At 33.6% G+C, this 72089-nt stretch overlaps 1 long non-coding RNA gene across 1 annotated transcript; it reads left to right on the forward strand.

Annotated features, from left to right (window-relative positions):
* Positions 1-21085: 21085 nt before the first annotated feature.
* LOC115896415 lies at positions 21086-55990 on the forward strand. The gene is made up of 4 exons (XR_004056293.1): positions 21086-21125; positions 22861-22895; positions 24639-24670; positions 55697-55990. It is a non-coding gene; the product is annotated as an uncharacterized LOC115896415 (long non-coding RNA).
* Positions 55991-72089: the final 16099 nt, after the last annotated feature.

Here is a 72089-nt window from a genome sequence, read left to right on the forward strand (position 1 = left end):
TTGCCTCTGGAGATACCAGCATGGAGAAATGTAAGACACCAGTCATAGACATTTGTACTTTCAGTTGCAGATTCTCCAATACTAAGTAGTAGAGAAACAGACTAGAAATGTTCCTAGGCTGTAAAGTGCCGTGGTTAAGAGCACAGGCTCTGGTGTCTGAAGCAGACTTGGATTCAGACAAGATCTCCCAGACTCTAGCTAGACATTCTTGATGGTTTATTTCATCTATATAAGCCTCAGTTTTTTTATTTGTAAAATGGGGTAAAGCAGGGCCAATATTTCCCAATCCATAGCAGGTTGCAATGCCTACATAATTTAGATAATTGATGATAAGCGCAGTGGCTGTGCTAAGTGCTCTATAAATGTGAGTAGTATAATAGGCATGGGGCCTGGATTTGGTGATATCATACAGCCGTGGGTCACAATGATGCTTGCACATTAGAATCACCGGGGGAACTTTTAAGACATGCCAGTGCCCAGGCCCACTCCCGGATATTAATTCAATTTAAAGCTCCCCAGGTGATTCTAATGTGCACGCAAGGTTGAGCCCCACTGCCATAGTCCCTCACACTTTCAAATCTGTCAGGGCTTTTAGTAATCACTAAACCAATGCCCACATTTTACAGCTGGGATGAGGACCAGCATAGTGTAATGATTTGTCTGGGATCATTTTTAGTAAGTGGCAGAGATGGTGCTGGAACAGGAGCTTACTGATTCCTAGCCCAGAGCACTTTCCTCTCCACTAAATAAATCAAAACCTGGCATATTTTCTATGATTGTTTTAGATATTTTGTAATTTATTAAGTTAACTAGTAATGAGATTTAGCATCAAGGTGGTTAAAAGAGTCTGGTTAGCATACCATGCTCCTTTGAGATGATAGTATTCCTAGAGCTTTATTGATGGTACTCCTCTTATTTGACAACCCTAAGATAAAAGAGAAAATAAATGATTTTAATAGAAAAGGGGGTTGTGTACATGATCTTCAATGCTGTGTTATTATTTGGGGTTGATCCTGTCACAAAGAAGCAAAACCATTTCTCTGTTGTGCCCAACTTTCTTAGGTACAAGCTACAGGTAGCTGATAGACATAAACTGATCTCCAAAAAGCTGGAGGACTGGAGAGCAGTTTCAAGGCTGCGGATTTCCAAATGTTTCTCCTTCCCTTCCTTCTGTTGCCCTAGTTACACAGCTGCTGGAACAGCACCACTAATTAGGTGATGTCCCTTGTTCCCCACCATCTGGATGTCACGGCCCAGTCCCAGCCCGAGTCTCCCTTGTGACTCTCCTTCCTGGCATTGTGTATGATGCTCTCAATCCCTGCAAAGTGCTCTGTGATCCTGCCCACACTGGAACTCATTGTGGGGTTCAGTGGTTAAGCAGGTGGCACAAGGGAAAGTGCCAGAGTCCTTGTCCAGAAAAGACTCTCAAGTATCCAGTAACCAAGATAAGAACAGCGAAGCTGAAGTTAAGTCTTGTGTCACTAAATTTAGATGTCTTCTCAGGAAGCAGTAACAATTCAATTGTTTTACTAAATTCTCAAAATGTATGAAGCTTGCAAATATACTTGTGAAATCAGAGAGTTTACACAGCATTAGGATATGCCGTACTGTATATATTGTAAAATATTAATTCTCTCTGTTTTTCTTACATTTGTAAGTTAGAATGTTATTTTCAAGCCTTTCTGTATCTCTCTTTTCTAAATCCAAATTTCTTAATTTTTTCATGGAGTCTTCACTACATCTAGTCTAAATGTGTGTGCATATTTAAGTAAACCAAGACAATGTGTATTCTAATATTTATATTACAAGAAGATTCATAGTTATTTAAGAGGTCTTGATAGGAATTGAAAACACATTGTATTTTTATATGTGATACTAAGTTAAGGTTTGCTTAATAATTTGTATAAACCATTACTCTTAAAGAGAATGAACTGTATCTAGGCTAAAATTCCCAGATTCATCCTTCTTCTGCCAAATGTTATTAGCAGCAAGTTAAAAGTGGGCCTGCTGTCACTGTGACCCCAGCTGACCTCTTAATTTCTTGAGTTCAAGTCCAATTAACCTCTACCAAGAGGCACAACTGTTCTAACCAGACAGGTCAATAGAATCCAATAGTAATCATTTCATCTTCTGCCTTGTCAAAGGGTGGCCCTCCCACCTAACCCATTTCACACAAAGGTGGTCATTTATCACCGTTTAGAGAACTGTACTGAGCTGTGTCCTAGCCCTGCCTGAAGTACATTCATCAATCGTGCAGACAGGAGCTGGGGTGTCCCTTGATGTGGACGGGCCCAGCAGAAGGTGCTACTAGAAAACCTTCCTCGTCTGGACAACCTGTTGGTGCTCTTTGCAAAACAACACCCAAAGTTTGAACCCAGAAGGCAACTGAAACTGATTAATGGGTATTTCCTTCAAGGAAAGACCCCTCCCAATTCCTACCCCCATTAATCTATAAAGCCTTTCTTTTGGGGAAGGTTAGACATTGTTATGATAATTTTTAAAAGACTTACTTTGAAAGTCATGGTGAAACAAGACATTCAAAAGCAATAGACATTTATAACCAAAGCTAGTTCCTAACTAGGCTGCTTTTGGAAAAGTGAGGGGTAGAGCTTTAACTGTGTAGTTAACATTTAAACTCATTTTCTAGACAATTCCTCACAAATTCTAGATGATATATCAATTTTCGGAAATGGTTCTTTGTAAGAATTTTTTTTTTTGGTCTAGAGAGGCCTTGATTTTGCTCCAGTGTTACTAAACTTAAAAAATTTGGCTTATTAGAAATTGAATTCTAAAAAAAATCTAAAACCAAATTATGTTAACATATTTTCAGTGTTTCCAATTAAATAAGATTTCAGTGTGGAAACCTGATATTTTATTTATAGTCCTATGGCAGGGCTATATACACAGGTATCTACTTATTTGCTTATGCTTTGTATTTTATCATTTAAATTAATGTGAAAATTAAGAAGAGTTAACAAGAAACTAGTTATTGAGAGAATATATAATGTCTACCTTGGCAGCCATTTAAAACTAACAAACACAATAATTCAATGTATTTTTTTTACTTCTAAGTTGAATCTCTTGGGGCTCAGTGAGTTTTTTATTTTTATTTTTATTTTTTTTTTCATAAAAACCCAAAAAATTACCAAGGTTCAGAGTCCGTCAGCATCGCTAACATATTGAATATATCTTGCCCTTCATTTTCCTTCTGTTTGTTTTTTACATTTCACTTCTTCTCTTACCCCCAAAGAGCATTAACTGAAAGATACAAGCAGGAACATAAAATTGGTAGAATTAACAATTCCAGTTCCAGACTAAGTCACTCTCCAAAGTAAGACCACTAAAGAATCCTGGATCCTAAGGTATAAGGAATTGAGCTCTTGCTTGCCAGATCAGCACTATCCAATATAACTTTCTGTGAAGATGCAAGTGTTATATAACTCTGCTGTCTAATGCTGGAACCAATACACCCATATGTGCCTTCTGAGCACTTGAAATGGATAAATGCTACTGAGGGACGGACACATGGTACCTAGAATACCCTCAGTCTTCACTCGGTAGGACTTAGCAGGTTGATTCTTTCCTTGAAATTGGAAAAAAAGTCTTAGACTCTCAAACGTACAATTAACCTTAAAGTCTGTGTGTGCCTTTCTTTACATTCTCACTGAGTCTGTGGCTTTAAGTTGTGTAGACAGTGACACATGCATGGAGAGGATACACTGATCTTCATGACCCGTAAACAAGACCTTTGTCTCAGCATGGGTAGTAACATAGCTATGCGGAAATTAGTGTTATCTGCAATAGGAGTTAAAATAGAAACTTTTATGTTATCTTACCACCTTCCAGGTGGCTAGTCTCAAAGTGATCTGAGGCTAGTGTTCATGGATTAACTTGTAAATGTAAAGGAATTAGGTCATTTTTGACACACAAAAAATGATTGTTCCTCATATTTCATGCACATACTTCTTATGGTTAACCAAATGTCTTCTGCAAATAAGTTGACACTGGATATAAATATTTTAAAACATACAGAATTGACATAAGTAAAAATGTAGGCAGCTTTTGAATTACTATTATAGAGATATGAAATATTGTTTCTGTGAATTAGCCAACTATCCTCCTATGATTGTTCAAATGCATGAGACACAAAACAGCAGTGAAAAAAATCCCTCTAATTTAGTTGTTCAGTTTCCTACTGTCTTGTATTAAAAGCTACCTAATAGAATTTATAGTTGGAGAAACCTTTTAGGCAGCACTCTTTGTATTTTTTATTAAGTCCAAACCCAGAGAATCTACTTAATGTCAATTTTGTACAATGGTTATACTGCACAGCATATTTTATTTTAAATCTGCAGGACATGATGATAAATTGATAATTGACCCCAAGGCCATTATAAATAAAGAGGCCCTGTTTTTCATTAGTACAGTAATACGTAGTCATAAGGGAAAAAAGACCAATGCTAATTTAGCCTCAAGAAGTAAGCAATCAAGAACTCTTGGTTTTAAAAACACACATTTAAAGAAGGCAAATTTCTAGTTGTGAACAGTAAAAGAAAATTCAATTATAGGAACATGTGATTAGAAACATGCCAAGAGCAGTTTGTGTTGTGTGCTGATAAATAGAACATTCTTAACTGTGTTTACTTAAAAAAAAAAAAAAAAAAAGTCTAGCTGAGAAATAAACTAAATAATGTCAGGTAGGACAATTCCTGGTGGCATTTTTGTTTAGAGTATGTAAATGTAATTTTCTCCCCTTAACGTCCCCACTCTAGAAGCAGTTTTCATAAAAGTTCATTCATGTGGAGACATCTGTTTAAACATACTCCCCAGACCTATATGAACTTTATATCACCATATGTAGACTACCTGTCTTAGCTCTACTGGCTCTTGCTTCTTTAATAAATAAACAAAATTTGTTGTGAGACTCTTGTTATAAACAAAGATACCATGAAGAATGCAAAGTCTATAAAATATAGTCACTGATCTTGAGCATCCAAAATAAAGAAAATGAACATACCTAGAAGTTAATATTTTATAAATATAATAGCAGGTACTAATCAAGTATTCGCCCATTCAAAAATATAGAGATAGCATTAATTTGTGAGAACTAAAAAGTCTATCAAGAAATATGTGGTGTTTAGAAAGAGACTTGAATGATAAGTAGAATTTTAATTGCATGGTATTTGGGAGGTTTTGTTCTTCAAAGGATTCTATCAGGAATATAAAAAGACAATCCAAAGAATAGAGAAAACTGTTTACAAAATCTCTATCTAATAAGGGTTGGTATATCTAAAAGAATATACACAAATGACCAGCAAGCACATATAAAGACACTTATCATCTTAGTAATTTGGTAAATACAAATAAAAACCACAATGAGGTACCACATCACACCTACTAGGATGGCTAAAATAAAAAAAGGCAGACAATGAAAAGCATTGGTGTGGATATGAGGAAATTGCTTCTGAAATACCAAATGGTGTAGCTACTTTGGAAAACAGCTTTTCAGTTCCTCTAGAAGTTTAATATAGAGTAACATAGGACCCAGCATTTCACTCCTAAGCATATGTGCAAGAGAACTGAAAACATTTGCCCACACAAAAACTTGCACATAAATGTTTATATTAGCATTATTTAAAATATCCTCAAAGTAGAAATAACCCCCATGTCCATGAAGTGATGAACGGATAAACAAAATGTGCAATATCCACACAGTGAAATATTATTCAGCCATAAATAGAAAGGAAGTACTGATACATGCTATAACATGCATGAACCTTAAAAATGTTATGCTGAATGAAAGAAGCCAGACACAAAGGCCCTATGTTATATGATCTCATTTATTTGAATGATCTAGAGTTGAGAAATCCGTGGAAACAGAAAGGGTCGGGTGTGGTGGCTCAAACCTATAATCCTAGCACTTTGGGAGGCCAAGGTATGCAGATCACTTGAGCCCAGGATCTCAAGACCAGTCTGGACAACATGGAGAAACCCTGTCTCACCAAAAAATACAAAAATTAGCAAGGTGTGGTGTGCACCTGTGGTCCTAGCTACTTGGGAGGCTAAGGTGGGAGGATCACTTGAACCTGGGAGGTGGAATTTTCAGTGAGCCCAGATCACACCACTGTACTCCAGGCTGGGAGACAGTGAGACCCTGTCTCAAGAAATAAATAAATAAATAAATAAATAAATAAATAAATAAAAGTAGATGTGTAGTTTCCATAGACTAGGGGGAAGGAAAAGTGGGGAGTGACTGCTAATGGATATAGGATTTCTTTTTGAGGTGATAAATATATTCTGGAATTAGATAGTGATGATGGTTACACAACTTTATGAATATGCTAATAACCACTTAATTGTACATTTAAAAGGTTTAATTTTATAGTGTGTGAATTATATGGCAATTTAAAAAATAGGGTACAAGAGGGCACATAGGTTAAGTGAGTGGATAGTATAAACAAAGGTGGGAAACTGAAGAGAAATCGGATATATTTGGAACAGGGTAAGTAATCTTGTTGATTGTAGTTTTGGATGGATATGCAGATAGATAGGTAGACAGGTAGATAGATAGGCAGACAGACAGACAGATAGAGATAAAATGGTAGCGCTAAAATGTCAAATAAAGGAAAGATCAGGGAGTGCTTCCACAGGACAGGCTAAAGAGTTTGGCATTTATTTGTTGATATTAAGCAGTCAAATTAATTTGGTAGTAGTGCTATTTTAATCTAAATTGGAAAGAGGAAAAGCTGGAAGGAGCATATCAGCTACTCACAATAAACAGCAGTTGCTCTGAAAGATAAGAAAGTGTCACACCTGGTGGTTGAGGTAATGTATGGAGAGGGTCAAGACAGTGGGCTAAAGAATCAGAAATGACTCAGAGAAACAGCTTTCCTGAGCCAAGAATTTCCCTTTGACCGAAGGAAAATGTCTCCTGGTCTTTATCATGGATACCAAATAAAATGAAGTCTATATCTTTTTAGAAGTATAAAAAGAGGAATTTTATCCTTTACTTCAGAAATGTTATTAGATGTCAATTATGATTCTTCTTGAGGTTTTGCTAATAATTTTAACAAAGTCTTTTTAAATTAAAAAAAAAAAATAACAGAAAAACTAATGAACAATGAGGAAGTTTAGTCTTACTGAGAGTTAGGAATTTAGTTAAATTTTTAAAGGAACTAGAGGCTACAATAAATCTTAGAGCAGGCCAGGCGCGGTGGCTCATGCCTGTAATCCCAGCACTTTGGGAGGCCAAGGCAGGTGGATCACGAGGTCAGGAGATCGAGACCATCCTGGCCAACATGGTGAAAGCCCATCTCTACTAAAAATATACAGATTGGCCTGGTGTGGTGGCGCGCATCTGTAGTCCCAGCTACTCAGGCAGCTGAGGCAGGAGAATCACTTGAACACAGACAGAGGTTACAGTTGGCTGAGATCACGCCACTGCACTCCAGCCTGGGTGACAGAGCAAGACTTTGTCTCAAAACAAACAAACAAACAAACAAAAACCTGAGAGTAAGTGGAAAGCATCCATGGGACAAGGACTATTTCAATTCATGTGCTGGGTGGGCAAATTCCCCTTAATGATGAAAGGAAGTAAGTTAATTTTATCTGTGGAAGACTTTAGAGAGGTTAGAGACAGAGCACAACCAAAGATAACTGATCATAGGGCATCATTGTCTCTAGCTGGGATCAATGGCGAGCAGGCACAGCAAATTGTCCTCTGATATCCAAGGGTGTCCACTACATATTGCAGAATTTCGCTGGTCCTGAATATATTATTATTTATAAGAATTTGCATATGGAACAATGGACAATTAAGTTATAAATTTTTTGCGCATATATTTCAGAAAAGAAAAGGAGAAGGACTGGAGCATTTCCTGAGCATGTTTGCCCAGGAAAGCTAAGTTTGCATTAAAATATAGATAGGCAAATAGAAACAGAGAAAGTATTTTTGGTAAGTAGGTTCCATGACAGGCAAAAGAAGGCAATGACTATATTTTAGCAGAAAAATGATATAAAAAATAAGTTTAAAAATATCTAACACACCAAGGAAAGAACTCAGTGCGCTATTCGATGAACATGAATGGTGAGGACACTGCCTAAGTACCAGTGAAATTCCAGCATCTGCAGCAGATGATTTGATATGGCAGACCATTGAGTGATTCCAGCAAGAGGCAATAATGCCCTTTTATCAACTCAGGGCAGTAAAAATGGAGAAGAAAGTTGAATTTAAGTGGAAGTTTGAAGAAATCATTAAATGTGGCTGATTCAGAAGTGTGGACAGCCTTGGATGTCAGAAAGAATATTTAAGATGATAAAAGAGAGACAGCAAAGATGTGGGGCATGAAGAAAATGTTCCTCCACAAAACAACTGCATGATTCTCTGCTAGACTGACTAATAATATGGTGACAATATTAACAAAGAAAGAAAACTTTAGAAAGGAGACACCACTGGCCGGGCACAGTGGCTCATGCCTGTAATCCCAGCACTTTGGGAGGCCGAGGCGGGTGGATCACGAGGTCAGGAGATCGAGACCATCCTGGCTAACATGGTGAAACCCCATCTCTACTAAAAATACAAAAAATTAGCCAGGCGTGGTGGCAGGTGCCTGTAGTCCCAGCTACTCGGGAGGCTGAGGCAGGAGAATGGCGTGAACCCCGGGGGGTGAAGCTTGCAGTGAACTGAGATCTTGCCACTGCACTCCAGCCTGGGCAACACAGCGAGACTCTGTCTCAATAAATAAATAAATAAATAAATAAATTAATTAATTAAATAAATAAATAAATAAAGGAGTTCACCATGCCAGAAATTCCAAAAAACATTTGAAAGACCACATAGCAGTGTTTGCAGCCATGAGGAAACCAAAAGTAGGGAGTATTCTGAGTCATGATGAAAAATTTGGTGACCTTGGATCCAGGGATCCCTGTACCAAGGAGCTATTGGAGAGGAAGATGAGGGAAGATGCTGAAGATAGTATGAACTTCAGATTTTGTTCCATAGGCAGTGGGGGGTAGTGAAAGTTGTAGAGCTGGGGAATAACAGGATTATATTTACATTCTAGAAAGGTTAATTTTGTGGTAGGATCTGAGAGTGAAGGGGTGAGAAGGCTGCCTAGAATCTTGCCGTCTTCTGATGAGAGACTGAGATGATGAGGACCTCCTCTGGGGCTGGCTGAGGACATGGAGAAACAGAAACAGATTTTGGAGCTGTTTAAGAGGTTAAATCACCAGAAAGAAGTGATGTGATAGAGGGAGAAAGTGAGAGGGAATGGAAGCTATCAAGGAAGACTGGAAGGTTTCTGGTTTGTGTGACATGAAATGGATGTGTCATTTGGGAAGATATGAAAGACTGGAAGAGAAGGAGGTCTCAGGTGGAAGAGGGGCAGACAATAAATTCATGTTGGTGTATGTTAAAAATGAGTTGCAAACAGCCCTTTACTTTGATCTCTATAGAACATTTCCAGAGACATGGCTGCTCTGCATCTTCAACTTCATGAAAGAAAGGCAATTAGTCTATACTTTTCTCTGCATCCAAAGATGCAGTATGGGAATGATTCCTTTAGGTTTTAACAGGGTCAGTAGTGCAATTTAATTGCTTTAGAGCCCTTCATCTTTTTTATTTACATGAGGAATATTTGGATTCCTGAACTAATCTTGTACATTTTTGTGCTACTGATTGTTCTTTCGGTGGTGTTGTTAGAATTGAGCTAGTTATTACCGGTTCTCTGTTGAAAGAGCTCACAGGAGGAGAGGTGAGCTGAGCACTTGAAATTCAGGATCTGGTTAATGTTGTCAGCTCAGTGGCTTTGAGAATATTCACAGACAAGCAACTCAGAAGGATCATACTTGTATTGTAGGCCCTCAGGTATTCAGGAAATAGATCTTCTCCTGTGATTCAATAGCCATAATTCAAATGAAACATCTGGCTTCTCCAATGTGTATTTTTGAATCTGTGTGTCATTTCTTCATAGACATATCAAGTCATTACTATGTGGTAAGATTTTATCCAGAAGATTCTCTTCTCAAAACCTTTACATATGACCCTTTTAAAGCATAAAATTGTTTTAGGTGTGAACTTTTGTTATACAATACAAGGATGCAGTCTTTAATTTTCTACCTTTAAGATACTGATTTAAATTTGCATTACGATGTAATTGATTGAGAAGGTGGAGGGACAAAGTCCTTAGGCCATGGGTACCTGAGGGGACATTGAATCAGGGGAGATAATTGGAGTAAGAATAAGACTACAACCTCCCAAATATAAACTTTGTTTCTGTCTCATTATTTCTATTATCTCTCAGTCTGAGTCTCCAGACTTTGTGTGTGTGTTTGTGCATAAAGAGTTTAGGAAATATAAAAAAGCAGCAAGGTTGATGAGAAAAGGTCAAGAACAGGAGTTTGAAAATCCTGTTTCTGAAACTATAAATCCCTGAAACTGTCACAACCTGAATATTTACTCTTTGATGATTCTCTCAGCGGACAGGTCAGTGAATGGGTACACCAGAGGGAAACTGAAAGTGATGATTGTGGGGATGATGATAAGTATCAGTTGGATAGATGCATAAAATATAAGTCTATAGGTATACTTTGTAATATCCACACATGTCTTTTGAGAAATCTAAAAGTAGAAAGAACAGGATGGCTCTTTTGGTATTAGATTTTTAAAAATAGATAATTTAATTGGATTTTAAAATTAACTATAAACGTTGCAGTTCCAAATACCTTACAAATAATCTTTGGACCACAAAGAAAGAAAAAGCAAGAAAGGGGAGAAGGAAAGAAGGAAGGAATGAAGGAAGGAAGGAAGGAAGGAAGGAAGGAAGGAAGGAAGGAAGGAAGGAAGGAGAAAAGCATAAAATAATTTATTTTAAAAATAATGAATTTCTAAATAATTTATAAATATAATATAAACATTTTATAAAATAAAAATGAAAAGCCTGCAATCTAAAAAATAATAAAAATTAAAAAGCCTGCAATCAGCCTACTCATTAGAGTACAGCAAATAATAATTGAATTAAAATTATTGATTTGTATTAAGAATCTGTTTAGTGAGGATATCTACCTATATTTATTTCTGTCTTGTCTCCACTAACCTGTTGTTACTGAAATAAGTGTGAAATAGGCAAATACACGCACATTTACTATTGCAAACAGGCTGCCCACAATCTAATTAGACAAAACTCTGCCCATCTGCTCTGCATTATCATGGGGCCTGCTCAAATGGATGCTGTTTCATTACTAAAAGGCAGAGAGATGCAAATTGAATTGAGCTGGACTTCCTCTCAGACAGAGACCAGGGCATGAAGTCAAACCCTTGCTGTGATCTAACAAAGCACCACTGGGAAAAAGTGGGATGAGAGGGGATTTCTTTTTCTAAGGCCACATGTCTAGTACTTACTAGAGGCCATAAGGGAGTGTTCATCCTATTGTTTAGTACAAGGCTACATGAGTCACCACAATATAAAGCTTGTTCACTATGCAAATTGTTGATTTTGGTACTTAGTCACTTGTCACAGATGCCCTTTTATTAGCTATATGTCATGGCATGTTGAATCGGATTCAACATGAGTGAGATAATAACTAGCAGGACAGACATGAGAGCTTGTTTCATAGAGTTAGCAATTTGCATTTAGTGCTAAGTTATATACAGAGATTAATTAAAATATATTGATGAAACTATTGTTCAACGAAGGGTCTATGGTATACAACAATGTTCAAGATCCCAGTTTTGGTGACATTCCTGACCAGTTTTAGACTGGTTTTGACAAATCTCTATTAATAGGGATAATTACTTGCTGATGTTTTCAGAAGATTTTAAAAACTCTTTGGCTTTAAAAATTTGTAAATTTAGAGCAAGAAAAAAGCTAATATAATGTATTAAAAATTCTGCATTTTGATCTTGGAAATAGGCTTTGAAATGACATTTTTCTCCATATGATGAATTTGTGCCATTTTCTTCAGTAAAAGCTATTTTCCTGCACAAATGGATGTATTTTATCCTGGATTCCATTCATACTTATTTTTAAAAATGTTTATCTCTTTGTAGAAATGCACTCTAATAAGGATCCAGTCTTCCAAGCTTCAATAGGAGCAAAAAAATTAGATTTTATGTTAAATTTAAAGGTTTTTCCTGTAAGTATTTTTCCTGACAAAAGGTTACACTGTATCAAAAGAGAACTACATACAACTGGTAAAATCTTAAAAACTGGAGACATATGGTGACAGATTCAATGTTTCTTTTTGTGCTTTCAGTGACAGGTGAGCCTGAAGTAGGGGGAGCAAAAGTTCCATGTCCCAAGTCTTCCCTATTGTATGCTATTCTCCACTCAAAGAGTTCATTCCCAGGTTACCTCCAGATACTCAGACTTTCTGGGTCAATAAAGCCCATTCCTAGGCTCCTAGGGAAGAATCAGATGAACAGTTCTATCCTGCAGGAATAATTGTTGAGATTAAAAGTGTTTTGTTACACTTCTCCTAAAAGACTGTAATTCCATTTTCTACAGATTCGAGTCATCATTTCCAAATGGGGAAGAAATATCCTTTAGTATTGAAACAGCAGACATTTGTGTCTCATGAAACTGTCCCCAAACTCATAATAGACATCAATGAGTGATTATAAAAGCCCTGTTAACCTAATACTCAGTGTCCCTGTTGTAATCATTACTCTCTGATAAAATGAAGACTCTTTGCTTTCCTTGCTCTGGCATCTGGAGGACCTACCATGAATTTCAAATGGAAGTCGCTGTTTGAGCTCCACAGGAGTAAATCCATTGTACTGACCTAGAAGTTAAGAAGAGGAACATGGGCAGTTGTTGTGGTAACTTTGCTATTTAGTTAGATTGAATAAAACACATACCAAATAGTGTTCAAATCCAACAATCCCTTTTGCTTACACAGCTTCCTTGGACTCAACTCTACCTTTTGTGAATCTCTGTATTGTGGTGTCTGTGATCTGAATACCTGCAGTTCCTATTGCTTTTTGAGTATCCCATTTGGCTGTTCCTTCCATTTATGAAAAACTTATCAGCCTTGACTGTATAACTAATTTTCCCTTCAGTTGTTAATCTCACTATTCTTTGTTGTCACAGATGTGCAACACCCGGTTCACTTGTTCTAATATTCAGTTTTTTTTTTTTTTTTTTTGTTGGTCATTGGTCATTGTCATTTGCTTTTTTTTTTTTTTTTCTTTCTTGTGTTCTTTTTCTTATTCCTTTTCTTTTCTTTCTTTTTCTTTTTCTTAGAGACAAAGTCTCACTGTGTCACCCAAGCTGCAGTGCAGTAGCACGATCATGGCTCACTGCAGCCTTGACCTCCTAGGCTGAAGTGATCCTTCCACCCCAGCTTCCCAAGTAGCTAGGACTACAGGTGTGTGCCACTGTACCTAGAAAATTTCTGTATTGACCTCCAGGACTCAAGTGATCAGCCCATCTTGGCCTCCCAAAGTGCTGGGATTATAGGCATGAGCCACCGCACCTGGCTACTTTTTTTCCTTTTTGTTGAGCAAGTAAATCTGTATTCCATTACTTTGCTTGTATATAGCTCTACTTACTCATCTGACTAGACTTGTCTGTATAATGACAAATACATATGATTTTTAAAGTTTCTCTATTAGCTTTATGTCCAGAACAAAGTCCACTCTCTGAGTCTTTCTTGCTGTCTCTCTCTATTGTTGATCACAAGTCACTCTAACAACTTACTATGCATTTAACTTTTGGCATGAAAAAAAAATCTGTGCTTTTGGTAAATGTTACACATGAAGGTATGTTTGTAAAGGTTTAGGTGTCAAATAAGGTTGTGAATGGGCATTTCAGGAGAAATTGCAACCTTGCCACTGCCACTGATATTGTAGGATTTAAGTTGCAGCCTCTGCTTCTGGGATCAGCTCTGGGCACAAGCAGGAAAAAGACAGCAGTGATAAATTTTTAGACAATACAGCAAGCAATTTAACCTGATCCAACTCTTAACTAATTATTAAATCTTTACACCAAAAGATTTATGGAGATAAAAATATCACTTTTTTATTTTGTTGAAGTTTTGAACTTTTAGAGACAAATCTTTGATGTTAATTTAGGCAAGCCTAGTGCATCCCAAATCTGCACTAGGACCTTGGTTAGCTGCATATTCTTGGGGGAGATTGCCCAGAAAAATGAAAGAGATAAATAAATCAGTTTGAATTCTTGAAACTTTTAGATTAGATTATTTTGAATTTTGTTTCTAACATATATTAAACTAATTCCTAGATAATACTTTTAATTCATTTTAGTTATAAAATAACACAGGAAGACTTTTGAATATATTGTTAACAGATATATTGCTTCTTATCTAGGGAATATTTGAACAAGAATTGGGATAGGAGGAGAGATAGAAAAATTCCTTCAGAAGTAGATGCCTGAGAGGAAGACCACACATATTTGATGCATAACTCATTCCATCTTTTATGAAAGAATCTATGTAAGACAAGGAACTAAAACTCTAGTGTCTCAGGGGGCCAGGCCTGTGATATAAAGGAATGAAGTCAGCTCATTGTTGGTAAGAAGTAGAGACTAGAAAACTGGAAAGCACATGGCCTGCTATTCAGATCCACCTATTTGTAATCATCTTACGGTATTTCAAAAGAAGCCAGAAAGTCAGATTAGCGTGTGAAATCATTCATTATTCAAATTTCAGTCAAATGTTTGAAAACCTTATAGGCCCCTCCTCCCTGCCGAAAATCTGTAGTCTCCATTGTAGCCTGTGGACTGCCAGTTTATTATCTCAAATATAAGCTTTATCAAACTTATTTCATATCTATTTGAACTATAATTCTCTGCTTCCAATGAGGACTAGTCCATGTTAATTAGGTCCCATTGAAGCTGATATTTAATAAGGACTCAAAATACATTTGTTGAAAACATGCTGAGAATTGCCTATTACAGTATAATCGCACTGTCCTCTTTACACTCTTATAGTACATTGGGCTAATGTAGCTGATTGCTAAAATGGGGTTATAGACATACCCATTCTAAAAACCCTAGTGAATAGTTTAACTGTATATTTTTGATTATTAAAAATAAGTAGAAATTAAATTTGCCATTGCAGCATATTGGTGATTAGAAATTTTTAATTTTATGCAATTGATAATGTTTATTTTTAAAAATGTAAATGGTGATTAAATGTTCTAAGATCAGCAATTTTTACTTTGTTTACATTTTCCTTCTTACACAAATAAATCAGTTTATGCATTTACTTTCCACCAGAGTTTGTTATTTGGTTTTGCAGAGTTGAGTAACGCAGAGGAATACATGGTATAGCACATGAAATCAAGATCTCTTAGAGCAATATTATGAAACCTGTTTTAGGGCCTGCTGTGCCCCCCAAGGCCATAGATTCTTGTGTTTGATCATTTCCTTGAATTGTTTTCAATTTATTTGAATGAAGTGTTCAAATTTGTACTTATCATCAATAACTTATTTAGATATTTGGATGTCATGTATTATAAAATTATTTTTTGGTTGCTGTTTATTTTTTGATTTGAAGGGAGAGAGTTTGTGTAATCATTATTAGTGTTAAATTTGCAGTGAAAGAATAAATCAGGGGGAATTATTTAATTATCAGGTTTTTAATTTGTATTTTTATTGCATGATTTTAATGTCTATATGAATCTCCTTTGTTCTCTTTTCATATGTCTGCACACAAAATGGGCTGACATCATTCTCCAGTGATTCATTAGGTACCGCAAACACCTATGTATCACCTGCAAAAACATTTACTGGTGCAAGCAAAACCTTCCAGCAATCTCAAACAGATCTTTAAGGGCTGGTTTTTTTTGTGTTGTTGTTGTTTGTTTGTTTGTTTTAATTTTAAGGGTTATAAGTACCTGTTCCTGAGGTGGAATATCTTGTTGCATCTTCTCTGAAGCTAGATAGAGACTGAATCTGGACTCCAGGAGGTCATTGACTGTTTAGGGTGTTCACTGTCATAGAGGCAACACTTGAGAAATAGCTACCTCTTCCCACCTGAGTTGGACTGCTTTGGCAGCATATGGATTATGTATGGAGGGTGCTACTCCAATTGAACTATTGAATTCTATTATCAGCTTTGCTATAAAGCCATATTTTATGGTGGAGGCAGTCAATAGTCATAACCACCATTTGATACTACCTCTTCTGTAGGCTGTTCTGTCAGCCAGTGGTATTACTTTATATTCATACATATCATGAGATTTTGTTCAGTGTGTGCAAGTTGTGGTAAGACAGCTTTAGTGATGCATTAACCAAAGGTAAGACGTCTCAGTGAAGGAAGGATTAATACCCAAGGCCAAAGTTTACGTGACTATGAGGAATGTGTTGCCTACACACAGGAGGTGTTCATGCTTCAGGTTGGAATTGGAGTCAATGAATGAGAATAGAAGAAAATGGGAATAAGACATGGAGGAGAAGTTTTCAATCTACCAATTTTAAAGTCTAAAAGCCCGAGAGCTTAAAAGTCTTAGTCTGATATCTGAAAGGTTTATATCTATGTGTTTATATCTAAAGGTTTATATCTAAAACTTGAACAGAAGTTTGGTGGTAGATATTTATTAGGAAACCATTTTTACATTGGATCAAAACATGTAAGATAGGTAACAGTAATTTCTTCTGCTTCAATGACTGTGATAACAAGACATATTAGCTAGAAAAAAAAAGAATGTATTAAAACATAGAGTTGAGTGATTTTTATGAAAAAATATATCTTGGGTTAAGGAGTATGTCTAAGAAGGTGGTGGGGTTCAGAACATGACACCCCAAAGTATGTTGTCTTGGCATGCTGAGTACTTTGAACTAAAGGAGATTAGAAGGCCTCAGAAGCAAGTTCTCTCTGACCTTCTCCTGCCCTCTTGTCTCCTGTCTCTCTTTCCCAATCGAAGAGAGTCATGGAAACCAGAATTCCTCTTCCCTTAGGGGGATCATAGAAACTAGATGTCTTTTTCCTAAAAGCAATATATAAAACCTAGAAAGGTCACTCCCTCCCTTCTTTCTTCTCCCTTGAAGACCCTTGTTCCAGAAGACCCTTGCTCCATACCATATGTGGGGGGAAGGAATGCTACACAGAGAGGCCAAGAAGAATCTGAATAGCCAGGCCTTTCCTGGTTCCCCCCTCAGTCTATTACCATTCGATTATTTCCTTTTGTCCAATCACATTTCTATATGACTATCCATTTTTCATTGAACTTAAGCATAACAAAGGGCAGTTTTTCTTTGAGTTTTTGGGTCTTTCCTTTCTGAAGCCTCCCATGTTATATAAAACTTTGAATAAATACATTTGTTACACTCTTCTCTTAGTAGTCTTTTGTCATAGGAGTGTCAGTTGTAACCCTTATGATGGGTGACGAAAGGTATCACACCTTTCCACTTCTAAAAAGGTAACTGCTATTTCTGCCCTTAAAAGTTTGTTTAGATTGATTTAAGGCTAGAGGATTTCTTAGATATGGTTAACTAAATGAAACATAAATACGAGATACATGTATTTTCATCATTTCTATGAAAATATATAGTGCTAACTTTTTTCATTGAAATTGTTCAATACCCTAGTTACATCAGATTATCACTGTGTAAGAATCATAAGTAAAAAAGGAGATTATTTAACTAATATAAAATTTATGAAAAAGGACTTTATTCATATTTTAAGAAAAATATATATTTTTTTTCATTTTTGTGTCCAAGAGCTTTTAAGAGCGTCCATGAAGTAAGAATTGTAATGCCTACTTGACTGGCTGACTGTGAATAAGATATGTGATGATATGTGAAAACTACCACCAAAATGCCTAGAAAATGTAGGTGATCAATAAATGTTTATTTCTCTACCTCATCTCCACTATGTCCCCTTCCTTCCACCTTACTTTTTAAATCTGCCTCTTATTTGGACCATTTGAGGTCAGTATTTTACAAGACATATTACTTGGTGAGTTTCAAATATCCTTATTTTCTACCTTTAATTGCTTAAAGTGTCTCATCTTAAGCAAAGTATGCATTTGACTATTTTACATAAATAAATACTGTTTTTTAAGTCCTGTATTCCAAATGCCCCTGGGTCATTTGAACTATATATAGCAGATCACACATAGTTCTCCAAAGAGGACATAAACTTTGACAATGTGCTTCTGATCATTCTGCTTATATTTCCTGGTATGTCATTAATTGCTCTATTGCTTTGGCATTCAAAGTATTTGAAAATATCTTATTTTTGACATTTATAGTATATTCAAATAACTTTTATTCTCCGATAAATAATGACCTTTTTCAGAATGGGGATCGTGTTACTTTCAACTTTGTATCTCGGGTGCATGACACAGAACCTGGTCTTTATTAAGAAAGAAATAATGGATTGTTGAGTAAATGAGTAAATTAGACCACGAACTGTTAACCAAATATAGAAATCAATGAGAGCTGTGAAGCCATGCTCCAACAAAGTAGGTTTAAACCTTTGATTAATGTCCTGGTGAATGAAGGATGGGATTTAGATACTCAACAAAGAGCAAGAGTGTACCTAGGTTGGCGTGGTACTAAACCCAACTCTTCTCTTTTACCCCTTCTAATCAGGAAACAGACCACAATGCAGGTGAGTAAGAGTTACAATCTTTAGAAATAACCATGAAAATATATTTAAAAAAAAAGAAAATCATTTCTAAATTTTTTGTAATTCCTTCAGAGGCCATGCTTCTAAAAGGAAATGATTATGAAGGAAATTGTCTCTATAATGGTTAAATGCACTACTGGTTTTTAAATAAGGACATATTTTTGTTTAAGTACAAGACAGAGTGACATTAGGTTTCCTGGAATTTATTAGGCCTTTGACTTTGCCAGTAATGTTATCTTTCATTCTTGGAAATTCACAATGAATGTTGAAGTATCTGAAAAGTCTTGCAGTTGAGATACAGCTTGGTAGTGATCTGAAAAGCATATGTATTAGCTACATATCATTTATAATCATTTTTTACCTAAGTAAATCCTGAGGTTTAACTTGTCTACACTTTCAGTTAAACCTCTGATTTTCTAATATTGATCTAGAAAATGATTTACTAGGAGATTCTCAATTATAGAGGAGTCCAGCTTTCACCTAGAGGAGGAGAATGTAGGAGCAATTGCTGGCTCCATGTTAGGAAAACATTTTATTAGTTTGAGATAACAGGTATATACTTCCATAGTATATTTTGTCTATACATGCATTACATTTATTTACTGTCCTAACAGAGTAGAGTTGAGCAGAATATATGACTTAATAGTACTTATCATCTATTTTATAGTACTAAGTTTAATTCCTTTTAATATCATTAGGATTGATTAAGTTATATTAAGCTATCATACAAATACAAAATCTCAGTGGCCTAAAACAATAAATATCTATTTTTTGGACCATGCTACATATCTGTTCTGGTAAACTAGGGATTTTCTTCCACTTTGACTTCACCAAATGATTGAGGCTGATGAAGAAGCCACAGCATGGAAGCTATCATTTTGACAATTCCATGTTTCTGCTTGGGAGTGACATAGATCACTCCCACACTCGTTTCTTTGCTAAAGTAAGTCACACACACATATGACATCAAGGGAACAGGGAAGCACACATTTCTCTTTTACTCAGAAGTTAAGAAGGACCTAATATTACTGAACAGTAGTAATGCTACCATATTAGCCCATATTTATGAGACTGTATGCCAAATTAGAAAATAATTACTTAAAATAAAATAATAGATTTATTTAAAAACAAAACAAACAAACAAACAAAACATGAGAAGACTAAAGATTGCACCTAGCCTATGCTGTGAGTGTTTGGAAGAATGGCATTAAAATCCCCAAATGACAGCAGTAACCATTATATTACACATCACTAGAAGATTTTACTACAAAAATCTAGTATCACAGCATAGCAAATATTCCTGTAAACTTTCTCTCCACAGATAAGGCATTCTGATTGCTTTGCATTTCCCCATAAAATCTATTTTTCAAACTTCGCACTGAGAAACACTTGTTATTTTGCAAAAGGATTTACAAAACCTTCAATTCCTTAATTGATGAGATAAATGTAGTGGAGAGTCACAGGTAGTCCACAGAATTATTTTAATTTTCTGCCTCAAACATATTGCAAGGGTGATGACATGTTACAGGTTCTCATTAACTGTCTTCATAGTGTTATAAATTGATGTCTGGCAAAGAGCAGTTTCTAATATACATGAATAATTTGAGAAGGATGGTGGAGATGGTATACTGATATGGCTGTACATACATAACTCATGAGCAGAAAAGATAAGGCCCAAAGAATGCCTGATATAGTTTGGTGATGCAAGGTAAAGCCACTAAGATTTAGTCTACTAAGAGTGTGGAAAGTGTTCTAATATACAAAGAGGTTTGTTTGTTGAAGTTTTGAACTTTTAGAGACAGAATTCTTGGTGTTAATTTAGGCAAGCAGCACATCCCAAACCTACACTAGGACCTTGGTTAGCTGCATATTCTGGGGGAAGATTGCCACCTACTGGAACACCAGCACCATTCCCTCAGGTTTTATGGTCGATGTAAATATGGCTCCTTTAAAATAACATACCTTCTCACATTCATTTCAACACAAACTCCTAGATATGAAATTAGTGTATTTTTCCTCCAAAGTAAGCTCAATATAACCTGCTCCAACAGTCAGCTGCTACTACTCCCTGTTCCAGATATCAGTCCTACAGTGCTTTGGGAGAATGATAGATGAAATTCTGGTTTTCTTAATTGCCAGGTAGGCATCAGTTGATATCCTGCTTCAGTCAAACCCAGCTATTACCTAATAGATAACCATTCTAAACAAACAAACAAAAAAAGCATTATATTTAAAAAATTTGACTGCTTAGAGCACTTCTACTGTCTAAAAAATGTTCACCTTTGAAATATATTTTTGACCACATATTGCAAGTTTGTGAACAAGAAAAATAATACTACAATTTAAAACGTATTCATATAAGCAGCAAAACTGTTGGTGATTTGTCTAAGCAAGTGGCCTACAGTCAAAATTATACTTTCCATTCCGTTGTCACAGTGTGGACTTTTGTAACATAGCAAGGGATTTCAATGCCATCTTTTGGGTATTGAAGGAAGGGTGGGTTTGAGACCACTCCATCATCAATTTTAAAGGTAAAATTGTTGTGAATGTTACTGGGTTGATAAAACTTAATGGTTTGAGCAGATGAACATAAGGAAATATGAGAAGAGGATTTAAAGACACAGACCAGCAGCATGAGGAAGAGTACCAACTGGAGGAGGAGATCCACAATAGGAGAGGTGACTGATAAGAGAAAATGAGATTAGAGTAAGGGATTAAGGTTAGCTATTAGAAATTAAGGTAAAAAGCTGAGATAGTGTCTATGGAGGAGGCAATGTGATATAGAAAGAACAAAAGAGCAAAATCAAAACTTCGGAATTGCATAGACCTGGGTCATCAGCAGGTCTGCTTCAACTGCTACAAGCTGGGAATAACAGTTTCCCCATACTTTTACTTCTATTAAGTTAAAGAGTATCTATGAAACACGGAAGCTCTTGAAAGATAGAGTAAACATTTCTCATTTCAATACCAAGTTTAAAAGAAAAATACAAAATTAATAAAGATGAAAAGAAAGGTCAATAGGAAAAAACTTCGGAAAGAAGAGCTGAGATGAAAAGAATTAAAATGGCAATCGCGATAAGAAAAATCAGATCTTGACAAGAAAATTGATGGGATAATAAAAACAATAATTGTTCAACATGATGCCCATACTATCAAAAGAAAGTAAAATATGCAGGCAGACAACACTTGCGTTGACCAAACCACACCAAATAACCAATTTAGCTAGTCGCATGACTTTCTATCCACGTGAAAGTAATTTCCATTTATCAGCTGTAAATTTTTAACTCACCTATCTTTGAGCTACACTTTGACTTTTCAACAACTTTCTGGACATTTCAGTTCAAATACTTCACCAAAATCTTCAAATCCCAATGTCAATAATGAAATTTTGTCATTTTCATTATTAAACTTGACCCTTTCTCCCTGATTCTTTTACTTGATAATTAGCATCACCATTCTCCCAGGACAGTGGCCACTTAATTTAGTACTTCTACTTTTCCTCTTTCTCTCTCTTCACCTTTCCCATGTGGTATATTTATGGTGGCGATAATGATGAAAACTAGAATGTATATATTATTTTAGAATTTATCCAACATTATTTAAACTTTTCCTAAAGATTCTTCTGATGAATCTATTTCTCTATATCTGTTTGAATTTTTTTCCTTAAAATAAATTATATGCTTTTTAACATGTCAAGACCTTCCATGATCTTATACAACTTGGTTTTTAGATTAATTCTCTTTATATCTTTTCAATATCCTGTTCCAACCTGTTTTTTCTCCAAGATAACTGGTTATGTCTTTCTCCCTGTGTATTGAAAGCTCATTCATATTTCAATACCCTGATTTGATGCTATTTTCTCTATGATCACTTCCCCAGTAGCAGGTCAGCCACCCAGAAGTTGCCAGATGCCAGTTTCTTCACCACTCAGAACATTACTAGAATTAACTAGAATTGTTTCTGACTAAATGGATACATATACACACACATATACATTCTCAATTACTCATAGTAATTTAAATTTAATGTTATTAAGAAATTCATTACATTGCTCCTTTGAGGCCAAATAATACATAGTGTATCTCTGCTTATTTCAAATTAGCGATCTATTTTATAATAGAGATGTTAAGTCTTCCCAAGTTAGTTATCTATTTAGAGCAGGAATTAAAATAAATAAAAAATAAATAAAGAGGCAATAAGGACCACATAGAATTGGTTAACTGTTTTTGTTTTGTTTTGTTTTGTTTTGTTTTTAATTTATTTCAGAACAGTGACTCTTCATTGGCCAGTGGAAGAAATTGGTAAGTGAATTTATTTCTGTATGTAATATTTATGAATAGAAAAAACATTTTCTGCCTGTATCCACTAAGTAAATACTGAACAAATAATTAATATGTTTTGAAAGACCTTGACTATATTAGACTTTTTAATGTTTAGATTCCTCTGAGTTTATGTTTCTTATGATATTTACTCTTGTTTTTTGTTTTGTTTTGTTTTGTTTTTAGAGTTTAGCATGGGTTTTCCTTTTTCCATAAGTCCCAGGAAGGCAGATTTTCTATCTTAGATAACACTGTGCTAGAACAAAAACATGAACAGTTGAGAAGTGGAAGTCAAGAACAATACTCTCCATGTTAGTTTCTGGGCACAAAGCCTAGTAAAAATTGGCATTTTGTCTTATGGTTATCATTGGTGATATAGATGAAATGAGGTATGAAAACTTAACAATTAATTTGAATTTTAGGTTATTACAATAACACTAATGACATAAAATACTCAGGACTTCTTACACACACATAAACACACAAAAAATCAGATTTAACAGTAGAAATAAGCTCAGTCTGTTTACTCAGTAAAGACTATTGTGTTCATAAATGCAAGTGTTAAAAAACGAATGTACCCTCAAAGCAGCTGTATGAGTTTTTTAGTATTTTTTTCTGAATATTAGATTTATAAAAACCATGTCTCAGCTGCTACCTTTCAACAATTTTATCCTGAGGCAATAAATAATTCAATGTGCTAATTTGACAGATGACTCTCCAGGAGCCTCCTACCATTACTAGCATCATTAGGCCATAATATGCGTGACGAGGACGGGCCATTCAGCAAATGTCCTTCACTTGTTTACCCCTAAAGAGCTGTACTCTGCACAATTAACTAATGAAGCATTATGGGCCTTTTTTTTTTTTTTCTTCCCTGCTATTTCAATATATCAATGCAGAGAGTCGAGGGAAAATACAGTCTGTTTTCTTTTGCTAGATCAGTATTTATGGGATGGTTAAGACTGCACTGTAGCTCCCAGATGAATAAGGTGAAAATAATAAGATGGTCAAAATGGATCATCGCCATCATTACTATTGCTTCCTCTTCTTTCCATGATTTGTGAAAAAAATGTAAAAGGAATTTGGTGTTGAAATGCAAAAACAAAACAAAAAATACCCAAAACAGTGCTCAAATTTTCTGCTTAATATTTGCTGATTATGAAGAATTTGTACAGTCTTCATCAAGTTAGGTAATTTTATGTTCACCTAAAACCTTAACCACATGTGAATTTTCTCATATTTCTATTCAAGTTTAAAATTAAATTCCAGTTAAAAAGTTTTGAAATAAGAGTGTGAATATGGGCTTTGGTGCGTATGAATCTCCTTTTACGGTCCAATTCAACAAAGCACGTGCCTACAAAGGTTCAAATGAAGTCACTAAGTCCACATCTAAACAGTTTCATCCTGCAAAATTGGGTTAAACAAAGCAATATCATCTGACTAGACTGCTGTTATTGTTTCAATGAATTATTTAATTGCCAAGACATTTTGTTGCTCAGAAAAAGTGGCTTAAGGTAGAAGTGAGTTTAGGGACCCCTTTCTTGCATTTACAGAGTGTATTATAAGTTCTTAGTTTAAAAATTATCACATCTTTTACCATTTCTAGTATTGTTTTGTGCTTTAGAGTGAAAAAAAAACTCTGCTCGAATCATGTCAATTGACATAATAGTTGATATATCCTAGGAAAAGGACAGTTACATTTTTCTCTTTCCAATCTTCATTCAGACCCACAATGAGGTAGATGCTATTTCCAAGAGGTAAAAGTCACAACTATTCTTCTTAGATGTAAACTATTTTATCCAGTTGGAAATATAGTTTCAATGATAATTATTATCATGGTTCTTTTTCCCCAAAGAAACTAATAATACATAATAAGCATTGTGATATTAATAATAATAAAATAGCTATAATTTATTAAGTGCCAGTTTAATCTGAGTCCTTTGCTACATGCATGACAAACATGAAAAAATGGTATGAAGGGCTTGTTGGTTCTTTTATGAACTTTGAGGCTAGAAAAATTTTCACATTAAAAGAGAAAGAGAGCCATTATATTTTAAGAGTTCTGTAGACAAATTCTGGTAGATTATCAATATCCTGTCACCTTTATGGGAATTCTCAAAATCACTACTACTATATACTATATATTTCCTTATACTATTCCACTTGAACAATCAATCTATTCATTTCTTCTCTCAGTAAAATCAATTTTAAACATGCTAAACCAGTAATGAGCAAATTTAGTGGAAAAACAATTTAAACCCTTTTTAAATATAAATGTTCCCAGTGGTCTTACTATAACCTGGTAAATTATAGATACAGTGAAAATCTGATATTTCTGATATTTTGTATTTAAAACATTGAGTGCTGTTAACATTTTTAGGTATTTGCTTTTCAATCCACATATAAAAGTGGAATAAAATTAGTAGAGCATGTAAAATGTATTTTTTCAAAATGTACTTACAAATGGAAAAGACTACTTGAATGCCAAGGAAAGCAGTAGTTTCTTTGCTTTTATATTGTAGAGAATGCCATGCATCATCTCTATGGAACATCCTATCCATAAAAACCTGAGGAACATTTGTAAGAAGTGGGAACATTTCCAAAAAACCATGCTGGAGGAATTTCACAAGACTGAATATATTTAACACAAAATTTCTTTAGAAAACATAAAAATCACCTTTTTGTACCCATTCTTTTCTTTTCCTTACTTTCTGCGATCATCCTTTACATATGAAACCTTCCATATGGTTTGTTTAAATTCTTCAACTGTAATGAAAAATTATTTTCATAAAGGTCCAATACATACTTCAAATTACTATTGCTATCTGAACTACGTATTGGACATTTTGGTTTGGTATTTGTAACTCAGATACTTTATTAAGCAGAAAAGAGATCAAAATATGGAATACTTTGTTGAATAATTAAATGCTTTGTAAATACAGAATAGACAACTTCATTTTAAATATTCCATCATTTTATCCAAAAGAGCTATCTAGCAAAAACAATATGGGTCAGAATATTATATAATTAATACAATTACATGAACAATTTTAGGATTTTGGCATTTGAAATGTGCCAAGTATCGCTAACAAGCACTGAAAATTACTTACAAATACTGCATATTAAAGAATTTTAAAAATACAATTTCCATAACACAAAAGCTATAAATCAGTACTTGATGAGATTCAAAAATTACAAGTACTAAAACAAATGTATATCATTTCCATATAAATTTATCTATAATCAACAACATTTTACCAAAATTATCTAAAATTTTATATTTCTTCTAATGAAATGTGTTCCTGCTTTGTGTAAGAAAAAATTAATATCTACATGTTGTATTTTTCTAGAGCTTTGCTCGTTCTTATGTAGTAATTTCCTTTTTTTAGTGTGACTTTGCTAAAAATTCAATAATGTACCATTAAAAAAATAATACTTATACTAAATACATCCAAGAGAGGCACTCTCCCATACATATACCACTTAACTGTAGGCTCACAGTTCATCGGAGACATTTCTGTTTATTTTGATATCTTTTGTTAAAGAAATCCACAGTAACAATGATGACCAGACAAAGGGAGGGAAAAAAAAGCCATTCATCCATTCATGGGTAATTGAATTCCCTCATATTTCATAAACAGACTGCCTATCTGTAGGGTTGTGTTTTATTTCAATAACTTTCTTTAAAATGCTTTTCCTTATAAGATGGGGAATTACAGTAATGTTTAAGAACTCAAGGTCAAAACAGTTTTTAAGTTAGTTTATTTGACGGATGCATTGCTGTGAGAGGAGTCACCCCCTCCCTTTACTCTCCCCTCTCCCCTACAAATTGCCTTTAGACTGGATGTTTATTGCCCAATGTAAAGAACAAAACAGGGAAGTAATTAAACCTAGAATTGCCTGCTGGTGCTTATGACAGTCAGGCCATGGGCCTAAGCCTAAGAGTCTACCCAAATCTGCAAAGAAGGAGCTTTGGTTCTGAAACAAAGCCAAGCAGCAAGACATCATTACTGTTAATTACCTGATAAACAAAAAAGACTTGGTGTCGTGGCAAAACACCAAACTCAGTGTGGCAGCTGATGCTGTGAAAGACAGTTGGCCTTACTTTGTCCTGCTGAGCATTGTACTGTGAGATGATCCACCTCCATAAAGAGCTCAAGTAATTATACTCCAACAACTGTGTTTATATGCTCTGTACTCACTATTGTGCTCTACTAACAACAAACAACCTGTCCTCTGGAAACAGGTGGCATCTGCTAAACATCAAATAGAAGAGAAAAAGTCATGCTCTCAAATGGAAATTTATTAATTGATAAGCCAGAGGACAAAGTACGTGAAAGCAGGTGAAAAATATGGAAGTACATTGTTTAGGTCCCTTATTAAATAAATATGAACTAAATAAAATATGAGATATATTTCTTAAAATAATCATTGGCTTTTGTGACCTATCTTGGAATATAATAGGACAAAAGAAATAGTTTAATAAGAATGTTATTTATACATTGATATTTATATTACATATATGATATGTGTATATGTATTTTCATTTTGTTTTTATATTTTGTCATTACAATTTTCATTGATTATGAATGAAAAACAACAACAAAAAAGGAGTTAAATGGAGTGGAGTGGTAGACACGATTATGTCAAGCTCAGATGAGATTGTGTCATAGAATCCTATGTCCATACAATTGCAGGACATGGAGTTAATCAAGTGGATTTGGGTGTCTTTGGGAGAGTGATGTAGCATTAATGGCACCATCAGATAGATCTGGTTAGCTTCTTGTCACCTGGGGCATGGCCTTAGGTGAGTTAGATTTCTAGAATCAATTTCTTCATATGTAAAACAAAGTTAATCATATGTTTCTCTCAGCATTGGTGTGAGGAGTCACAGATGTAATGTATACGTTCATTTAACATAGTGCCTAAGGCATACTAGGCTTTCAGTAAATAGTGGTTTTCTAGCCAATTGGAATAAATTAGTCATATTTGAGGCAACTGGCTATTTAAGACAACTAAGAAACACAGAGTGGCCGGGCGCGGTGGCTCAAGCCTGTAATCCCAGCACTTTGGGAGGCCGAGACGGGCGGATCACGAGGTCAGGAGATCAAGACCATCCTGGCTAACATGGTGAAACCCCGTCTCTACTAAAAATACAAAAAACTAGCCGGGCGACCTGGCGGGCGCCTGTAGTCCCAGCTACTCGGGAGGCTGAGGCAGGAGAATGGCGTGAACCCGGGAGGTGGAGCTTGCAGTGAGCTGAGATCCGGCCACTGCACTCCAGCCTGGGCGACAGAGCGAGACTCCGTCTCAAAAAAAAAAAAAAAAAGAAACACAGAGTGGGCCGAATCATAGTTGATTTGGTAAGTATGGGCAGGTAAACAAGTCATATTCTCCACCAGTAAATACCCTATCAGCTAAGGCAAGAACACTGAAAAGCTCTGAGGCCCAGAATCTTCACCGCTTCAGTCATTCCTCATGTGCTTTACAGGATAATGGGATGGTTAAAAGTAGTGAATTTTGATTTCAGAATGACCTACATTCAAGTCCATGCTTTGTGGGTTGCTATTTCTGTGTGCCTTGAAAGATGACTTAAAATTCATAACTCATGTTCTTCACCTAAAAAGTGATATGTACAGGTCTAACCTCTTTAGAACATGAACTACCTAAATTTGATTCACAGTTTCACGATTTACTTAGTTACTTATCATATCTCTGATTTAGCATCCTCACCTTACACTGAGAACAAATATTATAACTACTTTATAGGATTGTTAGGAAAAATGAGTAACTCACTAGCCCTTAAAATGGTGCTTGGAACATAAGAAATCTGTGCTATAATGTGCTTTTATTACCAGCTATTTAGGAATTTTTGAGCTGCTTTTGAGACCTTACTTACTTGTGATAGTAAATATTATTAGTAGTAATCCCTACCTGTGCATGGATGCCACCACGTAGCATGCTCTCAATCCTCCACGTACTTTTCTGAGAGACTTCGCAGTTTACCTTCATGTTTACTTACAAGACAATGTCACCAGTATGCCCACTACAATTACCACATGATGCTCCCCATGTACTTTCCCTCCTGCTTTGGCTCACCCTATTTTATATAAAGTCTTGGCAAAGTAACTTGAAAGGGCTTCTCTGTTGCCACTGCTATTATAAAATCTCAAGGGTCTGTCATTCAAGGCTATGCAAGCGTCCTGTTCTTGTAGTGGGTTTCTAGCAGACATGGAGAAAAGGATACCTCCTTAATTCTCTGTCACACTTTGTCATCTGGACCTAGAACACTCCTCATGCCCGTAACTCTTTATGTCCGTAAGAGCTCTTGTGAAATCAGCTCCCAACTCCCACTTCCCTAGGCCTCCAGCCCAGCCCACTCTCAGAAGGGAATAAAGCCCAAGATCATCCTGTTCACTGCCACGGGCTCCCCACCACATGCTTCAGGCTTGTAATGACATCATGCTTAGTGGGTGAAAAATGAAAAATTTATTATTGTTACTTATGTGTCCTCTCATGTAGGCCAGCATAATTATTTTTTAATTTGGAATTCATGGAAGTTAATCAAACAGTATTTGCATATTTGAAGCCTCACAGACTGATTATTTCTGAAGAACCATATGCCAGTGGCTGTAAAATTCTGCTCCTTTGTTATACAGTCAAATGTCTTGCTTACCTTTCATGATAAAAGAATTAGTCTGACACAGCACTCTATTCACTACTATACTGTTGAATAGTAAACTTTTCTGAGCTTTTTATGACTGCCAATAATTTACATAAATAACAAGAGCATTGAAGTGCACACACTGCAGTTCTAGGGTAATGAAAGAACCATTACATTTAGCTTAGTAAGTAAGCGTCCTGAATAAAATCCACCAAGAAATCACAAAAATAACAACACACAGATTGTTCTTTATATTTTTGTGTATGTTAGCTCATGTAATTCTAAATTCAGAAGTAATAATTCAAATTCGAATTCTAAAAGGGGTGTATTCTGAAGTTGCCATCGTCACTTGCTTAAGAACAATCACAAGCTTTAAGTAAGTTGTTTAAAATTTCTACATCTCTTAGCAGTAACTTCTATCCACTATTCAAAAAGGGGCTTTTCTATGTATTTTCTACCATAGAAACTTTTTGCTACAGTGTGTATGCATACATGATATTACAATAAAACATGTGCCAAATAATATTAATACATTGTAAATTTTGATTAAAATGGTCATTATATTAGTATTTATATACATTTATATGTTAAACAGAGGACCTAAATAACTTGTCTTAAAATGGTAAAAGTAAAGGTGTTATTCAGGTAATATAAGTGAATTTTCAAGTGTTAATGAAAAGTTGAAAACGTCACTAAGGTGCCAAGATGCTTAAGATGTATGTTTGGAATAGAACAATGGAACCTTGTAGGTCTTGCAAAGCCAGTCTGTAAAATTGAGGTAGATGACGCTGAGTGATTACAGCCAGCCCACCAACCTAGAGCAATACTTCACCAAGACATAGATTATAAAGACATATTCCTTACTTTCTAATGTCACCTCCACGATATTTTCATCAGTGAATGCAAAGCTATTGCCATTTTCGTCTTTGTTTCTCTCACTATAGAGTTTACTCATGTTCTCCAAAATACACTGTCTCCTTAAGAAAGTTTTATAGTATTTATAATAATAAAGCACTCGGAAATAGAATAGAAGCTACTTTCTTTATAAGTATTGGTATTATTTAAATCCTAAGCAGGAACTTGGGATTGATATATTCAAAAATCAAACCAAAATTGTGATTTAATATTAACTATTTTTAAAGATTATCATCTAAAATATAGTTGTTCTAAATTTCAACAATTTTAAATATTTTTATTAACTTAATACATATATTGAAGAGGGCAGGCATTTTTTACACTAACCAAGTTATTTATGCTGACTTATCAAATATTTACTGCTGTTTTTGTTATGTGCCTCATTCTATTTGTGTTAAATGACCTTTAGTCTCTAGTCTAAAGCAATAAAGTGAATGCTTCCTGTCCTATCGATTAGGAAAGGCCTATTTTCACACTAATAAAATGGGAAGCCTCATTTAATAAAATACTTTTTTCTGCCAGTGGCCATAGGTGAACTGGAGACTTGACAATGCTGGCAAAGGGCAACTGAGAGGACAGAGGTCAACTCTGCGGTAAATCAACTTCCAGGAACAAATCACTGGACACTATAAAAATCAAAAGTGGTTCTTTAAGAGACCAACTTGACCCTCCTTAACCAGAAAATAACATCTGACCTGGCAGTGAAATTTATCACAACATTTCAATTAAAACTTGGCAGGCACACTAGCAGCTTACTGTTCTTCTACAGTTGACCTTATTATAGAAAAAAACAGAGACGGGGGGGGGGGAAATGGATATTCTTGATTCATATTACATAACAAATATAATCTGCACAGTAAGATTTTATCAGCTACATGAAGCTTTCTAGAAACTAGATTAATATGTTATGAGTGAGTAAAATACAACTTTGCATAAATTATTTGCTGTTCAATTGTTTCAGATATCTGATATTTTTATGATATTAAAAAACAGCCTGTCAATGTTATCAGTTAAGCAATAACCTGAAGGTGTTATATTTTACATAAAAGTACATATCTGGAGTTTGGCAGGGCAAAAAACATTCTTAAGTATCATCCTTTTTAATTTATTTTTGCAATCATCTATGTATTTACATTCTAGATTTCAAGTAACTTAATCATGATTTTCCTCTCACTTCTACCAGACACAAGTGTGATAAAAATCAAGAAAAAAATGTGTCTTATACATGCCAGTCCTTTTGGGTACGGTAATTATGATCTTAAAACCAAGTATAAAGTACAATATTTAAAAATGAGTTTTGAATCTAAATGACATGTATTGTCTCAGCAGTTCTTATCACAATGGAAGCACTAAGAAAATGTGAATAGATTAACTCAAATGGCATCACATTTTTGACCACAAAGGGCCTTTATAAAAATTTTAAAATCTGAAGTTATCTGGGTGCAGTGGCTCATGCCTATAACCCCAGCACTTGGGGAAGCTGAGGTAGGAGGATTGCTTGAGCCCAGGAGACTGAGGCTGCAGTGAGCAGTGATGATACCACTGCACTCCAAACTGGACAACAGAGTGAGAACCTGTTTCAAAAAAAAATCTGGAATCATATAAAAAGTTTGTTACTTCCCTTGAATTATTTCACTGCACATTGTGGCTCACATTTATGATAAAAGAGTAATAGGAGACAGGGACATTGGCCTCTCTTTTGCCAATGGTTAACTTTGTGGCTCTTCCAAGGCATATCATCGTACCTTTCTCAGTGGCAGAACAAGATGGCAGAAATAGATAATTTTAAAGATTGTTATTTTATCATTAAATGGCTATAATCTCTAAACTTTTCAAATAATAATAATGCAATACAAACAAGTTACAGAATCAGGATAAAGCTTAGGATTTTATGACTTTTAGGAATTAGAAACATTTAAATGTATAGGTTTTGGTAATACTTTGGAAAAAAAGATACCATGCACATGTTGCCTACTCTATGCAGGCAAAAAATTCTAAAATCAAAGAGATGATGGGGCTACTACTGTTGAGGTAACAGAGGCCAAACATGAGGGAAGTAGGTAAGGTAATGGTATTATTATGATTAGATAGCTATAGATTTTTATTTATATATTCATAATCATTGTATCTATTTAATATTAATGATAATATTAAGATATATAAATATAATCTAGATCATTCAGTTAGTGACCTTATGATAGATGTTGGTGTTTGTGTTAATAATTTCATTTTTAATCAAATTGGAATTTATCAGTATTCTTTAATAACCACAGGCTCTAAAGTAAAGACCTGAGATGAGTGGTATACATGAGGGATTAAGGCCAAACAATAACACAACACTGCAAATGAAAGTTTCACAAAAAATCAAATAGAGCAAAGTCAGGGGCAGGAGGAATCAGAGCAACATAGGACTCACTATAAAATAGTGATGAAAGGAAACTGCATGAGAATATTCCCTTGCAAAATGCTTATGTAATTGGTTTCAGTAAAACATTTTCCATTATTGCATTCATATTTACGTTTGAATTGTATTAGAATTTGACTTTGTTTTTCATTTGTAGTAACTTTTTGCATAATGAAAGCTAACTCAAAGAAGGAGAGGGTGATACAACCCTGAGGGGTTATGTCAGTGTGCAAGGGCTGGGAAAGTGTGTTTTCAAGGTAAATGGAGTAGCCAGATGAAGACTCAAGGAAAGATAGAACTTAGAATAGTCTCTAAAGAAGAACTGGTAGCTGGGCAGAGAGAAAAAGGTGGTGTCTGCCTGAGATGAAATTGGAGATTGTTGGCAATGTTTAAATGTTCTTTGCAACTTTTGTGTCATGTCTTTATTATGGTTTTAAATTACTCAAATACTTAAAATAGAAATTTAAAGGAACTATTTACAACTTACATGTTAATGTTAATAAATATGTTTATATTCTCAATTCAGAATGTTGCCAATCACTATATTGCTGAAAGGATTCTCCTAGGATGAAGCAACCATAAACGTTCCGTGCTCAGAATTCCCCTCAAAAGAACCTTTGGCAGAAAGCAAATTTAGCTGACAGCTTTCAGCTGCCACCATTTTTGATGCATCAAGGTAGTCATCCAGGGCCACATTTACCTTGCATTGCTCTCATCCACCGATTGAATATACTTTGCATATATTATACTTGCAGTAATCTTGAAAAATTAAAGATAATTATTTAAATATTTAATATTATATACTGTGCACATTTATGAAGAAATTTGGTGACAGGGAGCTTACCAAAAAAATGTATAATTTACTATCAAATGTTTACCACAAAACACAATAAATCATAAATCTTTACGGCAGATGATCTATAGCTTTTAAAAAGTTCCAAATTGCTGGAAAAAAATTGTCTTTTGAATTTTCTTACAGTATTTTTTTTCTGTGTATGTCATCTAAAGAGATGGTTCACAAAGGCTATAACAGAAACTATAATAATATTTATATTTAAAAAGTAAAGATGGAGAATGAGAAATATTTTCACATTTTATATTCAGTAAATATTTTTATAACAAACTGCATTACCTTTGCATTTAGAAAAAAATTATAAAAGTCAGGCCCTAAAATTTCTGAGTTCTCCATATGTTTACTTTTATACTATTGGTTTTATGAAATAAGTGCCATAGTTATATATTAAAATTATAATTATATAATTACATGATAAACATATCGTATTTATACATAAAATATGTTAGAATTAATATGTTCAACATTTCAAATCCCCATAATTTTCTTGACCAGAAAACTGGCTCAGAAAATCAATTGTATTTCCCAAGTTCATGTGTGTACCTTTTGACAGAGCCAGCACTAGAAACCCTGTCTTTTGACTCAGTCAATCTATTAGACAAAAGTCTTTTAATGAGTGTATTCTATATACCATTCTACAGTAGATGCTAAGGATACAACTGTAAGCAAGGCAAATGCTATCTTTGCCTCCATGGGACTTACATTCTATCACAGAAGATAAATATAATCAAATAATTAGAAGTTTTGAGAGATATGCTTAATGGATATTGAATGATTTAGAAATATGGTAACAGGGTTTCCTAATCTAGTTAGAGGGACTGGGAAAGGCTTTCCTATAGAGGTGTCATTTGGGTTAAAACATGGATGGTTTATTTTTATATTTATTTTATTTTATTTTTTTTAACTTGACTATCTTGTCCTATGCCATGTAGCAGGTTGTGCTAAAGTGGCAATTGCATGCATGTTTCAAACCATTATTCTCAGTGCCTACTTACCAGGCACTGAACATTTCCTTTACATCTAGTATTTACTATTGCATTATGTGGGGAATCATGTCTATCAACATCATCAGCAATATTTCAGCCATAGCACTTATCAAGCAGGAAAACACTCTCTGCTGAATGCCCTGTGTTTTCATCTGAATTATTTCTGAACCAAACTGGGTCCTTTATATGTAGAATCTCTTTTATCCTTATGTAGAAAATTACTGTTGAAATGAGATTAAAGTATTTTAATATGTGGTAATATTAGAGATATAAATTGAGCAATTATGAAATAAATGTGGTAAACTTTCTATTGATAGTGATGTATTTAGTTTTCATTTCTGCTATAACAAATTACCCCAAACTTACTGGCTTAAGCAGTACAAGTTTATTTTTTTATAGTTTTCCAGGTCAGAAGTTCAACATAGGTCTCACTAAGCTAAGTTCAAGTTGTGCACAGGACTGCCTTTGTTTCTGGAAATTCTGGAGAAGAATCCATTTCCCTTCTACTGCAAATTTATAGAAGCTCCCCACATTCTTTGGCTCATGTCCTACTTCCTCTTTCTGCAAAGCCAACAACATTATTGTATCTCTCCAACTACTCTTCCATAGCCACATCTTCCTCTGACCACAGCTGGGAAAGATTCTTCCCTTTTAAAGACTTAAAATCATTATACTGAGCCCACTAGATAATCGAGGATAATCCTCCCTTTTTAAAGTCTTCAATTTAATTACATTAGCCATATCCTTTCTGACATGTAAGGTAACATATTGTCAGGTTCCATGGATTAGGATGTGGATATCTTTTGTGGGGAGAGGGCAGGCATTATTTTGTCTACTTCAGGTTGAATATTATGCTTAATCTTTCATGTTCAGCTACTTGGTGAAAATAAATGAAAATTTAATTTGTAGAGAAGAGAAAAAATAGATTAAATATTAGTATAACCCAAGTATTTTAAATCCTCCCTTTAGAAATATCTTCATTCAAAATTTGTAAAACTTGTCATGAAGCTCAAACTGTAAACCTTCAGTAGCGTCCATAAAACATGGTTTGCAAATGGCCAGCCTATTATATTTGAAATTACAGAGCTATGATACAAAGCTGATAGTAATAACTTCTCTTTTGTGGTAGCAGAAATAAAACTGATAATACCAACCGTGTCACATAGTTTTGTACATATCAGAAATCTATAAACATTGTAAATATAAAATAATATATAATTCTAAATCACATTTTTAAATGCTGTAACGTAGGACTAACAATAATGGGCTGGCCCTACCTTGAAAATTGTTAAAATTCACAAGGTTTCTCATGAAGATATTTTCCCTTTGGTTTGTTATCAAGTCATGTCAAAGTGGTGCAGGTAAAATACACCAGGCGTGGAGACTGGGGAGCAGAAGCAATTTTCCGATTCTTCCCATGTTCCTCATGAAGTCGAGCCTGAAGTTAAAGGGGAAAGCAACCTGAATGGAGAGAAAAAATCTCCAAGTCAGAAAGAAAAGATCAAAGTGACCTTTGTCCTTTGTACCTTTAGGTTGGAAAATGAACAATGTCATCACTCAAGGGGGTTCCTAATATCTTTGCATTCCACTTATATCATTTTTAGTTTGTTTCATGTTTGATTTTCCATTGGGTCCATTAAGGGCCTATTATTGTCTACCATAATTTTAACTTACATTTAAATAAAAAATGGTCCTTAATACAACCTTTTGGTACCAAGAGGGCACAAATTATTTTTGGAGTGTTTTACTATATTCTAACAAGACTGTTCTTAATGGAAATAGTAAATGTGATTTCCAAACATAATATACTCCTTTATTCAAAAGCAACAAGTCCACAGTTGCAGAGACTCAACAAAATTAATTACTTAGCATATTATTTATCTATGCTGGTTGTATTAGAATTATCTAGAGAGATAGAATCAATAGGATGTGTGTGTGTGTGTGTGTGTGTGTATATATATATATATATATATATATATATATATATATATATATATGAGAAGGCATTTATTAGGGGAATTGGTTCATGTTATTATGGAGGCTGAGAAGTTCCATTATAGGCTGTCTGTAAGCTGGAGAACCAGGGAAGCCAGAAGCATGACTTTGTCCAAGTTCAAAGGCCTCAAAGTCAGGGAAGGTGATGGTGTAACTTTCAGTCTGAGTTGAATGTCTGAGAAACTGGGGCTACTGGTGTGAGTTCCGGAGTCCAAAGGCCAGAGAACCTGGAGCTCTAATGTCCAAGAGCAGGGGAAGAAGAGTGTCAATTCCAGAAGACACTAGAGAGTGTGAATCTGTCTTTCCTCTGTCCTTTTGTTCTATTTGAGTCCTCAGCCAGTTTCATGATGGCCACCCACACTGGGTGAGAGGATATCTTTTTTATTCAGTCCACTGATTCAAATGCCAGTCTCTTCTGGAGACACTCTTACAGACATAACCAGAAGTACTGCTTTACTAATTAACTAGGTATCACTGAATCTAGTCAAGTTGACACAAAATTAATCAATACAGAGTGCATGTCTAAGGCCAATATCCTTAATGAACATAGAAAAAAAAAAACCCTCGATAAAATACTAGTAAACCAAATCCAGCAGCACATGAAAAAGCTAACCTACCACAATCAAGTGGGCTTTATCACTGGGATGCAAGACTGGTTTATATATGCAAATTAATAAATGTGATTCAACACATAAATAGAACTAAAATCAAAATTCACATGGCCATCGCAATAGATGCAGAAAAGGTTTTCACTAAAATTCAACATCCCTTCATGTTTAAAATCCATCAACAAACTAGACATTGAAGAAACATCTCAAAATAACAGGAGCCATCTATGACAAACTCACAGCCAATATCATACTGAGTGGGCAAAAATTGAAAGCATTCCTCTTGAGAAATGGAACAAGAAAAGGATGCCCATTCTCACCACTCCTATTCAGCAAAGTACTGAAAGTCCTAGCCAGAACAATTAGGCAAGAGAAAGACATGAAAATTATCCAAATAGGAAGAGAGGAGGTCAAAATATCTCTGCTTTCATACACTATGACTCTATACCTAGGAAACCTCATAGTTTCTGTGCAAAATCTCCTAGATCTGATAAACAACTTCAGCAAAGTGTTAGGATACAAAAATTACTGTACAAAAATCAGCAGCATTTCTAAACACCAACAACATCTAAGCAGAGAGCCAAATCAAGAATACAACCCCATTCACAATAGCCACAAAAATAATAAAATCCCTAGGAATACAGTTAAATCAGGAAATGAAAGATCTGTACAATGAGAATCACAAAACATTGCTCAAAGAAACCAGAGATGACACAAATATGGAAAAAACATTTCATGCCCATGGATATGAAGAATCAATTTTGTTAAAATGATCATACTGCCCAGCGTAACTTACAGATTCAATGCTATTCCTATCAAATCATCAATGACATTCTTCACATAGTTAGAAAAATATCTAAAATTCATATGGAACAAAAAAAAAAAAGCTCAAATAGCCAAGGCAATCTTAAGCAAAAAGAGAAAAGCTGTAGGTATCATATTACCCAATTTCAAAATATACTACAAGACTACAGTAAGTCAAACAACATGGTACTGGTACAGAAACAGGCACACAGACTAATGGAACAGAATAGAGGGCCCATACATAAAGCCACACACCTGTGGCCATTTGATCTTCAAAAAGTGGACCAAAACAAACAATGGGGAAGGAACTCCCTGTTCAATAAGTGGTCCTCGGATAACCAGCTAGCTAAATACAGAAGATTAAATCTGGAAATTTCCTTACACCAATATACAAAAATCAACCCAATATGGGTTAGACTAAAATCTAAAACCAAAAACTATAAAATCTCTAGAAGATAACTTAGGAAATACTATTCTGGACATAGGCCCTGGCAAAGGTTTCAGGACAAAGATGCCAAAAGCAATTGCAACAACAACAAAAATTCACAAATGGAACCTAGGTAAACAAAAGAGTTTCTGGACAGCCAAAGAAACTGTCTACAGAGTCACAGACAACCTACAGAAAAGGAAAATGTTTGCAAACTATGCAGCTGACAAAGGTCTAATATCTATAAAGAACTTGAACAAAATAGCAAAACCCAAAGAACCTCATAAAAATTGTGCAAAGAACATGAAAAGATACTTTCTGAAAGAAGACATACACATGGCCAACAAGCATAAAAACATGCTCAACATCACCAATCCTTAGAGAAATGCAAATCAAAACCACAATGAGATCCCATCTCACACCTGTCAGCATGGCTATCATTAAAAAGTCAAAAAATTATAGATGCTGGCGAGGTTACAGAGAAAAGGGAATGCTTATGCATTGCTGATGAAAATGTAAACTAGTTCAGCCATTGTGGAAAGCAATTTGGCAACTTCCCAAAGAACTTAAAACAGAACTACCACTTACCCCAGCAATCCCATTACTGGGTATATAATCAAAGGAGTATAGATTTTTCTACCATAAAACCACATGCATGCTTATGTTAATCACAGAACTACTCATAATTGCAAAGTCCTGGAATTCATCAAGATGCCCACTGACAATAGACTGGATAAAGAAAATGTGGTACATATACACTATGGAATATTACACAGCAATTAAAAAAAAAAATGAGCTCTTGTTCACTGCAGCAACATGGATGGAGTTGGAGGCCGTAACCCTAAGCAAACTAATACAGGAACGTAAAACAAATACGACATGGTCTCACTTATAAGTGGGAGGTAAACACTGAGTACACATGGACACAAGAAAGGGAACAACAGACACAGGGACCTAGTTGAGGGTGGAAGTTGGTAGGAGGGTCAGGATCAAAAATCAGATACTAGGTTTATTACTTGCATGATGAAATAATCTGTACACCAAATCGCTGTGCACACAATTTACCTATATAACAAACGTGCACAGGCACCCCGAACCTAAAATAAAAGTTAAATAACAAATAAACAAAAAAAGAAAAAAAGAAAACACTAAATTTCTTCTTCTTTTTACTCATTGGTGTGTTGCACAGATAACAGGGAGATCAACTTCAGCTTAGAGGGACTGGCTACATTGGGAATTGCATGCTATTGTGATCAGCTCTGAGTAGAGCAGCAAACGCAGGGCTTTCCTGCAGGGTCACAGGTGAAGAGCAGTTTGAGGTCTATATTGTTGAGGAGGGAGGTGAAATTCAAAATATGGTTACAATACTCACAGAAATATTCAAATGTTTCCACGGTGTGAAAAACACATTAAAGTACAATAATAATCTGTCATCCTAATGAATAAATCAAGTATTACTTAAAACAGCAAAGATCAGAAGACTACAAATATTGGTCATGTGCAAACTGAAAATTTGTAATCTGATAAGCTTACTCTTAGACATATAATCATTTCCATGTGAAGATAACATTTCATACTATTCAAGTACAGAAAGCTATACTTCCCATACAGTCTTCCTAAATAATCTAGCAGCAAAGTATAGAAAACCAAAGAAAAAATTAATGAAGAAAATAATAGAAACCCAGTAATACTTCAATACTTTATTAGAGCTCTCTTAGTTATTGATAGATCATGTAGTAAAACAATAAATACAATTATAATAGATTTAATTAACTTAATTAACAGGTATGTGACTTGAATGAAGTATCCTTCAAGCAGAAAGTATAATGTTGCTGCTAACACTCATAGTACATTTATAGAAATTGAGCATGTAATAAGCCACAAAAATCAAACAGCAAGATTTACAAGATAAGTATGTGGGCACTAGTGACATAAAATTAAAAATTAAGAAGATGAACAAAAATGGTAAGTTATATAAATTTTAAGAGAGAACTTCTCACAGATCTACTTTCAAGCATTTTTCATCAAGTAAAAAATACACATGAAAACTAATAAGGCCACATAAAATCTATGAGCTAGATACAAAGTAAGACACAAACGTGATTTTTTATCAATTAAAAATACATGAAAATAAAATAATAATTAAACATCCATCTAAAGAACTTTGAAAGGGAACAACAAAATAAACCTAAATGAAGCAGGAGAAAAAGATGTATAAATTAAAAAGCAGGTTAAGGACAATACTACAAATTGATAAATGCATTTTAATATCATTTTTGGTAAAAGTTAAAACATTGTGAAAGACAAAACAACTAATATAATAAAAAACACACATTAACAAAGAAAATATAAACGGCAAAGAGTAAAAGAATGTACTTACAACATAGAGTGATATAATATACTTAAAATATAAAGGGGACTCTTTCAATAGGTAATTTAATTTTATAATATTTCATTATATTACACTCATTAGTTTAATAAAAATAAAATTATTTTATTTTTGTTTAAAACTTTTGGATATTTTAAGCTTTAATGTTTACATTGAGAATGCCTAACATATGTTTTAATAAAATTTACCACACCATAAAATAGAAGATGTCAATCTATGAGACCACCCAAATAAATGCTAAAATGAATTTGAGTAAATTTCATGTATCATTATGATAGAAACTAGATATAGAAGAAACAAATATATATATATTTTGTATTATATTTTAAGTTCTGCGGTACATGTGCAGAACGTGCCATTTTGTTACATAGGTACACATGTGCCATGTGGTTTGCTGAACCCATCAATCCATCGCCGACATTAGGTATTTCTCCTGATGCTATCCCTTCCCTAACCCGCCACCCCTGACAGGCCCTGCTGTGTGATGTTACCTTCCCTGTGTCCATGTGTTCTCATTATTCAACTCCCAATTATGAGTGAGAACATGTGGTGTTTAGTTTTCTGTTCTTGTGTTAGTTTGCTGAGAATGATGGTTCCAGCTTTATCCTTGTCCCTAGAAAGGACATGAACTCATCCTTTTTTATGGCGGCATAGTATTCCATGGTGTATATGTGCCACATTTTCTTTATCCAGTCTATCATTGATGGGCATTTGGGTTGGTTCCAAGTCTTTGCTATTGTGAATAGTGCTGCAATAAACATACGGGTGCATGTGTCCTTATAGTAGAATGATCTATAATCCTTTGGGTTTATACTTTTAACATGGTAAATACTATGTTTTAAATTACCAGCCAACATTATCTTTATAAATGTGACTTTAGCAGTATGCTCATGAAAATCAAATATAGTCATGCATCACTTCATGACAAGGATACACTCTGAGAAATGTGTCATCATGGGACTTGGCTATTGTGTGACTATCATAGAGAGTATTACACAAGCCTAGATGGCAGAACCTACTACATGCCCAGACTATATGGTACAGCTTATTGATCCTAGGTTACAAACCTGTACAACATGTTACTGTATTGAATACTGTAGGCAGTTGTAATACAATGATAAGTATTTTAAATACAGAAAAAGTGCAGTAAAAATATGACTCAAAAGATTTTTCAAGGCCAGGCGTGGTGGCCAGGCTTGTAATGCCAGCACTTTGGGAGGCTGAGGCAGGCGGATCACCTGAGGTCAGGAGTTCAAGACCAGCTTGGCCATCATGGTGAAACCCCATCTGTGCTAAAAAAAATACAAAAAATTAGCCAGGCATGGTGGCATGGACCTGTAGTCCCAGATACTTGGGAGGCTGAGGCAGGAGAATCGCTTGAACCTGGGAGGCAGAGGTTGCAGTGAGCTGAGATTGTGCCACTGCACTCCAGCCTGGGCGACAGAGTGAGACTCCATCTCAACAACAACAACAACAAAAGATTTTAAAAAATGGTGTATCTATGTAGGGCATTTACCATAAATGAAGCTTACAGGACTGTGACTTTCTCTGGGTGAGTAAGTAAGTGGTGAGTGAATGTGAAGGCCAAGGGCATAACTGTATAGTACTGTAGACTTCATAAATGTTGTATACTTAGGCTACACTCAATTTATAAAAATAGTTTTCTTTCTTCGATATTAAATTAATCATAGCTTACTGTAACTTTTTATATTATACAATTTTTAATTTTCTAACTTTTTATAATAATACTTAGCTTAAAAAACAAACACATTGGTCAGCTGTACGAATATAATGTTTTTCTTTATATTCTAATTATAAAAGTCTTTAACTGCTTTACAAATTTTTTAAATGTAAAACAAATGAAGACTTAAACACACAAATTAGCCTAGGCCTACACAGAGTTAATCATCAAGATATAACTAGACAATAGGAAGTTTTGGCTTCATTATAATCTTAAGGGATCATCATTGTATATGGGGTCTGTCCTTGACCAAAATGTTGTTATGTGACACATGACTGTATTAGACAATCATGTCTTCTACCACAACTGTAATTAAACATGTTTCTAAGTATTAGCCACTGCACGTTTGTAAGAAAAATAAAGTACCTGCTAAAAATGTATTTATAAATATAATCTTTCATTTAAGAATATTATATATTTTATTACATCCAAGACAGTCAACTTAAAATTTAAAAGAAAAATTGAATCCTCAGTAAATTGACTAGCTATATCACTAAAATCCTAAATGAAATAACTTTTCATCATGCTATTAGTTATCCATAAAAAGTGAAAATGAAGAAAATCACATTCACCATAGCTATCAAAAATATAAACTGGGGAATAACCTTAACAAAAAATGGCAGATGTGTATACATTTAAAACATATTGAGTACCGTATATGAAGAAATGCATGTTTTCTCATCTGAGAAGTTAAAAGGCTAATTCTTTAACAAGAGATGTAAACATGAAATACAATATAAAGAAATGCCCAGACATATATACAGATACTTTGACAAACTTATCCTCAGATTCAAATGAAATGTGGAAAAGACAAAAACAATCAAGGATTTGACAAAAATTACTGAAAAGGGACATTCACTTTCAGATATTAAGATGTATTAATATAAAAATTTAAAAATGTGCTACTATATACTAAAGACTTAACATAGCTGGATCGATCACACAAAATAGAAAGCTTAGAAACATACCTACAAATATTTAAATGGTTTATAAATACAATTGTTATCACATTAAATCAACTAAAAATTTGGGGTGGGAGGGAGAAAGATTAAAAATTAAATCAATCAAACAAACGAAAATACTCTAAAAACATGTTGATGACTATTTATGTAATTTCACAATATGATCTTTTTTTTTCCCCAAAAGAAGAGATAGTATACAAGCAAACAAGAAATGATTGGTAGGTGAATATCTTACACATAAAGAACTTATAGAAACAAATAAAACATGAAGATCCCAGGGAACATTGAGCAAATGAGATAAACATCTAAGTCATAAAATTTGAAACACATAGGGCCAGTTAAACTATGAAAAATTTTAAGCATCTTATTAATAAATTAATAAATGTGAGAGATTATTTTTATCTACCAAAATGGTTGTGGAGCTTAATAGTTGAACATATAAGAGTTAAATTTCATATTATAATTGAGCTTAAATCTTGGCTTCACTTTACTAGTTTGATGATTTTGAGTAAATTATTTTAATTCTCCATGCTTTTGTTTTCTCATCCGGAATGTTAAGAATACTATTATACTTCTGCTTCACAAGTTTTTTTGTGACGATTACATGCTTTTGTGTCTATAAAACACTTGTTTCAATGCATGGCACTTAGAAAACACTCAAAATTACTAGATTTAACCTACATACCCAAACATAGAGGAAATACATAAATGAGTTCACCTTTGCAATAGAATAGAATGCAAACCTTTGCAATAGAATAGAATGCAAACTTTTGCAATAGAATAGAATGCAATAGAACAGAATGCAAACTTTAAAAAATCATGTTGCCATGGATAAAATAGTCATTATCTCTTGACAAGTAGAAAATGTTCAAATAGTAAATATGGACTTTTGTTTTGAGCTATGACAATAGCTATTATGGGACTAGTTCTCCTACTGAAAAGTGTAACATTGATTAACTACATGAGGTATCTGTTTCAATATATTGGACAAAAAAGAACTAGACTATGATCCTCAAGACTCCTCCAGGGAATAATTTCTTGGCCATGTCACAACAAAGTAGGGTCTAAACACACCCCAACAGTTTGAAGTAGCTTAAGAGGCTGGGCAAGGCTCTAGACGGTAGAGATCTGTGCAGAGAGAAGCATCAGAAAATTTCTGTGAGTCCTTGGCCAATAGCAGAGCAAAACTGCACAAGACTCAACAGAAAGTGGCTCCTATGCCTTGGGAACAGAAAAGCACAGAGGTAGTACAGATTAAATAATGCTAGGAAACATTGCAGTTCAGGCGCATGCAGTGTGCAGACATAGTTAGGTTAACACACTGTGAAAAATCTGGGCATTCAGCTTAGGAACCAGAAAGGTGATGAATTAAAGAGTAAAGACAATGTCTTCAAGTAAGGCCTATTCTACCTCTTCTCTAAGTCTAAAATCAAATCCTGGAAAAACCTTTGGGGAGATGGATTCTGGACATCTAGTTCCTCAAGTGAGAGGGACTTCAGAAAACTTAGATGTCTACAGAATTGCTCTAAAAAAGCATAATTAAGCTGCAATCAGTTCAAGATGATTATCCAGTTGTAGATTTGCCAACAAATGCAAAAAATTCCTTCGGATGAACAAAATAGAACTAGAATTTCTAAACAAGTCATGAACAAAATATAATGTGAAGTAAGTAACACATGGAAAGAAACAGGAAAATGTGACCTAGAATCAGAAATAAAAAAGTTCATAGCAATATTCAGTAGCAGTCAACAATGAGATAGTCCAGACATTGGATTTAGCAATGAAAGTCTTTAAAGAGGCTATTATAAATATGTTTACAGAAATAAGGGATAAAAATTAAAGGTCTTAGTGAGGAACAGGGAATATCAGCAGAGCTACTGTGTAAAACAACTCGAGGAAATTTCAGAATTGAAAATTATAAGAGAGAAATGAAAAAACAAATCACTGAAAGTGCTTAACAGGAGAATGAAGAAAGCAGGTGGAAGAGTCACTAAACTTTACAAAAGATCAATACAAATACTCCAACCTGAAAAAGAGATAAAAGAGATTGAAGAAAAATTAACAGACAGTTAAGATAAAAAAGAGTCAAAACATATTTTCAAAAGTCTCAATAGTGAAAAGAATAAAAACAAACTGTGCTAAATATTTTGAATAAATAATGGTCTAAATTCTTCCCAAATTTGATGAAAATATTTACTGATTGACTCAAGATTTCAGCAAAACCCTAAAGCATAAAGTACAAAAAAAAACAAAAAAAAAAACAAACAAAAAAAAAAACCAGTACTTAAGCAATTCTTAGTCTAACTGCTAAAAACCATGCTAAAAATGTCACCTAAAATCTTGTAAGTAGGGAAAATATCTTTCAAACATAAGAAAGAAATAAAAACGTTTTTTAATGAACAAATGTTGAGAAAACATTGTTGTCATTAGACCGACACTAAATTTATTACATTTGGACAAATGGGCAATGCCAAGTCAGCAGTAAGAACTGAGGGATGCATATGATTAGCTCCAGAGAAACAACTGAAAATTATTTTTAAAAAAGAGGGGAAGGAAGAACACAGTCACAAAAAGGAAAATTCAAATTAAACCCAATGTAAGTAGAAGGAAAGAAATAATTACAAGGGAGGAAGCAATGAAATAGAAAACAGATAATAAGTAAAACTGACAAATCAAAAACTGATAAAGACCCTAGAAAGACCACTGAAGGGAAAAACAAGAGAAAGTATAAATTACCTGTATCAAAAATAAATGAGAAAATATCATTAGAGATCCGACAGGCACAAAAAGAGTAATGAGAAAATGTTATGAACAACTTTTGCAAACAAAGATGAAAAGGCCAAAATCCTTGAGAAGTATAATTTCCCAAAGTTGACTGGAGAAAACTAGGTAATTTAACCAAACCTTTAATATTTATTAAAACGATACAATTAATAATACAAAATCTTCCCATAAAAACTCTAGACTAAGCTGACTTCACCAGAGATTTCCATTAAAGAAGAAAATCAAAATCAAAAATAATTTTATGATTCTGCCATATCCTTGATACCAAAATCTGGCAAAGCCAAAATAGGAAAAAAAAAAAAAAAATAGAGACCAATACTTGTAATAATCCTAGAAACAAAGTCCTTAAGAATACATTAGCAAATGGAATCCAACAATAGATAGAAAAGCATGGTGGATCATAAGCAAGTAAGACTTATTCTACAAAAGTTTGTTTAGCATTTAAGATCAATCAATATACTCCATCACATTTATTAAAGAATGTGTTCATTTCAAAAGATGCATGAAAATTATTTGACAAATTTGAACACTTATTTATAACTCAGTAAATCAGTAAAAGGAGGGATTGTTTTTTCCAAACTGATAAAAAGAATCTATGAAAACTACATAATTAACATTGAAATTATAAATCTTGCCCCAGTAGTTGGGAATAAGGCAAGGATGTTTGTTCATATTTCCATTACATATTGTACTGAAGGTTTAAACTCTTACAATAAAGAAAAATTAAAAAACTAAATATAGAACTGCCATATATTCCTGCAATCTTTTTACTGGGTATATATCCAGGGGAAAGGAAATCAGTGTATCAAAGTGGTGTCTACACTATTCACAATAGCCAAGATATGGAATCAACCCAAGTGTCTATCCACAGATGAATGGATAAAGAAAACGTATTATATTTACACAATGGAATACTATTCATCCATACTAGAATAAAATTATATCCTTATTGGCAACATGGATGAGCTTGGTTGTCAGTATGCTAAGTGGAATAAACCAGGCACAGAAAGGTAAATACCACATGTTCTCATTCATACATGGAAGCTAAAAAGTTGATCTCATGGAAGTAGAGAGTAGACTAGTGGTTACTAGAGGCAGGGGAAGTGATGGAGGAGGGAAAGATGAAGTTTGGTTAACAGATAATAAAGTACAGTAAGATAGAAGGAATAAGTTCTTCTATAGCACTAAACAGTGACTATAATTAACAAATTATTGTATATTTTCAAATAGAAGAGCAGATTTTGAATGTTCCCAACACAAACAAATGATAGAAGTTTGAGGTGATGTATATGCTAATCAGCCTGATTTTATCGTTGCATATTATATATGTGTTTCTATCACACTGTACCCTATAAATATGTATATTGTGTGTCATTGAAAAATAATGATAACAGCAAACAATTAAAATTTGAAAAGCTAGCATTCTAATTTGTCCCTATTTGTAGATAACATGATTGTCTATGTTGAAAATTTTAAGGAATCTATTTTAAAAACTACTAAATTTAATAAGGGTATTTGGCAATGTCAAAGGATATAAGCTCAATATAAAAAAATCAATTGCATTTCTATATCTTGAAAAGAAAACTTTGAAGATAAATTTTAAAATTTATAGTAGTTTTAAAAATATTAAGTAGGAATTGACATAAAAATTCATGTGCAAACATCTACACTAAAAAATAGAAAATATTGGTAGGAGAAATAAAGAAGATCTAAATAAATGGAGGAATACACTGTATTAATGAATTAGGAAAACCCCATATTATTAAAATACAAATTTTCTGGAAATTGATATGCAAAATAAAATCAATCTCACCCTTTAAGTTCCCATATTGTTTTTTAAAATTTTCTAAATTATGAGGTGGGGGAAGGGGGAAGGATAACATTAGGAGAAATAAGTAATGTAAATGACAAGTTTATTGGGTGCAGCACACCAACATGGCATGTACACATATGTAACAAACCTTCACGTTGTGCACATGTACCCTAGGACTTAAAGTATAATAAGAAAGTGAAAAAATAAAATTTTCTAAATTGACATGTGGATTGTGAAACATATATAGACATTCAAAAGACCGCAAATAATCAACTATTTAAAAAAAATACAAACAGACAGATTGGTGGAACAGAGTAAAGAATTCAAGGGATATGACATGTTGTCAATTAATTTTTGTTGAAGGGACATATCAAAATCAATGAGGAAAATCTTCACAAATTGTACTGAAACAACTAGATATTGGTATGGAAGAAAATGATGAACCTTAGCCCCTCCCTCACATCATATGCAAAAGTAAGTTGTTTTGAAATAAATCATATAACTAAATATAAAGCAGAAAGTACAAAGTTTCCAGGGGAAAACATAGGAGAAAATCTGCACAACCATGAGGTAGAAGAACATTTCTTAGAAAACAAAAAGTACTAATAATCAAAAAAATGAAGATTTTTGTATATCATCAAAATAAAAACCTTTGCTCTTCAATAGATGCTATTAAGAAGATGAAATGATAAGCCACAAATTGAAAAGAAAAGTATATATTCTGAAAGAATTACTTCTTTCTAGAATATGTGTATAGTACTTAAAATTAATAAGACAATGCAATAAAAATTGGCAGAAGACTTTAAAAAGTGCTTCACAAAAGAATCAATGTCCGAAAAACACAAATACTCCACTGGGTCTCAGCAAAATGCATGTTAGCAACATACACATGCTAGAATAACTAAAATTTAGAAGATAAAATATACCAAGTCTTGGCTCAATGCAAATGTTTTTCCACAGGTGAATGGATAAACAACTGTGTTCTCTTCATATAATAGAATACTAATTAACAATAAAAAGAACACACTATTGATAAACACATCAACATAAGTCTCAAAATATTTTGATAAGCTAAAATAGCCAGACATAGAAGAGTGTAATTGCATTATTTCATTTATGTAAACTCTAGAAAGGGCAATCATACTTTCTAGTGAGGGAAATCAGTGGTTGTCTTGGGTAGAACATGGGAGTGGGTGTTAACTCAAAAATAACAGAAGGGGGCTTCCTGAAATTATATCAATGTTCTAGATGTTGATTGGAATGATGGTTATATAAGGGTATAGAATCTTCAATATTCATCAATCTACTTAGTTAAAATGGTGCATTTTAAACATTTCATATATATATATCATTATCCCCGTTTTTGTAAGTATAAAATTAAGCTGAGAATTAATTCACTAAAAATGAACATTTATTGTAATTCACGGTGTTCTTATAGATAATTTTGATTCTGCTAGATTTCAGGGGATTTTTCCCAGTTTCCTCTATTGAATCTGTATATCCATTAGATAAAAATAACTGCTATCAATAAATTCAAAACAGAATATATTCATTTATTTAAAGAAGACATGTTACAAAATTTAGGTAAGTAGAGAATACAGGTAAATGTCAATTGCTTGGTAGATTTTGCTTAGTTTGAAAGAAAGCTTGCTTGGAAAATCATCTGAAATTTCTAAAGATACTAATTCGAGGCTTCTGAAGAAGTTATTCACGATGTTTGAAAAGGATGTTTGCCATAAAAATAGAATACAAAAATAATTTTATAGAAATAAATAGTTATTGATCATTGGTGGACTTACGGATATTGAAAATGGAGAGCAATTTCAAATAATTTGGGATTTGCAAGTATGATTACAGAAGAGTACTAATACCATAACAACAACCTGAAAAGTGGTCTGACTTATGGCAAAGTGGTAGATTATGGCATTGACTACCAGATAGAGTTATATTAACATATCATAGATACTTAGCACATACTTATTTAAATAATATGTGCTGAAGTAGAGTAGAAAAATAGTTCACATATCACAGAGTCTAAAACTGAGACTAAGAGACATACTGACTTGCTCATGGTCATTGAACAGTGAGTTTTTGTTAATAATGACAATATGCTTTTTCACAATAACCTTTTATAATGTAAGATTTATGAGGGTGGAGACTATGATCTTTACCTAGTACGTGGAAGAGTATCTGAGGTTTAGGCATGATATAAGTATATATTAAATGAATGAATACATAATGCTAGTGAACTCCCATCAAATATTTCACCAAATCATCACACATATTAAACATTATAATTATATTAAAACAATAATAAGACATAATAATACACTGGAAAATATCAGTTGTTGAGGTTTTTAAGGCAGAATGAGCGCTTTTCAGAAGTAAGAGAACATCTGGAATTTCACTTTACCCTAGCATCATACCGCCCTACTCTGACCCCCTGCACTATTCCTGCACTTTCCACTTCTTTTCACTTTGTCTTAATCTCTAGAGATCCAAGGAATAATAGATCTTGTGGGGATTTAAGCCTACATAGCTGTCACTTTCCCTGTTGGAAGCAGAGTTTGCTTTTCTTTTTCATTTCTACAGAGCATTTATTTTTATTTCATATTTAAAGACAAATTCTGTCTTTGCATGTCACACCAACCTTCTAGTGTACATGGAACCAAATCCCTAGAATAATAAATGATTTTTCATGAAAGGTGGAATGGATTTTAATCTTGAGTTATTCTAATACCTCTCTCAATATCAGTTTTCTGGGAGGTGTTAGTTCCATTTTCAACATATACACGACATCAACATGGTGTCAAAAAATGTCTTTGTCACAGCTTGTATCCCAATGGAACTATTAATTTCATTTGAAATTATGCTCCCTTTGTGATACAAGCAGATTATAAAGAAATTTATTGGAAAAATTATTTTTATTATTTTAGTATCTTGCCTATGTTCATTTAAGGGCCATGATCCAACATGTTCTCTTTTGATACACCAGCTAGACAAATTATTTATAATTCTTTTGGATGCAAAAATCTAAGAAATATTTAAAAATCATGAACACCCACTTCAGGATTGATACTGCATAAGGTTACTCTAATTTTCATGTGAAGTCCAAGTGTTGTAACAATTATGGCTCATTATGTTGTCAAAGAGAGACCTGTATTCAGTAACTATTTCCAACTCAAGACAGACTGTGTTATTGCCAACAGGCTTTTCAATAACCTGTGACAATCCAGCTTGCAGAGGTTAGAATTTAGCCATGACACTGTCATCGTTTTGTCTCAGTTCCTAAATTATCCAGGTTTTTTTTTTTTTTTTTTTTCTTCAGAGATCTCAGATAAATCCCTTATTCTTGTTTATTCTTTAAGGGTTCTTCCTTAGTTCTGGGCATAATAAACATGTTTTCCTGATGATTATATTCTTCAAATTACCTATGACTTTCATCTAGCAAAGAATATGAATGGAGGAAACAGAAGAAGAGGAAAGACAATCCAAATGGAATACACTGTTTTTACTTAGCTTCTATGTAGGAGCAAAAAGGTCTTTCATTTAAGGTATCTCATTCGTCTCCTTGGCTGTGCACCTTGTCCATTTACAGCCACCTCCTATGACCTTGTTTACTCTGGAACTTGCCCTTTTACAGATTATGGTGAGGCAGGCACTAGTGAATAACTGCATGACAGTCACCAATTCATATGCTTCTGGTGAAAGCATAATAAGCATCCTGTTTTAGAAATACAAATAAGATGGCTGAATGATAGATAGTGTTTCTAATCTGACACACAAGACTTGAAATGTAAGACTTCAATTTAAGCTTACAGGCAAAATTGCTTAGTTTAAAACTGTTTTCCTCTTCTCCAAAGTGAAAATGCAATTCCATAAAAGTTTAAGGGTGATGATCCATTTTTGTATGTAGAGAAGTTTTAAAAAAGCAAGTAAAATTTTGTCAATTATTTGGATTACAATGCAGTCTACTTGTTTCAAATCCTAAAAAGGGCACTCAAAGAAGAAAAAAAGAACAAGGATGAGTGTTTCCCTTCATTTACCCCTGCTCTCTGATACAAATATTTAATGTTTTGGGATCTAATGATGTCTCTTGAGTTGGGTTAATTGAGATGTGAGAAAATGTATAAAAAGATAGCTACAGTCCTTCAAATGAAATAAGCCATGAAATCACCATCCTTATCATTAAAACTTTAATCACATTGAATTTATAACAATAATTATGAGAGTGATGGTGTTAATGGAATAGGGGTAGGAGATGAAGTAGTGGCTGTTGTGCGAACATTATTTTATAACTTGATAATATCATTTTTGTATTTGCTATTAACTTTTCAGTGTAAATGTAGGGGGAATAAACTTTTCATTAAAATTTGTCTTGTCTAAATAGTCTTGGTAACTACTATATGAATATATGTATGTACATGTGCATACATCCAGTTAGTGAAATATTTATCTATATACATACACCTAAATACGCATATATGTATACATACATACAACACATCCACATGTATGTTTAATTCATTTAGATTTAGGCTTAAAATAGTGTTTTTGTTTGTAAAGGGCTCTCATCAATCTGGGGATAAAAGAGGAATGAGTTTGATTTATTGAATACCGCATGCATAAATGAAAGAAATAGAGAGAGGGTCCAGCCAAAATCTTCTGATGGCAAAGACTGATGGTCGGATCTTGCAGAATTTGCTTTTTCTTTGCTTCAGGAGTCCACATTGTCATTTACTGATCAAAATGAGGAGGAATGTTGCGGTAATTAAAGTTAATTTACTGGCTCATAAACTTTAACACATTTGATGATGTGTAAGGCCCTGATTAACACAAAAACCAAGTCAGAAATTATTTTAGGCAAAAAGCACTGCACACATTTGTAAGTAGCTTTGATCAATAAAACAGCAACTGTATACATATATATATGGGAGATATATATATATATCCCATTAAAAACTGGCATATTTTAGTTTCCTGTATACTTATTTCTATTATGTTTGGTTGTAACCTTCTGAATACAGTCATCAGTGTTCTTACTTCTAGAATGCCGTGAAAACTTAATAGTTTGTATGTAAAATGAGCCTGAAAAATTCCAAGACCTCTATGAGAGATCTAAACTTTCAGTATTAATGATTCAACTTTTGGCATTAGGTTTCAATCTTTATTAAATCTTACTGTGCTTAGGAGAGATGACATTCATACTTATCATGAATTAGTTTATCATGCTCTGTCCTAAGAATCTACAAAAAAGGAGACAGGAGAGCAAAAGCACACCATAATGCATAATGTCAGGGGTATTACAAACTGCCATAGGACAGGGGAAAGGAAACTGGAAATGAACTGTTTTTTGTTTTTTTCCCACAATTTTTGCTGTTATTTAGTCCATGCTGCAATGCAAGGAAAGACACTGACTTACTCTTTAAACTAGAAAAAAACAGCTTTATTTTCTGAGGCATTTAGAAGGTATTGACAATGTCTGGTTGACACTTTGGTGCTTTTCTTTGACATTTGTCTCTGTTAAGCTTGAGAAAGGTATCATTATCGTCAATGCTCTTCCCCACCCTCAACACCTATCCCCCTTTCTATAAATCCTGATAAAATAAAAAGATTTTTACTTGGTATTTTCTTGACTCTGTATTATTTCACAATAGTATGTATGAGTGAAAGTCCTATTCTTGTAAGAGTGTTTGTTTATGGTGTTATTTAATTAATTAATTAATTATTAATATTCCAGATAATGGAGGATCAACTGGTAGAACTGAGGTCAAATCGAAATATACCATAAATGTGTGATTTTAGAGCAGGAGACAGCTCCACAGATATAGGTTGACTGTCACTGACTATGGAACTGTCATCCCCATCATGGTTAGGCCTATTAAATGGCATGACTCTTTAACAGGGCATGTCAAATCAGTGAAGAATGATAAAGACTAAGCTACATGCATGCTAATCTGGAAAGTATTATGAAACTGCTTTGCAACCAAGGTTTCTAGTTTGAGATACGACAATGTCCAGTTTATTACTATGACAAAAGAAAAAGGAGAATTGTTCACAAAATTGCAGGCCTTGTACAGAAATGTCTGCCTTTTTACTCTTTGGTTTATTATTAAATATGAATTTAAAAAGTAGGATTTAAGAATAGACATGAAAATGTTATCCAGAGTGGGAATAAAAATGAATACTAAGAATATATCTGAAAGATATATCCAGCCTAGAATTCAAGATGTCAAGAAAAATGAGATTCCAAAATCAGGGTTGTATAAAACTGAGCAACAAACAATAGAAGTCAGCAATCACAAAGCAAATGTGCAAGAACAAATATAACAGGTTAGCAATTCTCCTTGCCTGTTAGGAGTATAGACCATTTATTTCTCTCCAGAGGGAAATTGAACATTTTTAAAGCCATAATTAATATTTATGTGTTTTAATTTGTGATTTTTTTTTTTTTTAACAGAAATGATTGTGTTCTTAGGAAATTTGCAGTCTGGTTATAACACAGACTGATTTATAACATTGTCTTACTTCTACAGGTAAGTGTTCAAAATAGATTCAGAGTCAAAAATCTAATAATATTCAGAGAAGGAATGCAAATTCCACCCAGATTCTGTAATGTCAGTCCATTTGGAAAACACCTGTGTTTCGCCCATATTGGGGCAGCGTTGCTCACTGAGATCATACAAATGTAAAGAATTTGGCAAGTCAACCAAATCTATCTTTTTTCTTAAAGTTATACATTTTATTGTTAATTCTCAGAAATTAATATAGTTAACTGTATTGTGTACAATGACTTTTGATGGGTCACATTTTCCCTAGAAAATTTATCATTTACCCTTAATAATTTTGACTTATCTCATTTTGTAAGGAAATAGTCCATTAAAAACTTGTATGGTATTTTTAAAATTAGCATCTTTTGATTCTTAGATTTTAAGCCAGGTCTTGGACAACTAATCAAGTGACTTTGATCAAAATCTTTGGAAAATGTAATGTTTTAAGGACAAGTTTAATTGAATCACAGTTTGAAGTGGTAGCAAAGTGAGTTTGCCCTTTGTCATAACGTACCTAGGAATCCTGATCTATATTCCTGATTGCTATTGATTTTTCTAGATTTCATTATAAAATCAATAACTGTTGCACAGGGTAAAATAGTTTACAAGGGTTGCAACATACTGTGGACTTCTGAAAACATACTGAGCTCGGTGAAGCCACCCAGGCAGCCAATTAGGAGAAAACATCTATTAGGTAAAAACAGGGCAGTCCCATTGACTGCTATTGATTTTCTTAGCCCTGTGAAAAGACAATCAATTAGATAAAGAAGGCTAATGTTACAGCTGCAATTTAATAACCCCTAAGAAAAGAAGGAGGGCTATTGATTCCTGACATGGAATGTTGAGGCTTATTGAAATATACTGAACTTCACCTGTCTTTTAATCAGGCCTGTGGAGAAGAGAGGAAGCCTGCCATTGTAGCCTTGTGGTATAGAATCCCAATTGTTAAAGAGCTTTGGTGATGCCAGACCTAAGAGATGCAAATGAAACAGAACTTTAGAAGAAACATAGGCCCAGATTGAATACGAAATCATGGAAGCTATTGACAGAAACTGTCTTGGTGAAGGTTGTTTCTTTCTCCATACAGAGCTCACCAGAGTACCACCTGTCATTTTCAAAAGCAAAGTCAGTTTTGCCAACCAGCCGTGAATGACAAATAAAGCTTTATAAATGAAACACAAGGGCATATTATGTGCTATTGTGAGTTCTGCTAAGTGCTAATTTATCTGGCTTGTTCTCTTCAGCAAACACAGGCATAGACACATGAAATAATCTACCTAATTATGTAGCTATTTAGGAGAAAAACAAAGCAAGGTGTTTTTGTGTGTTGCAGAAGGTACATGATACAAGAAAGGTTTTCACAAGCCCTAACATAGCTAATGAAAATAAATGAAATGCTGTAAGCTGCAACAATTTTAGAACAAATCAACTTTTGCTAGTTTTGGATTTAGGGAGTCCCAGCTGCTTTTCATAAATAGATGAGTACTTTCATTCATTTTTTTATAGTCCCTAATTGGAAATGGCTAATAGGCCTTGTCCCTTTCAAATATAAAATCTGGACTAAAATACCTCATATAGATATGTTCTTTATGCTTTTCTTTTCTATTGCATGTATTTGATCCTTTCTCCCTCATTACATATATGCCTTTTTACCAGCAGACAGCTGCTATTCACAATAATTGCTAGGGCAGTCAATTATACTTTAAATAGACCTACTTGAGGACAAATGGTGGTCTAAATTGTACTAAAGACACACCATACACAAAGACTATGCCATTTCTACTATCTGAAATATTCTAAATATTCCTGAGCGGCAATCTAGTTTATACACCTTACTGCAGCATGTCAAAGCTTTTCTCCAAAATATTTCCAGAATACAAGTGAACTATTCTGTGAGCCATTACATGATTACTTAAGATTATATTGTGCTAATTCCCCCACATGTATTTAGGTAGTATAAATCAGCATTGTACAAAATATATTTTTGCTGAGTGCTTTCCTTTTTATTTAAAAACATGCATATTCAATATGCATATATTTCTACTTATTAACATGGATGTCTAAAATATGTTCTTTAAAGAGTACACTTTTCTTTAAGAATTACACATTTATAAAAATAACTTGTGATTTGGACAAATAATTAGATTTTAGAACTTAAGATCCAAGTCAAAGGTGGGTAAAAATGTCCCTTATTACAATGTATAGTGCCTTGTTTACCTACACAATGTACATTTTACAAACAATATTAGATATAGTGATATAAGTGAGTGTAGCACATTTCTGTTTATAACAGTATTACATTGTCAGAATAATCAACACATTATTAATTGGCAAGAGAAGTACACTCCATACAAATCTGAAATGCCACGTTTATAAGTAAATCACAATAATATTTTTAAAATCAAAATTTGGGGATGTAAAAATCTTTATTTAATTTAAATGTTAGAAACTACAATTCATTCAGGCTCTTGGAACATTATACCAACACGTCAAGTATTCTCTTTATTTTTCAATGTATTACACATAGGTCATTTTTTCTCAAACTTGTGCTTTGTCATTAAGTATATAAAAACATATCTGTATCTGGGGTAAAATACTAAGTCTCTTAGGCAGCTTAGATGTAGGTGTTTGGAACTGTATTTTGACCTTAAAGATTTAAGAGAGCCCTCCCACTGTTAGATTAGCATAAATGAATTTATAGCAGAAATAAAATCTAGCTTATAAAGGATAAGAATCTGTCAAAAGAAGAGTAATGAAAGTGCATATTTAAACATCAAGGAATGAGCTTTTCGACACTTACACCTCTATTAGAGACATTGAAGTAGCATTTACCTGTACAACATGCAATAGAAGAGTCCTTCACTAAGACATCTTCCCTCAATTTTCCAAGACTGCAAAGATAAAAACTTCACTTTAAAGCATATAATGGGTGTAGAAACAAGGTCAAGCTCTGTTTTCAAAACCTTACAAATAATTTGTGAATAAATGAGGACAAGTGAATCAACTAAAAAGATTTTTACTGAGGGTTTTGTGGAACTCTTCTTAATAATATCATCTCTAAAGCCAGATTTGCTTGGTTCAAACTCTACCTCCCCCACTTTATAAGTGTGCAATTCCTGGTAAATATTGTCTTGGGGATGCTGTAATTCCTTTTGGGGATGGAGTCTCTCCTTAGCTCTCAGTAGGCCTTGTGTGAGAATACAGAAGTTTTCAGGAAATCATTGTGTATCTTGATTTTTCTTCTTCTTTATCACATTAAAGAGCATGAGAGAAGAGGCCGGCAAGGGAAATTGTCAACATGTGGCTGATAATTATTCTTTAAGAGTTCTGTTGTGGAAATAGAAATTCTATTAAAATATCTTTACTTTGGTATTCATAGAAGCTACATCATGTTCAAAATTTAAAATCAAGCCCAAAGCATTATCATTTTCTTTACATAACCAATAACACATTGTGTAACAAAGAACCACAAAATTAGGTTTATGGATCTAAGTCTAAAACCATTTTACAGTTATGAAAAAGAAGACACATTTCGTAAAAAATTCTTATTTTTCTCATTCTCAGAATGTTAAACATCCTCTTCTTTTGTTGTTAATTTGATAAATACTGTTCTTCAAGACTAAAGGGCTGACAGGTTAAATAGTAAGTCCTGTGAAACTTCCCAGCTAAGCTCCAAAGCATGTCACTTGAAACACTGAACTTTATCAGTCACTTCATTAGTAAAGTTTTAAGCAGCTAACATATTAGCGAGAGTAGTTTTAAAAAATTTGATCCTAAAAATTAGTATAAGTTGTCCTCAAAAATTTTATTTTTTAAAGCTTTGAATTGTAGAGTAATATCAGAAATAAATAACTTAAGAAAAATGAAAATATAAGCATCTACTTGCCAGTTTGTGTAACTGGAAGAATAAAATATCATTGCAAAACTATTTCTATTAAAAAATAAATTAAAATGATGAGAGTAGAACAAAGTGAATGTAAAAATCACTAATATTGGGGAATCTTTTCAAATGTTTTTAGAGGGGTTTGGTTTTTATTTTATTTTTATTATTTTCTCATATATTAAAAAAGAAAAAAAAAAAAACTGACAAATGAGAGTTATTTTGACCCAAACAGTAGAAACAGTGAAGATTTGGTGTATATTTTTCTGAAATTACTTTTCTTCAATTTATTATTGGTTTTTGAGCACTTATGTTTATACTTCTCTGAAAAGACCTTTCAGAAAGAACAATAAACTTTAAGATGTGTAAAAAGGCAGTGTATCACTTGAGCCCAGGAGTTTGAGACTAGCCTGGGCAAGATGGTGAAATCCCATCTCTACAAAAAATACAAAAATTAGCCGGAGCTGGTGGTGAATGCCTGTAGTCCCAGTTACTTGGGAGGCTGAGGTGGAAGAATGGCTTCAGCCCAAGAAGCAGAGGTTCCTGTGAGCCATGATCTCAACACTGAAATCCAGCCTGGGTGACACAGCAGACCCTGTCTCAATACATACTTACATACATATAAAATATATATATTAAAAATTCTACCTACAAATAATATGGAATCTATTTGGGAATCATCTAATAAATGTAACACAAGACAAATCAACCTAAAATTATGCTATTATTTTTTTCTTAGACTTTATTTCACTGACTTTCTCCTCTTTTGGCTCATTTACCAATATGTTCAGTTTTGTTTTATGTAAACTCATGACCTTTTACAATTCAATAATATTTAAAGTTGTTCAGTGAATGCATTACTATTAGATTTGTTGATAATACAATAAATTAATACAATGAATCAATAAATCAGTTAACAGTATTTTGGAAAGCTTGTCATTGGGGAAATATAAAAACTGTGAGACAGTGCTATGGTTTGACTGGTTAAGTGGGAGGATTTTGCTTAGTGGATACCAAACATTTATTCAAAAGAATTAATGCCATTTGTCATATTTTTCCTTTATCTATGTGACCTCAGATTTCCTTGACTATGTAATAGTGTCACTATTCTGCCACATTTACTTTTCTCTCTACTATTAGAGTTAATTGCATTCCTGTTCTAATAGGAATGGTTAGACTCTAAGCTTCTTGAAAAGCAGAGTGCATTTCTGGTTTATCTTTGCACTTTTCTCTAGGTGCTTAATATATAATTGGCATTCAATTAATACTTGTTGAATAAAAAAATGGAGCTGTCAATGACTGAATGTGTGGCCTACTCATAGTTCCTTGATGTTTATACATCATTCAAGCTATTGTTCACATCCTTCCTGAAACTCTCTCTTTTTTACTTTATGGAAAGTACACCATCTCATTCACTTACCTTACCAGTTCCCTCTTCTTTCCTTAAATGTGGATAATCCCTAAAGTTTTCTCTTTGTCCTTCTTCCCCTCTGTTCTTTCTCTTCCCTTGCCTTCCTTGAGTTATCATGTCAACAGTCATGTGGTCTATCATGTGTATCTTGCCTTTATTTTGGTAACTTTAGCCTATATGTTTAACGGTCTTTTGGCCAAATCTTAGCTCACGATAGCTGCAATATCATTAAAACAAAATTAATCATAATTTATTAATTTGAATAATGTACATGAAATTTGACTGTACAATTGTCTTTTTGTGAAATTGATCTGTGACCACAATAAAGATGTCATAAAATATAGATACAACTAGGCTTTCTCACATATATTTTTAATGTACTGAAAACAATGACCACAATGCTTTATTTAAAACAGATGTGGAACACGTTTACTCCATTACATCTAGGCAATTGGATATAGTGTAACCATAAAATAATGATATTCTAAAAGTCCATTAATTAAATTAAAATTATATTCAAAATATTATTAAATGAGAAAAAAAGATGAGAATGCCAGTTATTGTCTTATTTTTAATAAACTATGTAAATCCAGTCGTGCACCTTACAAAGACCATTCAATGACAGACTGCCTTTATGATGGTAGTGCCATAAGATTATAATGAAGCTGAATAATTCTTACTGCTTGGTGATATAGTAACTATGATAACATCATAACATAAAACATTGCTCACATGTCTGTGGTGATGTTGGTGTAAACAAACCTATGGTGCTGCCAGTTGTATAAAAGTATAGTGCACAGAATTATGTAGAGTATATAATACTTGATAATAAATTACTATGTCACTGGTTTATGTATTTATTATACTGTGCTTTTCATTGTTATTTTAGAGTGCATTCCTTCTATGTATTTTAAAAAAACAGTTAGCTATAAAACAGCCCCAGGCAGGTTCTTCAAGGGATATTCCAGAAGAAGGCATTGTTATCAGAGAAGACAACAGCTTCGTGGGTGTTATTGCCCCTGAATACCTTCCCGTGGAACAAGATGTGGATGTGGAAGACAGTCCTATATATGATCCTGACTTTGTAAAGACCTAGGTTAATGGTTGTGTTTATGTCAGTTCTTAACAAAAAAGTTTAAAAACTGTAAAAAATTACAATAGATAAAAGCTTATGGGGATAAGAATGTAAAGAAAGAAAATATTTTTGTACATCTGTAGAATGTGCTTGTGTTTTAAGTTGCGTTCAATCATTTCAGGCTAATTTATTATTGAAGAGAGAAAAATTGTTTTTTAGAAAGATAGTGTAGCATAAGTTTTCAGTGTTTATAGTATATAGCAGTGTACAGTTACGTCCTTGGACTTCACATTCACTTGTCTGTCACTGACTCACCTAGAGCAACTCGCACTTCTCCAAGATTTGTTCATAGTAACTACTCTATACAGGTGTACCATTTTAAATATTTTACACTGTACCTCTACTGCACCTTTTCTCTCTTTAGACATGTTTAAATACATTAATACATACCATTATGTTATAATTGCCCATAGCATTCAATATAGTGACATGTTATACAGATTTGTAGTTTAGGAGGAATAGGCTAAAACATATAGCCTAGGCTATACCAGATAGGTTTAAGTATCCTTTATGTTGTTCACAGAAGGACAAAATTGTCTAAAGATATATTTCTTAGACTACTTCCCCATTGTTAAGGAGCACATGACTGTACTTATATCACCTTCCACATTAATCCACATTAACAATGCATATTAGTGTTCTAATTACAACAACTCATTTTATCTTCATTTTGCTCCATTTTCATTTCTGATTTTTTAAGTCAATACACATGTGGATGTATGGACTTTGAAGAAAAATATATGCATATAGACACACATATATGTAAACAATAAAATATTTTTTTAAATACATTAAGTTCAATAGTGTTTCCTTTCTTCAGAAAAAAAAATAACTTACTGGGATTCTATTTAAAATAAACAAACACCTAACTAGAGAGTGAGAGAGAGTTGAGAGAAACAGCGCTTGTGAAGAATACCACATTTCTGAGGCTTTCACTAGCTCCAAGCCAGGATAGAAGGTCAGGGAGACTGGCCAAAAAAAAAAAAAATAATAAATAAATAAATAAATAAATAAATAAATAAATAAATAATAATAATAAAAAAAAAATCATGCAAAGACGCTATTGTGACTATAAGAATGGGAACCGGATTCCTGTTTCCCAGTTGGGTTCTTTCTGAGCTGCTCAATCTACAGTCCTGTCAGGTGGTTTTATCCTAGTCAAATATGTTGACAAATCATTGAGAAACTTTTGCATAATCTTTGTAATTTGGGGTTACAAATGAATATATATTATATAATATACAAATTATATATAATATATATGTAGTATATACATTTTATATATGTATGTGTATATACACACACACACAGATGCAAATCCTATTGGATAAACAGTTATGTATCACTTAACTATGGGGATATATTCTGAGAAATACAGTGTTAGGTGATTTTTGTCATTGTATAACCATTATAGCCTGTACTTACCCAAACTCAGATGGTATAGCCCACTTATACACCTAGGATGTACGTTATGGATATTGCCCTTAGACCACAAATCTGTACAGCAGATTAGTTTGCTAAATACCATAGGCAATTGTAACACAATAGTAAGAATTTGTGAATTTAAACATATCTAAACATAGAAAAAATATTTTAAACATATTGTATTAAAATCTTATGGGACCACGGTTGTATATGCAGTCCACCACTGACTGAAACGTTGTTATGAGGTACATTACATGACTGTATATATGATTTTGGCAGATGCAATCCTGAAGGCTGACAAGTCTGAAATTCATAGAGCAAACTAGCAGGCTAGAAATTCCACTAGGAGTTGATGTTGTAGTCTTGAGTTTGAAGACAATCTGGAGGCAAATTCTTTTTACTTTGGGATACCTCAGGCTTTGTCCTAAAGGCCTTCTGCTGATTGAATGAGATTCATCAGATTATGGAGGGTAAACTGCTTTACTCAAAGTCTGCTATTTAAAGGCTAATCTCATTTGAAAAATACCTTCACATGAGCACCAGACTTATGTTTGACTGAACAACTAGGCACCATAATCCAGCCAAGTGAGGATGCTAAATCTTTGAGTGATATTCACTCTTTCTTTTCTTTGTTATCCTATAATTTAATAACTATGATGTAAAGTTAATTAATCTTATGTTACATGGTAAGATAATAAGAGAACACAAAAATTTTTCTTATACACACATACACAAACATGTTCATAGCAAAATTGGAAGAAAAACCGGTGACAATTATAGTCCTCATTTCTGGAGCTGGTCATGTTGTCATAGCTGATATTTGTTAATCATCATCTTCTACTGCCCTTGTTGTACTTCCCTTGTACTCGGCATGCACCTCCATTGGTTGTGGATTTTTCCTTGGTAAGATGACCCAAACCCTCATTTGTAAAGTGATATTAATCTGTATATATGTGTGTGTGTCAACACACACACATACAGAGTGATATATATATATGATTTTCCTTATTTATATATGTTTTTCTTTTTCCTCAGTTATATTCCATATATATATGATCTTTGAAATATATATATATATGATCTTTGAAAAAAAAAGTATATATATATCTCACATGCCTGTGGTCCCAGCTGCATGGGAGGCTAAGGCAGGAGGATCACTTGAATTCAGGAGGTTGAAAATGTAGTGAGCCATGTTCATACCATTGCACTCCAGCTTGAGCAACAGAGCGAGATTCTGTCTCAAAAAAAAAAAATATTAAAAATTAAAGAGCAAAGTCATCAACAAGATATGGTGTTCCTTAATATGTATGAACTTAGTAACAGATACCAAAATACCTGAAGCAAAAATGGACTAAATTAACAAGAGAAATATATCAGTCAGCAAATATGTTTAAAATTGAAATATGAGTTGAAATTTATGTTTCAACACTCTTATCTCAGTAATTGATAGAATCAATAAACATAAAATCAGTAGGTGCTTAGAGGACTTGAACAACATAGTTAACCATCTTAATCAGGTTGACGTTTTTAAAACACTATACCCTAGAATAGCAGAGTAGACATTTGTTCAAAGTGCATAGGAGTATTCACAAAAATGGACAAGATTTTGGTACATAAAACAAGTTTTGATATATTTACTAAGTTAAAAATCATACAAAGGACCTTGTCTTAGCAAAATGACTAAAATGAAATTATATTAGTCATTGAAAATCAAATAATTTCCAGGAAAATACCCAAATATTTGGAGTCTAAACAATAGTTCCCTAAATACTTAACAGTGAATATAAAATTATAATCAAAATTTGAAAATATTTCTACTAAAATAAAATTTACCACACAAAATAATAAATTTTGTGAGATGTAGCTAACCCAGCACTTGGAATGAAATAGACTAAAATCAAAATCTAAGTCTATGTTATGACACCAGAAATATAAGAGAAAAATCTTAAATTCAATAGAAAAAATACCAAAAATAAGATTATAAATTGTTTTAGTCTGTTTCGTGCTCCTATAACAGAATACCTGGAACTGGATAATTTACACAAAGCAAAAATTTATTTTCCCACAGTTCGGAAGGCTGTGAAGTCCAAGATCTGATAAGGGATTTTGTTTATTTGTCTGTTCATTTGTTTTTGCTGTGTTCACACATGGAGGGAAGTCAAGAGAGAACCAACCCACTCCCACAGCCCCCTTTTTTTTTTTTTTTTTTTTTTTTTTTTTTTTTTTTTTTTTTTTTTTTTTGAGACGGAGTCTCGCTCTGTCACCCGGACTGGAGTGCAGTGGCCGGATCTCAGCTCACTGCAAGCTCCGCCTCCCGGGTTTACGCCATTCTCCTGCCTCAGCCTCCCGAGTAGCTGGGACTACAGGCGCCCGCCACCTCGCCCGCACAGCCCCCTTTTTATAATGGCATAAATCCATTCATGAGGGTGGATTGCCCATGACCTAAACATCTTCTAACACTTTTGCATTGGGAATTAAGTTTCCAACACACGATTCTGGGGGTACATATTCAAATCATAGCATTAATAAAATAGAAAATGAGCAAACATTATAGAATGCACAGTAAACCAAAAGCTTATTTGAAATGATCAATACAATAATCAAACATTACCCAGACTGATCGAGGAAAAAAATCACATTATCAATGTTCAGAGGTAAAGAATATCATTATAGTTCCTGTAACTAAAATCTTCCAACAAAATAAACTTTTGTTCCAGATGTTGGACTATATTCAGCGGTCGGATTTTACCATACTGTTCAGCAAGAAATGAAATTAGTCCAACCTGAACTCTTTCAGAAAATGGAAGGTATTGAAGACTTCTTAAATAATGTCATAAGGCTGCATTACCCTCATACCATACCAAGTAAAAGCACTATAAAAATCAGAAAACAGCAGATATCTGTCTTATGAAAATATATACCAGCATCCATAAGTCCAGCAAAATAAGACAATAATTTACATCATGACCACCTGGGGTTCGTTGCAGGAATGAAAATTCATTTAACATAGAAAAATAATCAACAAAATTTACCATATTGATTAAAAAAGAGAAAAATACAACACAATCATGTTAAAAGGGAGACAAAAAATGTTAACTGTCATTGCCCATATACAATAACATCTCTTAAAAACTAAGAATAGAAGATAATTTCCTCAATTTGATGAAAGGCACCTACAAAAACCTACAGCTTACCTGATATCTAGTGATGAAAGACCAAATGCTTTCCTTCTAAGCATGAACAAAGAAATGATGTCCAATTTCACCATTCTTATTTAACACAGTACTGGATGTTTTAGCCAGTGCAAAAGGTCAAGGAAAAGAAAAAGCAGAAAGATAATAAAAAGACATAAACCAGTCATATTTACAGATGTCATGATTATCTACATAGGAAATTCAAAGGAATCTGCTAAATATACATCTAGAGCTAAAAAGTGACTTTATCAAGGTCACAGGATGCAGGACCAATGCAAAAAAATCAATCATACTTCTGTATATTAACAAACATGTGGGAATCAAATAAAAACTTGAATGCCATTTACAGTGTCTCCACAGAATATGAAATGATAGGTGAATATCTAACCAAACATGTAAATGTGCATTCTGAAAATCATAAAATGATGTTGAAGAAATTTTTTTTTAATCTAAAAACAATGGAGAAACATATCACATTTATGGATTGGAAGACTCAACATAGAAAAATAATAATTACTCATTTCTTTTTCTAATTTTAATGCAATGTCTATCAAAATGTCAGTTGTTTTGTGGACTATACAAATCTATTCTATAATAATTTGGAAAGCCATACAGCATAAAATAAAATGATTTTTAAAAGCAGAATGGGAGAAGTTGCTTTCCCTTATGTTAACATTTGCTACATACAATAGTTAAGACAGTGTAGTATTGGTGAAGGAATAGATACATAGGTCCATAGAACATAACAGAGATCTTAAAAATAGAACCACAAAAATATGTTCAATTATTTTCTTACAATGGTACAAAAACAATTTAGCAGAGGAAAAAATAGCCTTTCCAGTAATCGGTGCTGGGACAGATTGGCATACCTAGGTCAAAAATATGAGCATTGATCTAAACCTCACACCTTATACAAAATTAATTCCCATGGATCAATGACTTAACGTATAATTATAAAATGTTTAAGAAATACAGAAGGCAATATTCATAATCTAGGGCTAGGCATAGTGTTTAGGCTTAACACTGAAAGCACAATTTATAAAAGTAAAACTTGGTAAGCCTGGACCTCAGACAAATTAAAAACTTTTGCTTTGTGAAATAATCTGTTTATAGATTGAAAAGACACGCTTTAGTCTGGAAGCAAATATTTACAAAAACCTATTTGCAACAAAAGACTTGTGTCTAGAGTATAAAAAATAAAAACAAATTAGTATATGTATGAGAAAATTTGTCAAAAGATACAAGCAGAAATTTCATTGAGGAGAATATACAGATGAGAAACAAATATGTTAAAAGACTTCAACATCATTAGTCGTTAGATAAATGCAAATGAAAACCACAATGAGTTATCAATGCGCTTCTATATAGATAACTTTAAAAATAATGGCACAGCCAAATGTTAGTAATAATGAAGAAAAAACAGATCACTTGAACAATTCTGGTGGGAATGTAAAATGATTCAGCCACTCTGGAAAGTAATATGTGACTTCTTACAATCCAAACACTTCCTTATCGTACTATCCAGCAATTGCACTCTTGAACATTTATCCCAGAGATAAGAAAACACAATAATCTGTACATGCATTTTCATGGCAGTATCCTGGAGATAAGGAAACACAATAATCTTTACATGCGTTTTCATTAATAAGAGCAAGAACTATGCACAACTAATGCTCTTCAACTTGTGAATGATTAAACAAAATGTAGTATTCGGCGATGTTAAAAAATGAATACAGCAATTTGAATGCATTTTAAGGGAATTATGCTGAATGAAACATAAAGCCAATATAAAAGTATGGACTGTATGGTTTTACTTATATAAATCTTGAAGTGAGAAAATAATACAGATAAAGAACAGCATAATGGCTGCCAAATGATTAAACAGTGGTAGAGCGATAGAGGAGTCTGTACTTGTGATGGAACTGCTCTGTATCTTGACTGTAGTGGTGGTCTAAAAAAAACTTTGCAAGTCTTATTAAGATGTTGAAAAGCAATAATAAAGGCATTTAAATAATACCTATTTCAATGTATGAAAGAACATTATGTACAACATTACACAAATGAATCTCCATTATTAGGTTTATGTTTCTCATAGGTGCAATTTTGAGGATTTTTTTTTGCTTGTTTGTGTAAGGCTGTCCAATATATTGGATCATGTTTACTGGGCCTTCTATACATTATTGGTATCTAGCGAGTCTACCTAGTTATTGTAAAAGTCAAAAATACCATCATACACTTTCAGACATCCTTTGTGGGTTGCCCAAGTTGACAACCATCAATCTGGATTAATCATCTACTTTTCAAAAAATTAAATTATCAAAGTTCCCTCAAAAAATCGAAAAAAAAAAGTGAATGGCTTAAATTTTTTGAAGATATTGAAAGAAGAGTTGAGTATATACCTCTTTAAAAGGTGCCAGGACAAGGATATTTTATAGGTGAGTTTTAGCAAACTTTGAAGAGATAATACCTTTGTTATTGAAGTAGTACCTGTCTTTGTCTACACAGGCTGCTAAGACAAAATGCCTTAACCAGTGTAATTTATAAACAACAGAAATTTGTTGCTCACAGTTCTAGAATCTGGGAAGTTTAAGATCAAGGTGCCAGCTGATATGGTGTCTGATGAGGACTCATTCTTGCTAGATGGCACCTTCTTTGTATCCTGAGGTATCAGAAGGAGAAAGGAGGCTCTTCAAACTTCCTTTATGAGAATACTAATTCCATTCATGAGGGCTCCCCACTCAAGACTTAATCACTCCTAAAGGCCACATCTCTTAATACTATCACATTGAGAATTAAGTTTCAACAGGTGAATTTTAGCAAGACACAAATATTCAGACCATATTACTATCCTAGGAAAAAGATGGAAATATTTTTTGACTGGTTACCAATCCAAAAATGTAAGTATGAAATTTTAAAATGTAATGCAAGTTATGAATATTAATGAAAGTAAAATATAAATAACTAATAATAAACATAATGACCAAATGTACTTTATCTCAGAAATACAGGAATACTTATATGTTCAAAAATATATCAATTTTTTTGTTATTAAAATTTGAATAAAATTTGTTGTTATTGTTATTATTATTATTATTTGAGACAAGATCTTGCTGTGTCACCCAGGCTGGAGTGCAGTGGTGGGATCATACCTCACTGTAGCCTCAAAATTTTGGACTCAAGCAATCTTCCCAACTCAGCCTCCAGAGTAGCTGGGACCACAGGTGTGCACCACCACACCATGCTATCTTTTTTTTTTTTTGGTAGAGACATGGTCTCATTTTGCTCTGGCTGGTCTGGAACTTCCGGGATCAAGTTATCTTCCCTCATTGACCTTCCAAAGTGCTGGGATTATAGGCATGAGCCACTGCACCCAACTTAATATTATTTTAATTGATGTTGAAATGCAATTGAAATAAAATGAAATATTCCTTATTTAAAATTATAAATGAAGAAAAAATAATAACGAGCAGAATAAAACAAACTTGGATAATTTTTATTTTAATTTTAGTTTAGGTTCAGGGGTACATGTGCAGGTTTTCTATATAGGTAAATTGCATGTCACAGGATTTTGGTGTACAAATTGTTTTGTCACCTAGGTAATAAGCATAGTACCTGTTAGGTAGTTTTTTGATCCTGCTCCTGCTCCCAATCTTCATCCTCAACTAGGCCCTGGTATCTGTTGTTCCCTTCTTTGTGTCCATATGTACTCAATAGTTAGCTTCCACTTCTAAGTGAGAACATGTGGTATTTGTTTTTCTGTTTCTGCATTAGTTTTCTTAGGATAATGGCCTTCAGCTCCATCCATTTTGCTGCAAAAGTCATGATTTCATTCTATTTTATGCCTGCATAGTATTGTATGGTGTATATGTATCATATTTTCTTTATTCAGTATACTATTGATGGATAATTTAGGTTGATTCCTTGCCTTTGTTATTGTGAATAATGCTGTGATAAATATAAGCATGCCTACATCTTTATGGTAGAATAATTTATAGTCCTTTGAGTATATACCCAATAATGGGATTGCTGGGGTGAATGGTAGTTCTGTTTTAAGTTCTTCGAGAAATTGCCAAACTGCTTTCCACAATGGTCAAACTAGTTTACATTCCCACCAGCAGTGCATTAGCATTACCTTCTCTCCATAACTTCTCCAGCATCTGTTATTTTTTGACTTTTTAATAACAGCCATTCTGACTGCTGTGAAATGGTACATCATTGTCATTTTAAATTGTATTTCTCTAATGATTAGTGATGTTGAGCATTTTTGCATATGCTTGTTGGCCTCGTGTATGTGTTCTTTGGAAAAGGATCTGTTCATGTCCTTTGCCCACTTTTCAATGGGGTTGTTTGTTCTTTGCTTGTAAATTTAAGTTCTTCATAGATTCTGGATAAAATACTTTTGTGAGATGCATAGTTCAAAAATATTTTCTCTCATTCTGTAGGTTGTCTCTCTATTCTGTTGATGATTTCTTTCACTATGCAGAAGTTCTTTAGTTTAACTAGGTCTCATTTGTCACCTTTTGTTTTTTGTTGAAATTGCTTTTGGCATCTTTGTCATGAAGTCTTTGCTGGGTCCTATATCCAGAATGGTATCTCCTAAGTTATCTTCCAGGGTTGTATTGTATTTGGTTTTAGATTTAAGTCTAATCAGCTCATGTTGAATTGATTTTTATATATGGTATAAGGAACGGGTCTAGCTTCCCTCTTCTGCATATGGCTAGCCAGTTATCCCAGGACCATCTATTGAATAGGGAGTCCTTTCCCCATTGCTTTTGTTAACTTCATCAAAGATCAGATGGTTGTAGGTATGTGGCATTATTTCTGGGCTTTCTATTCTGTTCCATTGGTCTATGTGTGTGTGTTTGTAACAGTAACATGCAGTTGTGGTTGCTGTATCCTTGCAGTATAGTTTGAACTTGGGTGACATGATGCCTCTAGCTTTTTTCTTTCTGCTTATGGTTGCCTTGGCTATTCGAGCTCTTTTTTGGTTCCCTATGAATTTTAAAATAGTTTTTTCTCTTCTGTGAAAAATGTCATTGGTAGTTTGATAGGAACAGCATTGATCTGTAAATTACTTTGGGCAATGTGGCCATTTTGAGAATATGAAATAATTATTCATTTATTAACATCGAGTGTAATATTATAAGATGGTTTTATGATTCTGTATTATACAAAATATTCTAATTACAATGATTTCAAAAATTTAAACAATGAGTAGGAAAATTAAAATGACCTAAAATTTCACTACCTAAAAACAAATTATAAAGAACATATTGGTAAAATCCACACATCTCTCTATATATATATCCAAAAATACACTTAACAAGTAGACTGTTAATAAATACATATGTTTTTATTTAAAGATTAATACATTGTATAATCTTTATTTATTTTCTGGATTTTTTTTATTTTCTACATCTTTCACTCAATACTGAAACTGATGGTATTGATAACTTTCCTTCTCTCAAGTCTCACTCTAAATACATAAGTAGAATTGCATAAAGATAATATGAATTTGTTACTAGATGGGAAGATTCAACATTAAAAAACTCTTTTTCCTAAATTTTTCTATAAGGCAGTACAATCTGAATCCAAATCAAGACAAGATTTTCTTAAAATTTAACAAGCTTTTCACAGAAGAATAAAAGAAAAAATTGAAGAAAAATTTTTTTAAATAAGTAGAACAGTTATCAGTTCTCAAGCTATTTTATAAAGTATAGATATTATAAAAAGTGGCATTAGCCTGAGAATAGATAAACCCTGTAGGGAAATTGGTCAGTAAATTATACTAGTAATATTATGGAATGCTGAGTAGCAGTAAAATTTTAAAACATAAAACCTTATACCATGAATAAAGTTTTCCTAAGCCTCTTAAAACTATGAAGTTGCAAGATAAAGTAGTGTAAAAATCATATAATGGCATATTTATAATTAATGTCAAATTCTCCTCAAAGACCAATGGCAAATCTGTAGGGATCAAACATCAAATTGAATTCATAAGTAATTTGTCACCGATCAGATGAATTTATTCACATGAAATTCTGAAGTAAATTGAGTACTTGGGTTTTAGAAAGTTTTGTCGCGTAGGATTAGGCCACGGGGTACTTAATTTCAGGCAAGAATTATTAAGGAAGATTCTACCCAGACAGGGCTTGTATAGAGTTGGCAAACAGGATAATTTCATTGGTCCAGTAGGGAGTTGAGACTGGGCAAAATTGTCCATGTTTAAACATTT

The sequence above is a fragment of the Rhinopithecus roxellana genome, chromosome 3 (assembly GCF_007565055.1).
Source record: "Rhinopithecus roxellana isolate Shanxi Qingling chromosome 3, ASM756505v1, whole genome shotgun sequence".
Taxonomy (NCBI): domain Eukaryota; kingdom Metazoa; phylum Chordata; class Mammalia; order Primates; family Cercopithecidae; genus Rhinopithecus; species Rhinopithecus roxellana.